General features: G+C 41.8%; 1 protein-coding gene across 1 annotated transcript; it reads left to right on the plus strand.

The window, feature by feature from the left end:
* The first annotated feature begins 8,866 nt into the window (after positions 1–8,866).
* KIT (KIT proto-oncogene, receptor tyrosine kinase) lies at positions 8,867–59,902 on the plus strand. The gene is made up of 21 exons (XM_052682899.1): positions 8,867–9,036; positions 26,287–26,526; positions 29,329–29,607; positions 32,923–33,059; positions 35,157–35,316; positions 38,168–38,357; positions 38,744–38,859; positions 43,276–43,390; positions 44,448–44,641; positions 45,687–45,793; positions 45,886–46,012; positions 46,271–46,375; positions 46,461–46,571; positions 48,215–48,365; positions 50,112–50,200; positions 50,543–50,670; positions 53,459–53,581; positions 55,660–55,771; positions 55,858–55,957; positions 56,570–56,675; positions 57,712–59,902. Exons 1-21 carry the CDS (start codon positions 8,970–8,972, stop codon positions 57,835–57,837), a joined length of 2,883 nt encoding a protein of 960 aa, XP_052538859.1. The 5' UTR covers positions 8,867–8,969; the 3' UTR covers positions 57,838–59,902.
* Positions 59,903–68,200: the final 8,298 nt, after the last annotated feature.

Consider the following 68,200-nt stretch of genomic DNA (forward strand, 5'->3'; position numbering starts at 1 on the left):
GTTTGTGGAAGGATTTCTGAAGTGTTTGAAAAGGAACTTGAGATGCTAGTGTTCTTCCAGGCTTTCAGGGGTCAAAATGGCACATGCTTCATCATATGATCATGTAAGAGAAACTGAGAGACCATCTGTGAAAGAAGATGAAAGAGGAATTCTAAATATTGTTCACCACATTTTCTGTGCATTTCTGGTTATCAGCTGTACAGTGGTTGCACAGTGAGAATTATTAACACAGCATCAAAGTTCTACATATGAAATGCCCCAAGATTTAACCTCAGGTTGATACCCTGACTCATATTTAGCAAACAGCACCTGTTAAATTTGTCTTTGAAAGGAGCTATCCTACCATGTTATTTGACTTCTTATCACCATCGTAAATCCTGTGCACGTCGTCATAGACTAATGAGTGGACATTTACCTCCACCACATCCTAATTGCTATACTAATTTCATCCCCGAGACCCCAGACAAATAATCCTCTTTCTGACACATGAACTTAGGCAGAAGCTGGGGGGAAGATCTTGACTCTCTGAGGTGTAGCTGGAAATGCAGGCTGCTCCCGAGCTGACATCTGTGTTAACAAAGAACCATATGTGGCCTGCACAGAGAGGTCGATGACAGCAGAGACCACACATTTCACAGATTGCACCTACATCTCATGTAACAGTGAATATATTGACAAATGCAGGCGGCAGAGACCTGGACTGGGCATGGTGCAATTGACCAACTGATATGTGGCAGGGGAGACAGCTCCGTGAAAAACAGGAGGTACAGCCTGAGGAGGACGGATTCCCTCTGCTAAGTGCTCTGGCTACTCGGGTGTCCACCTGAAATGGGGAAGTCTTCTGTAAATACCTTCATGCCTGGATTCAGACAGGGACATTGTGGCATTTCCTTTGGTATTAGCAGACTCAGTCCTGTGGAATAAAAAGGATTTACCCATATGTGGGGCCAGATCTGGCAGCAAGTCAGCCCAGGTTACTCCTCGCTGCTTGCTCTCATCACTTGTACTCCCTCACTGTGGCAGCAGAAGTGTTCGCAAAAGCCACATAGCAAAACAGATCATGGGCTAGATTAAGGGCAAAAAGTAACCTTTTCTGTGGTTCCACAGAATAGCTGTAGCAGCAAAACAAACAACAAACAAAAGTGCCATAGCAGGGACAGAAAGAGAGACAGAAGGTCAGAACCTACTTAAGCCTATTTTGCAGCCAGCGTCTCACAAACCAGTGTGACAAACACAGGCCTGAATAACACAGGTGTGGTTCAGAAAGGAAGCAAAGGAAGATACATGCTATGAACTGTGCATGTTGGCTTTCAGGGGAGGCACATCCCCTCAGCAAGAAAGAGAAAAGGCTCCTGAGGTGAAACAAAACCTGACTTTTACATTTGTGTCATTTACAACCAGGAGCAGATGGCAAAGGATGCTGTGTATTTGTGTGTGAACCCCAAGAAATCCCAAACCTCAGCTTTACCAAGATACTTTCCTGTCTCATACCAGTCCTGTGTGCTACCAGGTGACATGTGCTTCCTTCCCAGTGGCAGAAAACTCTACATTCACTTCATAAGGAATTTTGACACCTAGGGTAGGGGAGGGAGGCTAGTTGGTAAAAATTCCTGCAAGTTTTAAGAGAGGTAGAAGGGAAGGAAGAGCTTTTATGCTGCAAGAAGCAAGACCTGGTGAGCTCTGAGTATGCACCTTGTTGCAAGCTCTGAGAATCATGTCCTGGTACAGTATCCTTCGAGCATGTGAAACTGCACAGAGGCAGGGATCTGGTCTCATACAGAGCCACCAAGTGGAATGAGGGGTTTGCCAGCAGTGTTCTTGAATCTGGGAGTAGAAACAACAGCAAGAGAGAACAAGATGAACATATCAGGAAAAATAGATGTGGTCTTTAGAAGATATCTTTTATACTAATGTGGTTGTTTATGTCAGATACGTACAGAAAAAAAAGTGCAGAAACATCTGGATGAACATTGTACACGTGGGTAATGCATCATTTCAATATCAACTTCCAAAAAGAACTGAGATAAAATAGGAGATGTATCCTAAAACTCTTTTGGCTGAATTTGAGTATACTAAACTGTTATGGCCCCACTAAATCTTCTTAAATTCAGAACAGGAGGAGAAAAATGGAGGAGCAGCTATCCCATTTGACAGAATATTGCTTCCTAAGGTCCAAATTCGCAAGCTTTCTAAATCTAGATGATTTCATTAATATCAGCAGGCTTCACAACACCTGTCTCACAGTGACAAATAACATTCTAATTTCTGGCCATCTTCATGAACAGTTTTTATTTCTGGCTATCCAGCCTGAACAAACTAAGCCGTCACAATGCAAATTCATCAAGTGACAATTCCAGGCATCCTTCCCAGGATACTGGAATAGCCAACAGCCAATGAGGAGGTGGTCAGAGTTCCTGCAAAAACTCACTTGCATTGAATAACTGGCTGCACGTGGAAATTTGTGAAGATGATGGAATCATCTCAATTTGAAAACTCTTATATATATAAAAAAGACTGAATATCAGTTCTCCAGGTGGAAAAACTTCAATTGAGGATTGGATGACAAATGTGGAGGGCATGACCTTCAAAATGGGGATGTACCCTCAGCTGCCCCTTAGTCCACTTGTGACATGTATGTTTTTCTTGACATTTATCAGCACTGGAGCTTGGATATATACACTGCATTAGCAAAAATACATAGCTGACAAAAAGCTCCAAAGGCCTCTGTCAGTACAAGATAGCTGTATGAAAATGAAATAAGACTGATAGGAAAATAATCTCTTAGAGACTTTTGGTTACCAAGAACTGTGAAGCTAGATTGCAACGAAAACATAAATATGTGGAAACATGTTGCATAGTGCTCTAGGACACCGAGGCACTGCCTTGCTATGGGTTGAGCACAGAAGAGTGACAGTGTCTATAGGATATCCCTCAAGTATTTTAATTTCATAGGAGTTACTCAGAAAGTTGTGGAAGTGGAACAGAGAGAGGTAATAGAGAAGCTGCTTGCTATGCGGATCCTTCATGCCACTACCTCAAAGACCAATATGGTAACTGAAAAGTACAGTGGTTTCTAATAAGCTCAGTTGTCCATGACTGTCTTGGGAACTTTAAAAAAAAAGCAGCAGAAATTGTTCAGCTCTGTAGAGAAAGCAGATAGGAAAAAGGCTTCTTGGTTTGTCTGAGAGAAATACTGAGCCAGTCACATGAACCAGCACTCTACTATTTTGAGATCTTCCTTCTCCAAAAGACTTTGATGCTAATAAATACCCATTGTTTTTAGGGACAGACACTGATATCCTTGTTCCAGACAAAGTGGTAGAATGGTGACAAAAATGCCTTGGTGTGCCCGTTGCGCCTGGCAGGGCCAACCCTGGGGTAGGATGGATGCTCCCATGAGCCTCCCCTTGCTAGATTTGAGGCTGAATGCCAGGCATGTGAGAGAAGCACAGGCTGAGGGAACTGAGCCCTAAGGTACAGCCCAGGTTTTGGTGAGCAAAGGGCCGCCGACATATTTCCCTAAACTGCATTGAGATGTAAACAAAGTGAGACCTTTTGAACTTCAAAGATGCCTGACAAGGCTCAAAAGGATCCAAACAAGGTCTGACACAGCTCAATAGTGATAAATTAAAATATGGCAAATAAAGATACTTTGAGAAGTGATGCAACAAGCAAGTGATAAAACAAGCAAGCTTCTCAGTCCATCTACACAGGGAATGCAGAAATGACACCCTCCCTGTTCCCCAAAGCACACATTTTGACACATGTGATTGCAACCAACTGAGTCTTATTCTTCTTTCTAGGTCTGCATGCAGGTGGATGCAGCTTCTTACTCGATCCCCAAATTCATACAAAACACTGCAGTTTAGTGAAAACGTCAAGGGAGTCAACTGGATCTCACGTGGCTTCAATCACCTCAGAAATGCCTGACAGAGCTTCTCTACAGCCATTTATTTAGATTTCAGACACAGCTGAGAACTTTGAGAGAACATAGAAGGATTCTTTATGAACTGCAAAGCAAACTTAGCTCTTGTCACAAGATACAGAGCCTGGATACATTTCCAGCAACCGAGAAATTAATATCCTGTTTGGAACAGGCAGAAGGGGCAAGGAAAAGGCTCCTTGGCTTTGCGGTTCCTGCTGCCACTAATGGGAGGATAAAGGACAGAGAGTAGCTAGGTGGGAAAGAAGAAGGCTTTCAGGGAAAACAAACCACAGAAACATGGAATCTTGGAATGAATCATGGAATGGCTTGAGTTGGAGGTATATTAAAGTTCATCCAGTTTCAACCCCCTGTCATAGGTCGGGTTGCCATCCACCAGCTCAGGCTACCCAGGGCCCCATCCAACCCAACCCTGGGTGCCTCCCAGGATGGGGCATCACAGCTTCTCTGGTCAGCTGGTGCCCCACTGCACCCTGAGTGAGAGTAAAAACTTCTCACTGAAGTTCTAATCTAAATCTCCTCTCTTCTAATTTAAAACCATCCCTCTGTTTTCTATGAGACATTTCTCTACAATTGTTTTGATATGTTAAGCTCACTCAAAAAAACATCCCAGAAACAAAATGAAATAAGACAAGAAAATACTTGAGAAGACAGAGTCAGAGAATCAAAGAGATTGGAAGAGATCTCTGGAGATCATCCAGCTCAACCCTCTGCTAAAGCAGGTTCCCTACAGCAGGTTGCACAGGAAAGCTTCTAGGCAGCATTTGAGTATCTTCAGAGTGGCAGACTCCATAACCTCCCTGGGCAGTGTTTCAGTGCTCTGTCACTCTCAAAGTAAAGTCTTTTTTCCTCATGTACATATGGAACTTGCTACATTCCATTTTGTTTCCATTGCTCTTGTCCCTTTGCTGGATACTACTATAAAGAGCGTTGTCCACTTCACACCCACCATTTTAGATATTTATAAGCATTGGTGGGATCCCCTCTCAGACCTTTCAAACAAAATTATTGCATGGAGTAACAGTACTTTTACAAAAATTGATGTAGTTGTAGCTCTCAGCAGTGGCCTAGGCAAGTAAAGCAGTAAGTGATAAAGGCAATAACCACGCTTTGCAATTCATAAAGACAAATCTATTTTCTTAGTAAGACTGTGGGCTATAAAGTAACAAAAATGTTATCAAGAAGATTAGAGCTTTTATTTTCCACTTAAGCTTATACTGATAAGACAGCTTTTACAATAGTGTGTTATGCATGTGATAATACAAGTTGTCTTTTAAAACAGAATATATTTCAAGCTTCAATGATGATTCTATCTAGGCTCTTGACATTTGATGCTGGAAAACTCCTTAATTAATTGGGATAGCAGTGCTGATTTAAGATCATGGGCACAATGGGATTTAGTGAGCATTTTACAAAATTGGATTAAAAGGGAATAAGAGATACTTCCCACTTCAAGTAAGACCCGATGCATTCAGTCTGAAGGCTCATATTCCTGAGGGGAATGAGATAAGGTGTCCTCTTCATCTGCATTAATTTTAGAGTAATTCCTGCTAAAAATAACAGATATTTATTCAGTTAAACTGCATGGAAGACATTAAAATCGTACTATACAGAGATAGTCTAAGTCTAAAGATATATGCCTGTCAACTCACCCCAGTTCTCTGCACACACCCAACCTTGTGTGTTCCAGTGTGAAGATGCAGAAGACTGGAGTTTAATAAAACTGAGGGCAGTAGGACATCCAGAAACCTCCAGCCTTCTAGAAAATCATTCCAGCTGGAATACACCTTGCTGTGCCAACAAGATAGACTGCAGCCTTCACACTATATTTTTAATTAATAAAAAAAAGTCTTGGAAAATTCAGTTACACTTTTGTAAGTTAACATTAAGATACAGCAGAGTAATGAGTGCAGATGGCTGCACCATGGTCATATGACATCCCTGACAGCCAGGTTTCAGAACTGCTGTTCCAGATGAGCACAAGAAGCAGAAACTGAATGGCTTTTCACTTTAAACAAGTTTAACAAACTTTTATGCCAATGATTAGACAGCTTTTACAACAGCATTGGTAAATCGATAGACATTTCTCATAATTTCTCAAAGCCTGTAGGAATCACAGATGAGTTAATTCTGGAACTGCCTGCTTTGCTGGACCTTCCACTTTATACAGAATAGCAGAGCTCCAGACTAAGATCTATTAATCTGCAATTTAGAGACAGAAAAGTATAGCCTTTATAGAATAACTCATTATCACTGAGTTTATCAGGTGGGAGTCAAGCTGGCATCGTTTGACTGTATCAGAAAGGCTTTTTCCTCTCTTCTTGTTGGATATGTCGTGCTGTAGATAAAATAAATCCCACAGATTATTTATGCTACAAGGGTTTAGAATAAAAAGATTTTCATAGCCCTGCAAATAAACTGCTCGAAGCCATTGCACTAGTTAATTTCCAAATGGATTTTTATTCAGATACAAAGATAATGCAAGTCCTTCATTAGGTCACCAGTTGTTCAATGACACTAGCTTAGTCTCACCGATAGAATCGATCGATGTGATGTTTATCTCAGTGAGCAGCAACAGGGATATGTAAAAGCAATCTTGGCAATTGACTAGTTGGAGAATCTGGTCCCCAAACGTTCTATTACTTCAAGGATTTAAAACTGAAGCGAGCTTTCCAAAAAAGGGTTTCATATATTTCTCCAAGCTTACAATTTTTATCCACATCAGTGTCCATTCTCTGCACAGTTTGCAAATCTCTGTTCTTTCTCTAGCATGTCCACTTACTGCAAGCCGATTCCAAGCAGGTAATGAGATGAGATGGTGCTCCCTCTCCTGACACACAGCCACACCGTGTCTGAATGACTGAAGAGAGGAAGATGTGAGGCCAGCTGCAAATGCAGACGAGACCCATTTTGCCTTCAACCTGCATACTCTGGACAGGAGTAGAAAAAAGACATGAGAAAGCTCTCCACTGTTTAAAAAACTTCCTTTTTCTTCTATGATGCAAGCAGAATATGGACAACAGAACTTATATATTTCAGTGCAATACTCTGGGGTGATGGAAAGGTTGACTACATTATCATTGTGATTATTAAAAAGAAACGAAGTGGCAAGTTTAAAGCCGATCCACCTATGTCTCCCTCTTACTATAGCTATTTGTAGCCAGGCAAAATAGGTGGAGAATACTGCTGCCATTCTGATCTTTAGAAATCTAACTTTCAGCTGATGCTCGTGAAAATGAGGCACATGATGCAGGGCCACGCAAGCGGGGCTTCATGTGATCGGCGATGTGCAGGACAGCAAGGCAGGCCACTAACTGAAACAGCACTAATCAAACAGAGCAGGGAGAAACCTGTCACGAAAACAACGTCACGTGCTCCTTGATAATGCTTCAGTGGAAACGTCTTGTAGCATATTCTGCTCTGCTTTGGCACCCACAAGAAATTAAACTGTAAATGCCCCGAGAATTTATTAAAAAAAAAAAAAAATCCCATTTTTTCCCCCTCTTACAAAAAGAAACCTGGAAAATCCAGAAAGCACTAAGATTTTAAGTATTTTGGCCATTCTGTTTTCACTGCTCACTATTAATTTGATGAGGCAAGTACCTAGTGAGAAAGATGAGTTTAAATGATGTTTGATTTTGAAACTGTCAGAGTGTTAACAAAAATGCACTTCGTTTTGCAGTGAGGGAAGGATTCACCCATCAAAAGAGACTGCTGTCAGAGATGAAAGAGAGCAAAGAAATGGAGAGAGCCATTTTAAACATATAAGACAAGACTTTCATCTAATGGGGGACCATATGGGACTATGCTATTAACCTTGAAAAAAATCTGACAATAGTGAAAAAGGAAAGAAGTTGAAGAGAAACAACACAAAAAAGGAGTCATTTACCTTCAGTAACTTTTCTGATCTGTATTGCCACATTTCACAACATCTACATCTATGTTTTTCCATGGTTAAAGGCTATGTCATATGTCCACTCCATCCTCCTGTAAGCTGGAGGTGTGACAGCCTGCATGATCCATCCCCACTTGTCCTTGCACATCTGAGCAGTGAACACCTGGGCAGCACACACCACATGAGTGGCACTGACAGGCACAGCAGAGCCAAAGCACACGTTGCTGCAATTTGTAGGGTTTTTGCCTGCAGAGATCTGCCTCTCCAGCTGCACATGCAAGTGCTCCTGGATCCTTCCTGACAGTTGTCTCACTCGTACGTAAAAAAACTCCCTCTACGGGATTCCACCACCTCCTCTGCTCAATGCATTTGTAGACTAAATTCTCTTTACTCTTTGCAAGTGCTTTCCTAACATTTAAGCTATTTCTTTTGCTTTTTGCTGGTAACTAAATGGATTACTTTCATCTTGCCCTTGAGGGACGTGAAAAACAATTGCTCGCAATCCTCTCTGTAAGAACCTTTTCCACGTTTAAGCTCCCTGTCAGCTTTCTCTTTTCCATACCAGTTCTTTCCATCTTTCCTTTTGTGTCACAAGACATGCCGTGCATCTCACTTCTGTACTCTGCCCGATCCATAGCGCCGGGTTAGCCCCAGGCGGGTCAAGTTCGCGATCCCGGCCGGGCAGAAGCGCCGCTTGGTGCTCACACGTCCACCCAGGCTCTGAGTGCGACACAAACCGCTCTGCACCCACCCTTTGGGGGATACTTGCTTCTCCCCGAGCCCTGCGCCCACCCCCACGTACCACGAAGCCTCCTCTCTTCTTTAAATATTTTTTTATTTGGGTGCGTGGGTGTGTGCGCGGGTGGTTGGGGGGGGGGAGGAGGTAGGATTCTTTCTTTTCACCGCCCCCCCTCCCCGCTCACCGCCCCTTCGGGGGGCAGCTCCTCACCTGCGCCCATCCCGGCGCGGCGGGGCGGGGGCCGCTCGGCGCGGCGCGGGGCGGGCGGCGGAGGCGGGGCCGCTGGTGGCGGCGGGGCCGGCAGTACTCCGCAGCCTCCCGCGGAGCTCGGGCATCTCTGCGCGCCGGGTGGTGCGAGCGGCAGCCGCGGCGCGGCGGGCTCGGGGGGCGGCATGGAGGGTGCGCACCTCGCCTGGGAGCTGGCGCACGCCGTGCTGCTGCTGAGCCTCATCCCCGCAGGTGGGAGCCGCGGGCGGGCGCGGGGCAGCGGGGCCGGGGGAGGCTGCAGGGAGCGGCGGCGGGCCGGGGGGCGGCAGCCGGTTTCGCTGGACGCCTCGGGAGAAAAAAAAAAAGGAAAAAAGAAAAGAAAAAAAAAGTCCTTTGTTTGTATGGCGCGGGGCTGGAGAGGGGTCAGGAAGGTGCACACCCCCAGCTCTCCGAGCCGGGCTGTTTTGACAATAAACTATCTCTTAATCGGTACAAAATGTCCCCGTGGTGAAGTGCTGCTGGAACAATAGGCGAAGGGCGGCCGCCGCCGTCAGGTGTCCGCGCTGCCCGGCGGGGCCGAAGCGTGCCCGGGGCGTCGCGGGGGGACGCGAGCTCAGCCCCGGCTCGGAGCAGAGCCGCTTCGCTTCAGCACCGCCGCCTCCGTCTCTTCGGGGGCACTGCGGGCAAAAAGTTTGGTATGTCGGGTGATGGACCTGGGGGTTCCCTTCCCTGCAGCCGGAGTTTCCCGCTCCTGAGTTCATTAAATGCAGCACGGGGCTGCGGCGCTGGACGGGTTCGCACATGGCTTTTGGAGCAGCCGGTGGCACAGTGGCGCCCGAAGAGCGCACGCAGCGCGTCAGAGCGGAGGACGCGCAAGGTGTATTTCTGTGCTCTTAGCTCAGCGAGAGCTGAGGAGGTGCGGAGGGATGCCGGGCGACAGAACCGCTGCGGCCACGTTGCAGAGCTCAGCGCAGGGAGCCGACAGCGGCCGGCTTTGGTGTGAGCACTTTGCCTGAGATGTGAGGCAATCGTGGAGCTATCAGCATTTCTGTGAATATTTTGTTTGGGTAATGTTTCTGTTTTGCTTCCCTTTGTTTGTTGATGCTCGCAGCTAGAATGTGATTGCTGACGGTTTGGACTTTCCTGTTCAGAGTATCCACATGCAACTGCAACATGCTGTTTGGCAAAGGAAATACCCATCAGTGGGTTATTTCTTGACATTTCTCTCTGCAATGTACTGCTTTCGCTCATTAATACCCACCAACTTTCCTTACTTCAAGTACTTCTAGCTTGTGCATGAAGGTTTCTCTTCCTCTCATGGTTGCCAGGTGGAAGGAAAGCTTAGGTAACTGTCAGTGTCCTGGAAGTCATGGGAGTATGTAGGGGCAAGGAGGGACCTTCCTCTCCATGCTTCCTCTGGTTCTGGGTCAGATGTATACCTGTGGGAGATGTATCACCTCACAGCCACGTCAGACGAAGTGGTGTCGACAAAAATACATGGTGCTGCATGTGGAGGGACTTGCAGAAGACAAGTGCATCTGGGTAGATGCATGTAACATCTGTTTATCACACAGGTGTAGGATACTAGGGCTAGCTTTGAGCTGCAGGAAGCATCACAGCGGATGCTTGTGTCCTGTTGGAGGACACCAGAAGTGACAGCCAGGGCAGAGCTGTGGGACTGCTCCTGTGTGTCCTTGCAGACACTTGGACTGGGTGAGCTCTCTCTGTCCTTTTGTTTACACGTATACAAACTTATATTAAGTATCTTTTTTTGGCTTTTAGTCAAGAGCTTCTTCCTTTGGCTGCAGATAGGAAAGGAGGATGTAGAAAACAAAGCTTTAAGTAACTTCTCAGAAAGTAAACCATTCATCTCATCTGTCCACAGCTCCTTCCTATTTTTTGTTTTCCTTGCATGTGCTTCCATCTTTCCTTCCATTTAGGGATGCAGTTTTCTGAAATGATCTCTTCTGCGTTCCTCTCCTGTCCCCTCAGGGCTCTCCCTGTCCCCAGTGCTTCACCAGAGGCTGTGTGGTGTTTCCACCCGATGGACATGGAAGGCTGAGCACGGTTCCTTTCAGCATCCATCAATCTCCCCTTTTTGCAGTCAGCTGCAGAGTAGCAGAAGGCTCTCTCTGTGCCCAGAGGGAAGAATGTCTGTGTCCATAATGCTTCCCACACCTGGCAACTGGGAGGGAGGAGGACTGATGGAAGAAGACAGAACATGGTGCAGGTTCTGATTGCTGTCACTCAGTCACTAACCTGACCCCCTCAGATTGTCCAAAACTCCTGCCTTCCCTGCTCCCTCATTTCTATCTACCTTCTTCTCTCTCCTGCACTTATATGTGGCCTAAGGCCACTGCCAAGAGTAGAATGGCAATTTCAAGGATTGCTCAATACTTGACTCTTTTCCTTCCGTTACAACCAGGAATTTTCTCCTAGCAAGTGCCTAAGTGATTTTCTCTTAAGGCTTCATAACAAAGAGTGTGTTAAATTTGGCAAGGATTGAGGCACACGTTTGCATCCAGTCAGAGTACCATTTTCAGGGACTGAAGGATTTCCCTGTGCTCTGTTCAAAGGTAGAGCCTCTTGCTGCCAGATGTGCGCAGCTGCACGGTGCTTGGGTAGTGCTGGCTCACCGTGGGCTTTCCACCAGAAACTTATTGATTGTTGCCTTCTGGAACAACAGTGCTGCTCTGCAGGTGTGGATCAAATGAAGAATCCTTACTCGCCTCCAGCAGGGACATACTGCACCAGGACACAGGTGGAATCATAAAGGATATGTCTTAAGCACATGTAAACAGCAGCCAGCGGCAGAGGATGGGACAAATCTCAGAAGAATCTCTGAGTCACACTCAGGAGTTTCTCATAGTTACAACTTGCCCTTTCTCTGTGTATTGTGAGAGGCTCTGATGATACCTCTGTGTTCTCAGCATTTGAGCCTGCTGTGTTCTTAAATGCTTTGTTAGTGCAAGCTATTACAAAGATTTCTAAGGCATAGCTGTGGTTGTTGAGCTACATACCAAATATTGTGCGCTTGTAGTTTGAAGGAAAGCTTCTTTCCAGCCTTTCAGTGAACACTCTGGTGTAATCTGAAGGCAAAGAATAACAGATTCTGGATGAAACAAGTACTTCACAGTACCAAATTGTTTCAACAACATATATGTTTATCTACAACACATGACAACTGATCTAATCTGATAGCAATCATGTAGAAGAGAGGCAGTAATTACTCAAGGTTAAGGCACTTTTCAGCTGTTTTCTCTCTGTGCTCATGAAGATGAATGCCTCAGCAGAGATCAAGCGCTGCACATTGTCTTGCTCCACGTATGTGACACGCATTACTTTACAGATGTTGTTTTCTTTTTGGTGTAGTACAAACATCTTCCAGGATTTTGACTCATTTCCTTAAGTCTCTTTCAGCTGTTCAAAGAATGGCTGGAGGAAATGAGGTCTAATGCCCTAATGCATTGCATTTACTGTAAGAACCCTCTCAGTTTAAGTATAAAACGTTGTCTTTTTGTAATTTCTTAATGCCCTTCTGAATATTTCCCTGCACAGAAAAAAAACTGTACTTGTTTCTGACCTTCAGAAACTCAGAGCCTGCTGTTGAGTCTCTGACCTTAGAGCCTAAGGTGTTTGCTGTGTGTTATGTGAAAGAGGAGATCTGATGCTAAAGACCAGGCTTATTAGAAAGTGGTGATCCATATTCAGTGTGTTACATCTTTGGGACATTTATTAAAGCAAGTCTGAAGAGAATACACATGCACAGGAAGAACTTGAACACCAAATTTTCTTCTTCTATGTTACCTTACTGCAGAAGTGTTATGCTTTGTTTTTTCAACGAATGTTAGGAAACAAGAAGAGGTTCTCCAAAAGGTGCCTGACTCTCCATAACAGTGCAACCTGCAAACAGGCACAAATGAGCCCAGTTTTAGACATGTGATCAGTCCTGATGGCTTCTTGCCAGGCACAATGGCAGCTGAAGTGCGCTGTTTGTCCACTGGCCAAGATTGCTGCAGTTAGTGATAAAGGCACAAGAAGAGTGCAGACATCTGTGTTTGAAGGGAGAAAGCGACTCCCGTTTTCTAGGCTATTCCAATTAGAAAGCACAGTAACTGTTAATCTCTCACTGGATTTACTCATGAGGATTGCATTGATTTATTCTGTAAACATAGGTTTTCAGATATACCTTTAAATGGATTTTTAATGTTCATTTTAATGTCACAACAGAATTTGTTTTGTAGAGCACGTAGGGCCCTTGGTTATGTTATCTTTTACAGAAAAGAGGCACACATATAACACATGAGTTTCTAACATTGCTAACATGCCATGCAACTACAAGGCTGCTCTGTACAGATCCTTCCTGGAGACCGTAACTAAAATAAAGCATCATCTAGTAGTGTTATCAGCGACAGGGAGTTTTGTCATTGGGGGGATGACAACATTAAAAGTCTATGATTTGATGTGTCATCTGACAGCTGAGTCCCTAATCATGTAATACAATCATTAAATATCTGATCGGAGAGGAACTCGTAAGTCAGCTAGGCACTGACAGCTGTAAATCTGAGTGATAAAGAGGACACATGGGCTGATTTAAAGTAAGAAGATGTGAAAACTCAAGGGAAATCAGATAGACAGACATAACACATCTCTTGTAGGTTCCTTGGAACCCTGACAGATGCCAGGTTAGTCCTATATTTCCTTTCTTTCTCCATCTGTCATTAACTTACGCCAAGATACTCCTCCACTCACACTGGGTGACTGTGCACTTCATGTCATGGAGTGGACTTGCAGGAAAAGCTTTGTACAAAGCCACTCTGCAAGAAGAAATTAAACTAGTGAGTAGGAAAGACACTTGCAAGTATCTCCGTCATGCAAAGCCTGCATGTTTGGGAGGGGGAGAAGCAATCTGGGTCAGTTGTGTGATAACTCAGCACTGTTTCAAGCATTCACATACCTAGGCCATTCAGAACCAAGGCTCCTGCTGAACAGATCATGAGATTGAAAACTAGCACTTGGCTCTCTTAATCTCCTCCTTTGTTCAGGATTTAATGGGTGCACCGATTTCATGGATGGAAGCCTTTGTCTTCAGCCCTCAGGACTGGAAACTTCATTCTTTGATAGATAAACTGTGCATTACATCACATTAACCTAACTTCAGCAATTGGGTTTCTAAGAAACTGAGCAGGTACTAGAAATCCCTGCAGAGCTATAAGACTGAAGCTGGAGGGGCTGCAGAGATCATCTGGTCATCCCTGATCTTTGCTGGGCTCAGATATGGTACATCTTGCCAGGCAGGCTCCAGCCTCACTTGCTCTAAGAGAAACTTGTGGTAAAGATTTTCCCACCTGTTTTTGCTGCTGCTTAACTAATTGTTCCAGTTCAGAACTTTTCTGCTGTCCAACCTCTCCTTCCTTGCTGTTGCTTAATTCCTTTTTTTTTCTTTTTTTTTTCTTTTTTTTTTCTTTTTTTTTTTCCCCATGTTCTGGTAGACACAATGAACTGCTCATCACCTTCCTCTGGATACACAACAGCATTTCACATATTGACAACTGATATCACTTATTTGATTTTTTCACAGAAATCAAGTACAGCTTCTTTAGCCTCTTTTTTTTTTTTTTTGAATCTTCTTTTCTTTTAGTACATCTTCTGTAGTCTGTTGTCTTCAGCCATCGTTAACTTGCTTGCATCCCCCATAGAGGATGTGTAAAGTCAACGTCTGATGCCAGATGAGCCATGTAGTGCTTCCAGGTTTAATGAGGTGGTTACCTCCCCTGTAGCATGCTGCCATTTGATTCAAGGCATTGCAAAGCAGATTTTAATCATGATTTAAATCAGCCAACAGTAAGCCTCGTTTTAACTGTTTTGCATTTGTACTTAATCATTTTGTAAAGAAAGGTTTAACCTCCTTTATTACCACTGAGAGAGTTTTAATTAAATATTGCCTTTGCACTTAATGTTATACTCAGTTTGATTAATCACTGTGCATGTATTTAAGCAATTATGTAGCTTGTTGTATATACACGTATTCTGATTCTTCACGTGTATGTTTTAGTGTGAAGACAGAAAGTGTTGACATTTGTTAGATAATTGATTTTTTACTTACGATTTGCATTGATTACAATGGAGGAAAACAGAATTCTGAAATGTTCTTCTGTTGAGATAAATGGCAGCACTTAGAAGCCAGCCAATTCCAAAGAAAAAACTCATTGACAAATGTTTTGAAATAAAGAATTAATGTCTGAAAGCCCTATCTGTAGTCAAAACCAGCGGTCCCTAATCACTACGCTGCAAAAATTTCAAAACTAGCCGATCTCATCCTTTTTATGCTTAGAATGGAAGTGGGAAGAAGCATTCATGTTTGTTTTTCAGCAGCTCATCCATGAATGGACGAGTTGCTTAATTGAGTTGTACTGCATGAACTGAAGTAAGGAAAATAGTTTATCGGCACCTGCTAGGAAACTCTGGATGCCAAAGGCTGCTTGGTTTGTCACTGCAGCACAACCTGCCTGGAGGTGCTCAGCTGCTGGCTCCCATCAGTTCACTTATCTGATTATCTTTAAAATGTTGGTGGCAGATGTAAAGCTTGAGTAATATTTTGCCTTTTTTTTTTTTTAATAGAACGTGTAAGTTTGTAGATTCAAAATTTTAGAATATTTTTGATTTTAAAAGGAAAATATGCACTATAAATTCTGCACTATTATTTTTAATGGAATATTAAAATACATATGCATTTTAATGGAATATTAAAATACATATGCATTGTATTGATGGAAATGATTCTGATGGAAATGAGTCTGTTTGCCTTAGAACTGTAGATGCTCCTCTGAACTAGCAGCTGGTGCTAATGCCTTCTGTTTCTGCTTCTCGGTGGTTGCCCAGTTCTTTCCATTACTTTTGCTGCTCAACTCTCTGTTCACAGAAGTGCTTTCTGAGCCTGGATGAGCACAACTTTTTAACTTTGAAAAGAAATCACATTATCTTCAACAAAATAAAAGCTTCCTTCCAGTAGTGTTCATAGTAGCACAAGCTGTTGAAGTTTCCTATTCCATAGCATGTCTGACTTCCAGGTATTATATATAAAATTACTGATTAAGCAGTAATGCTAATGCCATCATACCTAGGAGTTGGGGTATGCAGCACAATAAAAGAGGTCAGATTGAAGGAGCAGAAGTAAACTCTGTTTTTCTCTTCTCCTCCCGTAAACTAAATACCATCAAAAAAGATGTCAAAATGGGATTTCCTGCTTAAGCAGGTGCTTAGACTGTGCTCACAGCAGGGTGCTATTTCGTCCATCCATCTCTTCGAGAGTATGAAGGAGGACAACTTCTTCAGTAAGTACCTATTCTCGAGTATGCCATGTGTGCAGTTTGTGGTAGGACTGTGTTAACAACTAGGAAAGAAAGTATAAATCGCAGTCAAGATATATGTAAGACTTCTGCTGATGTTGGAGATAAAGTTAAATAGCTGAATTATGTATCTCCTTGCCAGAAGAAGACTTGAGAAATGAAACTGGATTGTCAGAAATGTATCCTAATCTCTGCACTCAAGGCACTTCCAAGACATTGTCACTGACAGATCTCACTGCGTGTCAGCATGATTACCCAGGGCTGGGTTAGTTCACCCGGAGATTCTGAAGAACCTGCCAAGGAATCATAGAATCACTTGAGATGGAAGGGACCCCTAAAGGTCATCTAGTCTAACGCCAATCCTCCAGAAATCTTCTGAACTGCAGTATGTGTACATGAAAAATATCTGTGCCTCTTCTGTAAATTTGGAGGACATGTTTATTACTCTGAAATTCTTATTTATTGCTGTAATTTCTAGGAAAAAGTACTGAACTAAATATTTAGAGAAAGTCAAAAGCAGTGCTTCTCTTTGTGGTATTTAATGTGGTCCATCATAAGAACAATGATAACGGAATTATGCAATTATTGGTAAGTTTTCCTCCCTAGAGGCCTTATGTAGATGATTACCAGTGCACCTTTTAATGAAATTGCTACTGTTTGATAAAATTACTGCCAAAATTTGAAATAATTATAATTCTCATAGCCAGAAGTCTTACATCTCCTTCCTCAATTGAGCCTTTTCCAAATAGGCATTAGTTCAGATTGCAAAATGATTCGTTTTTCTTCAGTTTCTCATTTATCTCCATTAAAACCACCTTTTCGATGGATTTCAGAAAACACTCTTTTAAACCCAAGTTGTTCATTACAAGGAACATTCATTCAAAATGGAAGTTGAAAGATACTGCACCTTTTAATGTAAATGTCAGCAAAAAGAAGTGAGAAGGAAAAGCTATAAAAGAAACAGGCTGGATGAGTGACAGCTGCATTTGTATACCCTGTGCATTAGTGCACTTCTTTTAACTATTCTCTATATGTACTTTATAATTTGTTTATTTATTTATCTAACAGCTGCAAAACTGTAGGAACAGCTGTTTAATAAGTAATTCTGGAAATTAAAGGTGTAAAAGGAAATACTTCTGTAGAAGTAAGAATCAGTCTAAATGTTGTTTAAATCTGTGAGCTGACAAGTGTTGAGGCAAGCAATTAATCTTTTTTTTTTCCCCCCTGCAAATTATACTTAAATGTGTGCATATACACTTTTATTTATCTTTCTTCTATAATTTTACTTTGAACGAGAATTAGCAGGTAGTTGTTCTAAGCTCAGCCCATTCTTTTTGCTTAGAAAACTGAACTCTGGTTTTGTTCATGTGCACACCGTAGCTTCCTCCTATGGTAGGAAGTTTGGCTGCAGAAGACTGCAGAGTGTCAGAATAGGTCATTGGCCATAGCACAGCAAGATGAGTGACCAGAGTGCTGTAGTGCATAGGGTGCTCTTACAGACAAAAAAAGGCTCAAACCCATGACTTCTCAGAAAAACTATTCAGGCGTTGTCATTTGCAGCTATGGGAGGAGCTTGGTGTTTGGTGCTGCTGTGGTTTTTCTGTATGTGTGCTGAACTAGAGTTGTGTTTAGCTTCGTGTCTGCCTTTGCAAAATGCCTTTTTTGACTGCATTAGCAGAGTAAGTCATGTCAGTCAGAAAGGGCATGCTGTTTGATGTCTTTTTTGCATGGCTTGAGTTTCCTTGCTCCAGCAAGGAAAAACAAAAGCTGGGGAAGAGGAACGTTCATATCCTGCCTCTGGAAGGTGCAGGTACTTCCTCCAGCCTCCGGCCTCAAGTAGGCTTTGCATTAGCTTCTAAACCAACTCTTGCACATTTGTGTTGCGGGTCATGTGCAGCACTTGGTCTGCTCAGCCTGCTTCTGAAATGAGAAAGCCAAATGCAGTTAGGTGCATTTGCTAATTGCTGCTGACCCTACAACAGGACCTGCTGGCTTCTACCCACTTGCACTTATCCTGCCTGAAGCTCCAGTGAATGTTTCTCTCAGAGATTGGGATCTGCAGGGGTTAGGAGGTGAACTGGCCTTGTGTTCTTCCCTGCCATGTGTTGCTACCTTGTCCCATGCTTGCTGTTTCTGCTTAACCATGTGTAATTCAGAAGGCAGGTGACCTCTGTTTGACTGTAGCTGTCTGAGCTGTTCTCAACGCTTTTATTTGACCTATGGAGCACCTTCACAGGGCATGAGATATTTGGGGATGCAGATCTGTGTAAGAGCAATACTAAGACACAGAGCCACCTTCCTGTGGAATGTCACTGCAAAGGGAGGTGTCATGGCTGAGTGTTCCCCAGCCCAGACCTCTCTGCTCCTGTGGTTCCTCACACTCCAACCTCCATGGATGATAAAGACAACCTTAGTTCCAGGCTCCATCTATTTCTTCTCTGGAGTTTGCCTTGGGTGAAATTGGCTGGCTCCATACTTGCTCTTTGTGTTGGGAGATACCCATTTCTCTGTCATGCTGCCTGTAGAAGTCTTTTTTGGCTGCTGCTTTGAGCACTAGAGAGGTGAGCTCCAAACTCCTGCCCTCTCCAGTTCTCCACTGCTGCTCCCTTCCCCTTGGGATGAAGGGCTTGGGGCAGTGGGAACACTGTGTGAGGAGGCAGTGATTGCCCTCATGCAACTGGGTAAGCATCAAAGTCCCCACTCATACTCTCCTCTGCTTTTCTGCTTCTTAACTTGTAGCTTCAGATGATCCAAAGCTTCAGTGAGTATTTCCACACTGGAAATGTGGAGTATTCCAGAGAATTTGGTGGTCTGCAGATGGCACTGACTCTGTCAGATGCATTATAAGCAAAACAGTTGGGTCTGCAGGGCAGTTTAATCAGTCTAGACCCTAAAATACATGCTTGGTGACTGTTAAGTTAGCTTTCAGTCTCCAAGATGAAGATGGGGCAGGTCAGCATTTCTGTCAGCTAGGAGTTGTGTTCACATATGCTGAGGTTCATATATACATTCAGGGAACAGTCGTGTCTTTGGTCTTTTTTGATCTATGTCTTTGAGGACACTAGCCTGGGTGTTGGCATGGATGGTTTCTTCTGCAAAGAGGCCATACTGCTGGCCTTGTTTTTCCCCGCAGCATAGCTGCAGTGGTGTGTGGTGTAGCTTTCAGATCAAATCACTGAAAATTGACATTTGCCGTTGCTAAACTTTACATCTAGCATAAGGGAGATTGTCTGCTTAGTGAAGCAGAACAAAACAAGTAAGCATATGATAGCATCTCTCCTTTGAAAAAATCTGGGAGATTTATATACACCAGAGTAAATTAAATTTGCTTCAGTGTGATTAACATGTAAGTTTTACACTTTGGTTTCTTTGGAGCATAAAATGAAAGGACAAAACAAATCTAATTGAAAAGGTCTTGAATTCAGCTTCAGAATAGCACGTGTCAAGAGTGGAGCAGCTTTCACAAATAAGAAACAGAGTTGGGACAGCAGTACTCTTCAGTTAGGCCAACTGGTATTGCATAGAAAAAAATGGACAGCCTTGTCTGTGACTTCTGCATGTGAGTGTGAATTGCTTTTGCTTCAGCTTGTCTTTCAGACCTGCAGGAGACTTGTGTATCTGAAAACATACTCATTGTTGCAGCAGCACTGGGCATGCTGAAAGAGGATATTACCTCTCTGCAAGCCATGCCTTGCTGATATCCCTAGACCACTGCATCTTCGACAGTGCTACTACTTTAACTGATAAAGCCTATCTCTTGTTTCTGCTCTCTTGTGTTGTTGCAGATGAGAAACTGAAAAATGCGGTGAGTGAGGTCTGTGCGATATCCCTTGAAACAAAGTCAGTGCCCAGAAAGATCAGGCATGAAGAGAGTAGTGTAATTGCATCCAGGCTCTGCAATCTTACACAAAAGTCACTTTGTCCTTGAAGTTTAGATCCTCAGTGTGTTTGTCATGCAAAAACGTTAACTGGCACAGAAGTGAGGGCACTGTGTTCACTGGGAGATATTTGCACAACTTATGGGGGACGACCAGTGGCTGTAGAGGTTGTGGAGGGCCATGTGGGGAGGAGGCAGAAGGCTAAGCACCCCTATGCCCTTGCAGTGCCTCCAGCTGTGGGAAAGGCTTGGAGGAGGAATCTGCTCGTGTAGGATAGCAGTGAACACACTGGCAGGTCACTGCCCGTGTTCTGGGCTTGGCAGATTGGATGAGATGGGACATGGGTGGCAGTTGGGACCTGCCATCTCTGATTTCCTTTGTGTCCAGGAAGATCTGAGGGGTAGATGTGGAGGATTGGGAGCAGAGGACCCCAAGCTAGGCCATGCCTTGGCACACGTCGTGGTGGTGATTGGGACAGCTTGGTCCATGCAGGGCCACCACAAGCCCAGGGAGACTGGCTGAGTCCCCAGCTCAATGTGGTGGCTCCTTAGCCAACAACCAATACGGCAGTAGAAACATAAAGAGAGATCCTTATAGTTAGGCGTAGATATATAGTGGCTGAACTGTGTTGTTGGGCTCTGAAGCCCAAGCCCTGGAAGGTGTTGGAAATAAATTTAAAGTGGAACGGAGTGGGGCAAGGCATGTTTGGTGGGTTTCTTTTGTTTTTGTTTTTGTTTTTTTGCTTGTTTTCTTTTTTTTTGATCTTTTTAATGTTTAGATAAGAGTTAAAAAGGAAGCAAGGACTAAGCTACTGGCCTAAGGTTATGGTAGAACTGGGAATAAAATCCACACTACCTGACTTTTCATCTTAATCCATGGCAGACCGATGTCCTTTGTTGAGCAGCTGAAGACAATCTGCAGTCACTTATGAGCATGATGGAGTTGTACACCTGATGTGACTTTCCCTGCTATAGCAGTTTTGTGGCTGAGGCCAAGAAAACTCCCAAATAAGCCACTTTTTTCCAGGATGGTACACTCCTTAGCCAAAGCTTTTTTGTTTGCACATCCCTTAATTGTTACAGGAGCATTCTGCTGTCCTTAATCATATCCCTGCAATTTGACCTGAATTTCCTATCAGTATTATCTAGAGCTGTTTCATTTCTACCTCCTACAGCCTGGTTTTCCAGATGTTCTTTCTGTATGCCAAAGTCACTAGTGCTATACTCCCTCTCATTCCTCATTCTCCATCCATTTTTAGGACTTAGGAAGCTTCTTGTAATATATTCATATATTCCACTTCTTTTTTTCAGTTACACAGCCTGGTTCACAAGTGATCCCAGCACTATAATTTTCAACTCAAATTTGTTAGTTTATAAAGAAAAGCTGGCCATCAAAAGAAGTGACTTTTTCTAGTTGTAGGACACAGATTTAGAACTTCCAAAATGAGGGCTGTCCAACTCTGAGTTCTGTGATTTATTTTATGGGTAATTATTTTTACTTTGTAAATTATTGTTTGCTAGCATATTATAATTACCTGCTGGTTGCTCCTAAGGACAACTCCGGAGGACCGTCTGGAACCCCTCTCTTGTGTTCTGGCTATGCAGCACATGGGGAGGGTTGTGTGTTTCATGGTGGGACCATGGCCAACAGCACAGTCATTTGCTCCCCCCTAGCCCACAGGAGCCATGGAGGTAGGGGACAGAATGCCTAGCTGCTTCTTGTCCTGCACAGTCCCTGTGGTAAGGTGGGCTTCTCTGAGACTGGGGCACTCAGCTGAATAGTGGTATTGTAGTTTATGCACTGTTTTGAGATATTAGGTAATGAGAGAGTGGAGGCATGCCAGTATACATCCTCACTCTGTATCTGCCCCGCACCTGGAAATCTTCAGTTGAAACATAGCTGTGAGTTCCTTCATCCTTTTGCTCAGAGAGTTGGCAGTCCCACTGGTGACTGACAAAGTCATTTCTTCCTTGGGTGAACATGGAGTGTCAGGAGGACAGCAGACTCCATGTCTCATCCCCAGCATATAGCCTGCGAGAGATCTGTAGTGCAGTTTATTAGTATTACCATCATGGTTATATGTTTAAAATCGGTGTTACTGGAATGCAGAAGAGCAACAGTGAGCCTGAAGAGCACCCTTGTGCTTCAGGTGTGGTGCAAGTGGAGCAATCTTAGACTGAGCATTAGCAATCTGAGAAAGATCAAGAAATGGCAGATGGACATCTGTTCTGGGGATTAATACGTTGGATTACAAGTTGTTGGTTAAACTCCCTACTGCTACAGATTTCTGCTACTTAATTATTCCTCCAAACGGAAGATACAAAGTCATTCCCATCTTTCCAAGCACCTCTTTAATTCTCTTTTAAATATGGTCAATATTTAGGAACACAGCAATAAATGCATCTGATAGTCCTTCCTTTTGCCACCTTTTGTTCTTAACACTGTATTTGCTTTTTTTGAAGATACCTTGTTTTTGGAAGGTGACTTTGGACTGTGGAAATATTTTTGCAGAAAGCATTAGTTAAATTTGTAAATTGTTTTGCAGAGAAAATGCAGGCTGCATAAAAAGGCTCATAAAATATTTTATTGAAATGTGTGTGGTGGCTTCGACTTTCACCAATTCCAGTGTGTAGTCTATTTCTTGTGCCCCCAGACAGAGTTATGCTTTGCTTTGTTGTTTACAACCTGTAAAAACTACCCACCAACTTGCTTAGATGGTCCTGGTAATGAAAGTTGGAAAATTTGAACTTTTAACCTGAATGGCGATCAATACTGAGGAAAAGAGTAGATAAAAGTCACAAATGTTACAGAAAGTATGAAATAATGTGTGGGTTTTTTTAATCTTTCTGGCAAATATTATTTCTAGAATGCTTGTTTATATAGTTGTGAGTTTGTGTAGAGGATTAGTGGACCTCATGTGGAAAATTTCTGGTGATGCTGGAAAAACAGGCACTGATGGACTGCCTGCCTGTAGGGTTGTAAGTAAATAGGTAAATCAGAGGGAGATGGGGAGAAAAAAAGGGCTTCCTCCAAAGCTTAGACCACAAAGGAATTAGACTGTAGTGGTCTGACCTTCCTTTGTTTCCTAGGATTTGTCAGGAAGAAGGGCAGTTACCTGAGCTGATCTCATCCAGTATGCACCTTAAGAACAACTAAAGCTGTGAGATAAGTGAATTAAGTCTGAACTACATAATCTTGTCCCAAGTAATTATCTGATTGTTCTGCTTGAGAGTCTGTTGTGGGCAGGGAAATTCTGAAATGAGCCCTAGAGAGTGTTTAAAGAGTCAAGTGGTGATGTTTTTTGAGAAATATTTCTTTCAGACATGGATATCATGCATCAAGTCCAACTGTGCAATATTTTGCTACACATTAGCAGGGCATGAGGTCATGGTTACTGGTAGGATTAAAAAGCTGGTCTTTGGAAGGGACAGATTTGTTGCTGCGGCACACTTCGGCATTTATGTCCATCACACTGATGCATGTAGTTTAGGCAGATCCACGCTGCTTTTGTAGGTTGGTTAAGACTTCGTTCTGTGCAGCACCTGCCTGTGGTCTGTCCCTTACCTCTGTGAACCTGTGGACTAAGTCTTACATTTCACCTCCATGCACCCTTGTGCTCTAAGGGGCAGTGGGTTTGGGAAGGAGGAAAGCCCCATATCTGGCTGCACAGCACATTGCACTACAGGCAGGTTGTGTGCAGACTCTTTGGAGCCTGCAGTCACTGCATGTTGTTAATCTGCTGTATAAATACTCCTGGGAGAAGTGGAAGCAGAGGGAGCAGTTCAGCAAGCCAGGCTGGCTCAGTGTTTCCTCAGGGGCAAGTAAATGAGTTTACTCTCCATATAGTTCTCAGGTTCCTTAAATAAAGTTATCACTTGCTCCACCGAGTGTGCTTCTCCGCTGACACGTGGGAGATGCAGAGGCTGCAGTGAGGTCTAGTGAGGGAGGATCACTCGCGTGCACAGATGTTTGGCTGCAATGATTCTGCTGCTGCAAGTGCATCTCTGTTCACATGGCCATGATGTCACTTTGAGATGGTAGTTGTTGACTGGGGAGTGTTGGGTGGAGATCCTGGTGGCCATCCCTGTGTTTTCTGAGAGACTTCCAGTGGGTTTTTCCTAGCTTATTTGATGAGTGGTGCTAGGAGTGGGTGATGGGCAGCCGCCATGAGTATCAACCCTGGTGCTTGTGAAGGACTGCTGCCTTTGCATGCTGTGAGGGTGAAGCATTGGTGTTTGCATCTCAGCTGCAGCATGAGGATGTTGTGCCAGAGAGGCCATACAGCACTGCACTTTGGCTGCTTTGCACAGCATGTGTCATCTGTCACTGGAGTACACAGCGCCCTGTGGGATACATCAGGGAAGTCATCAGGGAAGGGGATCCCCATGAAGCACATTAGCAGTGTTTCTTGAGACCTTCTAAGAGGTCGTTGCCCTCTGCCTTTTCAGATGCTGTGTGTTGCTGACTCTCATCTGAGAGGTTTGCAAACCAGAGGTCTTCATGCCTCTGTCTGCGTCAAGCTGCTCTGCTCAGAGCAGTGGGTTCTTCCTGCTTTCCTGCCTGCAAAGTCACTGCTGGTTCAGGACTGTTGCTCTGGAGGTACTGGACTTTCACACTCCTTGGTCTAGCTGCTGCAAAACAGCTGTGTTTTGAGGTGGCAGATTTGAAATTAAAAGTGATGGATTATTTTTACCTTTCTTTCTGACAATTATTATTTTTAAGATGCTTGTTTATACATTCAGTTGCAGAAACATATATGCAGGATTAGTGGAAAATTTGTGGTGGTGCTGGAAAAATAACTGCCCGTTGGGTTGAGCAGTAATAAACAAATTTTAATCAGAAGAAGGTGAAGAGAGAATGAGAGAATGTGAACCCTCCAAAACCCAGACCATGAAGGAATTAGATTGTATTGGTCTGATCACACTTTGCTTCCCACTCTGTTCTGGCTACTGGGATTGCCAGGACGGGGGGTGATTCCTGAGCTGGTCTCAATGCAGTATGCATTCTTAAGAGCAACTAAAGCTGTGAGATAATTGAATTAAGTCTGGACAACATAATCTCATCCCAACTTATTATCTGATTGTTTTGCTTGAATATCTGTTGTCAACTGTGTAGGTAGGAAAATTCAGCCTCTAAAATGAGCTGTAGATAATGCTTTTGAATTCAGCTAGTATTTTCAGTGACTTAACTCTGCTACTAGATGGGGAGGTTGTACAGTTTTGCATAGTTGTGCTTCACATGAGAGGGACATTAGCTGTACTTATTGTAAACTAAGGGTCATTTGTAGGACTAAAGAGCTGCTCTTGAAGGAGAAAGGCTTGTTCATTAACACTTCCTCAGTATTTGTTTACATCATTGTGACGTTTAGGCAGGTCCATGCCAGTAAGAATTTATCTGATTTTTCAGCTATGAACTCTGTTTTGTACGTTCACTGACCCTTTCCTATCAGGGTATGCTAACACAGCAAACTCCTTTTTGATGGATCTAAATAATGGAGCCAAGAGAAGTCTGAAAGTGCTTCTTTCTCCAGGTACACATTGTAATCTGGGAGGTGATTGGGAGCTGTGAGTTGAGGCTGCTAGTTTTACACAGATTTATTTCCAGAGAACTTTTATAAAGTTGTGTTACTGTATATTCAGAGAAAGACATGCTAAGAGCTCACAGCTGTGATGGCTGGGAGTTTGGTGTTGGTATGGAACACTAATGAAGGAAATTTTGCATGGTTTGTTTGTTTGTTTGTTTGTCTGTTTAATAAATGACAAATCACTACCTTCACAAAAGAAATAAGCAAGTGTGGAAAGTATGTGACAGTGCCTTCATTAAAGTGGACATTTCTAATTGAGTGGAGCTTCTGAGTGCATGCAGCTAGAAATGATAACTGTTGAGCAAGGAAAGTTTAGTTCTTGGCAACATACTGAGTAAATGACAAAGAATGATTAAAAGTGCTGCCATGTAGAATCGGGCTCATATGTTCTTGAATTTAATTTTTAAATAGCTTGGGTCTGTTCCCATTCAGAAGCCAAACCATTGCAGAAACCGATACATAGTTTTTTAAAGACCACTTTCCATCTGCAGCGGTTATTCAGTGTGTATGCAGAAGGTCATACAATGCAAAAGGAGTCTGTAGAATTGTACGGAATACCCTTGGAGTTTATTATTTTTAAAAATCAACTTCAAATATTAACTGTGTGTGTATAAATAGCAATTTCATTGCAGGAAAAAAAAAAAACAGAAAGCATTGTGTTGACAGATATTTTCTGCTTTTGTTTTTTTAGGTGGTTCAGTGCCTCATGAAGAATCCTCACTGGTTGTGAATAAGGGGGAGGAATTAAGGCTGAAGTGCAATGAGGAAGGACCTGTGACTTGGAATTTCCAGAACTCGGATCCATCGGCAAAAACAAGGATTTCCAATGAGAAAGAGTGGCACACCAAAAATGCTACGATCAGAGACATAGGCAGATATGAGTGCAAAAGCAAAGGGAGCATTGTGAACTCTTTTTATGTTTTTGTTAAAGGTAAATATTAATGAATTATTTTTGCTTCTCCCACCCTTTCTCATTTCCAAAGTAACAGGACAATAAATGCTGGAAGAGGAAATGAATTTGAGGCACAGGGAGAGAACACAGTCTGATACGAGAAAACTTCTTCCCTGTCCAGCAGACAAAAAAGTCATTGCTTGCAGTGGCTTTTTCATTGGTTCAAAGTTCTGGAGGAGTTTTGTTTTACATTACTATTGTTTTGTGGTGAGATACAATACCAGAGCTCTTGGTCGAGAAGCCAGCCAAGTGACCTAAGTCAGTTGTGTATGTCAGTTGTACTGTGAGGAAACAAGCAGTATGTATGGAAATGTCTTTTTTAATTCCATGCCATCCATCAATATAGAGTCATGTGAGGTTTGGCCCCTGGCTTTTGATTTATTGAGGCAGCTAAGAGATTCGGCTTTTTGAGGCTGCACTCTCAGAGTTAAGCCAGCAGGTAACAAATAATACCTCTGCCTCTAGCTCCTGATCTACCTTATGTCTGCTCAGAAACATCTTGAGGAAAAATGCCTCTGCTCTGATGTGCTTTCCCCATCCTTTATTACCCTTCCTTTTTGTCCAGCATTTTATTCAGGTTTCTTCTGCGCTTTTGTTGGCTCTTGATCTGTGACTTCATGAGCTGTCCTCAAGCTGCCCATTTACTGACAGCTCGGCATTCCTGGCATTCTCTTTTCATGGCTTCCCTTTTTCTTTCTAAGGAAGACAGTTGTTTTGTATCTGCTTGACCTATCTCTGGAAATGTTGAGGGAAAGAAGTTCTACAGCTTCCACCTGCTCAGAGATAGCATTCTTCATCCAACAGTGTTTACCTCAGAGAGCTTCCCTTGAAACCTGCCAGTCCTTTAGGAATTCCTGCAAGGCTGTTCTTCAAGGCAGGGAGATGCAAGCACAGCATGGTGAAGAGTGTCTTCTCAAGGAGAGATATCTGACATACTGAGCATACAACTTACACAACTGCATAGCCCCTGAGTTGTCCAAATAACCATGCAGCTACCATGGATGATTTTTCTTGACCTTTTGTGTTTCTCTTAGAGTATGACCAAAGGAAATCTGGCGTATATTTTACCCATACATGACATATGTTGTTGACTTTATCTTCCATGACTGCTTTATGAAGGTCATGGTAATTATACCAGACAGCTGTGATCATAGATACATTTGTGTCTTCCATTATGCCAGTGACTCCTTCACCTTAGCATAGCAGGCAGCCCTCCCACTGAGCGTGATTACCAAAGCATCAGAGAAGCTGTGTAGTCCTCATGCAATTTGTTGTTAACTTCTTTGTCTTCATGGTGTGAAAAATGTTCAAGCTTCACTTTGTCAGGTTCTTGACAGTAAATAGGATGGCCATTGTTATGGTGGTTCAGTGACATCTCAGGACACCTTGAAGGTGGTGCCATGAGCTCAGATACTTGTGAGGCTTTATAAGTACCCCATATGTTTTGTGCTTGTAAAGCTGAAAATGAAGAGAAAACAGGACCAAGAGTAAAGCTCTAGAAGGATATCCTTCTAAAGCTCTAGAAGGAGAGCCTCAGTCCTGCACAGCTCCAAGTGACACAGAAGATGGTGGCAGGTCTTTATCTCATATGCTGATCTAGATTTACTTGATCACAAGGATGATACAGTGTAGACAGACTGTAGGCACATACCTCTTTCACCTCTCTCCTCCTAATGCTTCAAAGATTGTAGTTTGTGCATTCTTCCAATATCAAAAGAGGCTAAATCTATATCCTCATTCTCCTAGAAAACAGCGTTTGTAGTTAACAAACTTTACCTAAACACAGTGTGCTTTGAGTTCAACCTGATACTTCTTGTCTCAAACCAGATTCATATTGTTTGTCATCTGAACTCGCTTCTCTAAGTCTTCTCAGTTAAATCATGGCCTGTTTGATCTGTAGCCACTCAAGATGTGCAAGCCCAGTTTTGTAAAAACAAAATCTTTTTCCTCTGTTTCTACAATTCTAATTCATGCTACCTTGTAGGGAGGGCAGATGAGAGCTGAAATATGCTTTTACAGAGTGTTTGTAGTCTCATCATCCTTTTTTGTTGTGTTTGCTATTAATGGTCAGGTTGTTAGCATCTCAAGGTCATCAGCTATGTGGTTGGCCAAGATGAAATGTTGTAGAGAAGTTATCTTGGGAAGAATTACCTGACGGTTTTTCAGTCAGATATGCTGTTTGTATGTCTTCTGTAGATTCTTCTACAGAGGCTAAAAATACCCCTGGTTTAGGGAGGAGGGAGAGAGAAATTGTTTGGTGCTTCCTCTGGTAGCAATGTGTGTTGATTTAGATTATGTATTTTACAGAAGTGAAAACCGTAATTTTGGTGTTTTTCAACTTCCATTTGCTCATAAATTTCTTTGGAATCCTCTTGTGGGCATGAAACTTTACAGCTCTGCCACAAGCTAAAAGCAAATTACTTTTAATGGTCTGTGAAAATCTGTTTACTGTTGGTGAGGGTGGACGGTGGGGGTTTGGAGCTAAACAAGGCAAAAAAAAAAAAAAATTTCCATCTGCAAACAAAGAAGCAGTGGGATTATTTTTAGTGCACATTATTCTTTAGTGTGTCTGGTACTGAATGCTACTGCACATCTCCTGTTGTGCTGCTCTTTTAAGACAAAAGCTAATGTCTCTTAGAAAACTTGAATTAGGTAATACTGAGTTTTATTAGCTGAATGTAAAACTTTCTCTGAAGAAAGTGCCCAGTTGCAGTGTTAGCATGATCAGAAATACCCTCTACAGTGTCAGCTTTTCTAACAGGTCTTTGTGTTTCCTCACAGATCCAAATGTGCTCTTCCTTGTTGATTCTCTGATCTATGGGAAAGAAGACAGTGACATCCTGCTGGTGTGCCCACTAACAGATCCAGATGTTTTAAATTTCACCCTGAGAAAATGTGACGGCAAACCTCTCCCCAAAAACATGACATTCATTCCCAATCCACAGAAGGGTATCATTATAAAGAATGTACAGAGGTCATTCAAGGGCTGCTACCAGTGCTTGGCAAAGCATAATGGAGTTGAGAAAATATCAGAGCACATTTTCCTGAATGTGAGACCAGGTAACACTGGAGATTTTAATTCTTGTAGAATGCCTGATTTTCACTTTCCCTTAGGACCTGAAGGGAGGTGCTCTGATGAGAAACTTCCCCTTGTGTACTGACTTTCCCATGGGTGGCAATTCTTCTGGGGACGTATGGAATCTTCTACTCAAGGCCTAATGTGCTTCTGCACCAAGTGATGGCTTTGTGGCATGTCTGACTGCTGCAGGCAGCAGCTGTGTGAGCTGTGTGTTGTCTTGTGAGGCTTGGGTTGTAGCTGTTCTGAGCATTTTGTTTGGCTACAGTCACTTCTATCGTATCGTTTAAAGTGATTTCCAGGTGTTCTTTTCACCATTTAAGAAATGTGGGTTGTTCTGTTAAACTTGGAGGACAAACCAGTGCCCTGAGGTTTAAACAGGCTTGTGCAGACAAAGTGGAGTTGTGTATGCCTGACTCATACGTCTGTTGCCCACAAGTGACAGCATGAAGAACCTGATGACACTGAAGAGGGAGATTCAGCAGAGGCAGAGCTTGAGGGAACAGAGGGACGTTGTTTATCTCCATCTTCATGGTCATGACAGCAACTGTGCTCCCAGATCATGGGTGGATCATGTTGGCTGCTAGAGGTACCACTGCCCTCTGCAAACCTGTAGATTAAGCCTTACATTTCATCTTTGCACACCCTGGGACAGGGGGTTTGGAAGGAGGAATCCCTGTGCTTCGCTGCACGGTGTGTTGCAGATAGGCTTTGTGTTTTGGAGCTCGTGATCACTCTATGTGTTTTTGATCTACTGTGTAAATACTCCCAGGGGAAGCAGAGGGAGTGGTTCAGTAAGCCAGGCTGGATCAACTACATGAGTTTACTCTCCATATAGTTCTTGAGCTCCTTAAATAAAGTTATCACTTGCTTCAGCTGAGAATGCATCTTTGTTGACATGTGTGGGAGATGCAGAGACTGCAGTGAGGTCTGGTGAGGGAGCATTGCTTGTGTGCACAGACGTTTGCTGTGCTGCTTCTACTGCTGCAAGTGCATCTCTGTTCACATGGCCACAGTGTCACATTGAGATGGTAGTTGTTGAATGGGGAGTGTTGAGTGGAGATCCTGGTGGCCATCTCTGTGTTTTCTGAGAGGCTTCCAGTGGGTTTCTCCCAGCTCATTTGATGAGTGGTGCTAGGAGTGGGTGATGGGCAGCCGCCATGAGTATCAACTCTGGTGCTTGTGAATGAGGGCTGTCCTTCCAGCAGTGAGAGGAGGGGACATGGAGTTATTTGCTTCATGGCTGTGGTTTGCTTCATGACCTGCTTGGACCTGTGTTCTTCAGCTGTGGGGTGGGCAGTGGGGGCTGTCTGAAGCCTGCATTTTGATACTGCAAATTGAAGAAGCCTTTTTCCTGGTTATTTGGAAATGAATACTGAGAATTTTAATGGATTTTAATGACTAATAAAATATTTTAATTAAAGAGAACAAAAGTTTAATCTGTGCAGGCATCTCTGGCATTCTCCTTTGACTTAAAAAAGTCAGGTCCGTTCTTGCTCTCTCTGGTGTTTGTTCTGTAACAAGTTTTTCTCTGTTTTTTCAGGGATGGCCAAAGAAAGAAACTGCTTAGCAGTTGATTGACACAATTGACATGTCTCTGACATGGTAGAATGCAAGTTGTCCTATTGGTATATTTCACTTCTATGGGCTAGAGGCCTGTACTTTCTGGAACTAGTGGTGACTTCAGACAGCAGTGTGCTGGCTTAGCATCTGTTGCTGGCAGCCATCTGATGGTGCACAGCAGTAAGTGGCCTGCAGGACCCAGGCACTGTGTTCCCCTTCTGGGAAGAAGTGTTTAGTGAATGGAAGCATCTGCTGGAGGCCACCAGCAGCAAAATAGTGCCATGGTGTTGTCATCCTCACTGTTGTCATTATTGTGCTGTAATGCCAAATCCACATCAGTGAGAAGTCCCACTTTATTCTTAACTAAAGTTTTCACTTTTAATAGTCTGTACTTTTGTAGTCATAACCATGACACTTAAATCCCCCAGCCTGAGCTTCTGGTGCTGAATGACAGGAGAGGGGCCCATGAAGCAGGGAACTGTGCTGCGTACTCAGACATACACTGCTCTGTTACTCGACACAGGGAGTGCTTACGTCTAGCCCTTTTCTAAACAATGAGGGGCTTTATGGCTTTTTTTTTTTTGGGTCCTTAGATGTTGCTGGCGGGTGAGAACACAGCATGCATTCTGCACTGGGTTCCTCATGTCCCTTGGATACTGCTGGGGGGTGATTTTTTATTTGGGCATTTATATCTCAAGAGAGCAAACATGGTTCTTTGTTCCCTCCCATAACTGCTTGCAGCAATATGAGGAAAACATTATTGTTAAAACATGAATAGATGCAAAACATGGCATTTTTCTAAGTTTTATATAATTTATTTAATACAACTACAAAGTCTGTGTTGGAGGCAGGAAGAGAGTCTGGAATGCCTTATCTGATACATTGCAGTCACAATTTAAAAGTGAGTCTTCCTGCATAAAAGCCACAGTGAGAAGTTCACTTCTACCAGCACAAGCCTGGAGTCTCACAAGTGAGAAAAACTTAAAGTATTAAGAAAAGTAAATTGTGTAAGATCCAAAGAGGTAATGAGCTTTGCTTGGTAAGAGACACGTAGTCCTCAAGTGTACTTGACTTATGACTGGGGTATAGCTAGCCCACAGGGCTGTAGATCTGGGACATTTTCCTGAAAAGACCCAGGTTGTGTAAGCACCTACCTTTCAGGTGACTGAGGTGTCAGTGACCATGGCTCTAGACACCCCTGCTTCTGTGAATGGTCATTGTGAGCACAGGTCATGGTGCTGTCAGAGGCAGGTGTGCTGAAAGCCTCGAGCTGCATGTGCCCTGCCTGGGGACGGAAGCTTCCAAGCAGGTCTACCAGGTGCTTGCTACGGACCTAGCAGACAGTGCTTTGTGTCAGCTGCTCTATTTTATATTTCAAAGCTGCAGTTAGTATAAAGCTGTGGTTTTTCAGTGACTGATCTTCACTGCGTTTTTAGAGTACAACATTTTAATTGCTGTCAAGGAATGAGTGTCTCACTGATGGTTCAACATTTTCAAGTTTATCATGCAAGCTACTAAGCTCTAACAAGTATTACCTAATTTTAAATTTAATTTGAAGGGAGATTGAAGCAGAAATGTGCTTGTTGTGAAGAAACAAGTGTGTAATATGTTAAAGAAATTTGAATGTCTCTTGGAGGCCTGAAATTTTATTGGAAAGTTAATGACTGTTGATTTTTATCCCCCCTTGGAAACTCTGAAGCTAATGAAAAGTAATGCACTTCTAAATTGTTTTCCAGTTCACAAAGCTCTTCCAGTCATTACCTTATCCAAAAGCTATGAGCTTCTCAAAGAAGGGGAAGAATTTGAAGTTACATGCATAATCATGGATGTGGATAGCAGTGTACAAGCTAGTTGGATTTCTTACAAAAGTGGGGTGAGTGCCTTTAGCCACATCTTGTATGCTTCAGTGCAGTACACAAACTGTGAATGTTCACGTGCTTGCCTTGCATCACTGGCGTGTGGTGGATTTGGATTTGCTGCCTTCCCAAAGGGACACATTCTACAGACTGGTGAGTGTTCAGTGACCCGTCCATGCCCATATGGGCCTTCAGGATCACTGAGCATGGTTACAGGGCTACCATCAGCACTGGCTTCTCTTCACAAACAGAAGCTAAAGTTTGGCTCTTCAATGTGAAGTTTAGGTGACCTCTGTTGGGCTGCCTAAATACGGAAGCACGGAGTGCCTACACATCACATTGCAATCAATGGGAGCTGCAAATATTAACACATGGACTGCAAATTACATATTCTAGTCGTTATCATTAACAGTAAAATACCTGCTAATTAGCATGGGATTGTATGTGACAGGAATAGTAGTAAGCAGTCACAGGAATGATTAATTCATTTAAATTATATGGTGTGCCTCACTAATTAGGAAAGTCCTGAAAAATGAACTAGTGAACTGCCTGTAGTGATCACTGAAGTTGCTGCTGACATGATGGAATTAAATTATTGACAACTTAAATATGCCAGAGAGTTGGCTGCTGGCAGCACAGCTCTGCTGAAGACTGTCAACAGTGAGGTCCCCTCCCCTGGTCACCTTGATGCTTGAAACACAGGGCTGGGTTTCGAAAAACTATCTGTAAGAGAGGGCCCAGGAATCCACAGGCACTGGTTTGTGCTTAAGGGCACCTGCTACTCTTCTGGCTATACCCCAAAATTTAAATGAATTAAAAGCCCTTGTGAAGACCTGTTGGTAACTCCTGCCATATATGTTCCCATGCTAATTGGCTGGACCTTTACTGTTAATACCAGTAACTAGAATACATCATTTTCATTCTACATGTGCATGAAAAAAAAAAAAAAGGGCTTCTATGATTGTTTGGTGTTTGGATAAATAGCACAATCTCAGGCAAATAGCAAAATATGAGTCTCATTCCCTGGGGCCACATATCTGGCACAGCTTCTCTCACTAAGTGCTTGTGGCTCTAGAAATCCCATCACCCAGCTCCGAGGGCTAGGGGAGCACTAAGTGAACCAAAGGTAGCGTGGGACCTGCAGATGGGGCTTCTGGTTCTGTGCCAAGGTCAACCACAAGTCTTTCATTTGAGGACTCCGCTTCTTTTCTTGCTCCTCCCTCCACCTTTTTGTGTTAGAATGTGTTGAAACTGGAGTCTTACCTTAAGTTTTCATGCTTTTTCATTTTATGAGTAAAAGTTATGAAGAAAATATTTTTGGCTAAAAAAAGTTTGACCTTTCTGTTCCTTCTGGTAAATAACAGGGGATGCTATTGTTTGAATACTGACTCATCACATTAAATTTGGTACAGAAACAGAATACATAAAATTCATGTATGAAGAATCTTTTCTGAATAGGTTAAAGAAAAGAAATTGAAAGGAGTTATCACCACTTTTGAAAACTGGGGCTTGCTGTAAGCGAACACTTCCACACAGAACAGATTTCTACTCAGAAAGAATCAAAACTGCATAGAGAAAATAAAACCCAAACCATACTATGTGATTCTGTGATTTGTTTGTACAAATAAAACCTTCTGTCAGTTCCTCCCCTTCATCGTCATTAAAAGTCCAGCTAGGGCGAGCTGGATTTGGCTCGGGCATGACACCCTTTTCTTCACAGGACTGAAATATTTAAAGAAAACAGGCTTTCAGCTCTGTGTTTTGGGCTGGCCTCTCTCACGTGGGTTCTCCAGGTCTTTGTGGGACTGGAAGCACTCTGTCTTGAAATATCAAATGGAAAAGCAGTGAAGTGCAACCTAAGTGTGCCCTAGAGTGGAGTTTGCGGATGGGAAGAATGAGGGGAAGGGGTAGAACTTGGGAAAGGACATTGTCTCTCAAAGACAGCTTGTTTTGCATGGAGAGATTCTAGTGACAGGTTTGTCGTGATGGCTTATTATTCTGGTTTAAAGTTATGAATATTAATATAGTGAAGTCATAATTAGTTCTATTTTTAATTTATTGGGGAAAGATGCTGCATACAGTGTTTTAGATGTTAATTGTTTTTTTACCGACAGATTGTTACAAGCAAAAGCAGAAATGTGGGTGATTACGGATACGAAAGGAAATTAACATTGAACATCCGTTCAGTGGGAGTTAATGATTCTGGAGAATTCACTTGCCAAGCAGAGAACCCTTTTGGAAAAACCAATGCCACGGTAACCTTGAAAGCACTAGGTAAATAGTTCCTGTAGAAATCTTAACATTTCTAATTGTGGAAGGTGGAAAATGAAGATGCTGAGTATCTTTTCCTTCCTTTTCTCTTCTTTTCCCCAATCCTGAATGTTTAAGTTACTTCATTAAAAGGTTAATGCAGACTTGGTGCCATATGGGGGTTGTTCAGGAAGGGCTATGGAGTGTGCAGCTACTTTAATTTCTGCAGCCCTGTGCATGTTATCGGATTGTGATTTTAGAACAACCACCCAACATTGTACCCATCTCTCTGTTTTTTTCTTTCCTGGTTTAATTTAAAATTTAATCCAGTCTTAATGAAGCAAGTAATTTACCTTTGCCTACTACTTTTCCTACACTTTAGTAATTTGGCAGCACAAATACAAAGCATATCTTCAGTACCTGCCTTCCAAGCATGGGAAATTTCACTGACACTGGCATGTCAATGTTTCTTTAATTCAGGAGGAGCTATATACGTATTTTATTTAAAATTATGCTGTGGGGAACATTTAAGTGTGTATAGGTAGCATGAAATGTCTCTGGAGTTCACCACCATGGTAAATCCAGCATCCATCACTTCCCTCGGTTTGAGGATCATATCCCTTAATAGTGAGCAAACTCCTCCCATTGTTTAATAGTGTGAGTTAGACCTCTGCTGCTGTGTATTAGCTCATATGATATACAGTGCCATTCAAATTTTAAAGCTGCCAAAAAATACTAACTTGATCGACTAGTTAAGGATATATGCTTGACAATTCTGACCTAGTCTGTGTAGTGGGTTAAAATAGTTTCAGTTCCTTAAGGTCAAGACAACCAAGGGCAACTGAGACTAGCTGTGTGCCAGGCCTTGTATTCTCTTCCTTAGTAAATCTATTTTTCTGGAGACAAATACCCCCATAACATTGCTTGATTTGCTTTCCCAAGTAGCCTAAAGAAAATAGAAGCACTTGACTTCTGTGGATAGATCTCTAGCCTAGCTGCAGAAGTCTGACTGCAGTTAACCTTGTTATACCATTTGAGGGGGTAGGGCTCATGACACATTTTCCTCTTTTTTTTTTTTTAAATATAAGAGACTAGATTCATATGTAAAAGAGTGAAACTGTATTAAGTATGAAAGAAAATCTTTTCCCTGAGGAGAATAATGTGAAAGCTTTTGTTACAAGAGGAGGGAAGTTCTTACCTAGAATTCTTAGGACTACTATGCATGCAAATATGGTTTTAAAAAGGATTGACTTTAGGAAGTCTGATGACTAAAATAAAGCATAGTATTGTAGAAAGTTGAAAATAAACCAACAAGTTTGTATTTAGTAAAATATAAAGTTCGTGCTTAGTAAAAAATAACTGAGAAAAGCTGGAATATTTCATTTTAGAGATACTTTTCTCCCCAAAACCTCTCAAATCTATCCTAAAATAAAATAAACTCTGTCTCCTGGTTTCCTTTCACCATTCATCGTCAATTTAGCTGTATCTTTCTAAGAAAAACCATGCCAGCTCCCGGCATCATGAGAAGTGATCTGTAGAACAAACTGGAGGGACTGTGAGATTGTGTCAGAATCTAAATCACTGTGGCTTTAGTATTAGCCAAAAGGTTTCAAATAAATAAAGTTATGTTGGTACATTTCCTGGTTACTTTTTTACATGATTGGTTCATCTAACCATAAACAGTTTCTCGAACAGTGTTTTGGACATTGGCAGAACGATGATAAATTTTTTTTGCAGGCTCTTGGATATAATTTTGAATATGTGATTGTACAGAAAATAGAAAAAAGGTCTCAAAGGGAATAAAAATCTTAAATTTCCAGATTTAAAACCACCTCTCTCTCCCCCTCTCTCTCTCCCTTTTTTTTTTTTTTTTTTTTAATAATAGAGACTTTTATATCACACCTGCTTGCTGTGAGTATACATCTTCCTTTCTTAGAAACATCTGTCAAGTGCTCTGTCAGCTCCATATGGTTTCACCAAGGCCTGTTGCCTTCGGTTTTCATGAGCTCAGGTACCCAGCTGGCCACAGCAGTTTGATCACCAGAAAGTGGGAAGAGGGAGAGCTTTGAGATTGACTTGAGGCTAAATTCAAGCTTTCCCAGCTTTTTCAAGCTTTTTTCCTTGTTATTGCAGTCTGTCTGTCAGACTGATAATTCCCATATGAATTTGTGTAATAGGACTGAAAAAAATTGTCTTTCAAAGTGAGTAATCCTGAAGCTGATGAGTTCGTTAATGAAATTATAACCACTGCAGTAAGGATGCTGCTCCATGTGATATTTTGGAATGGAACTACACAGTGATAAATGGCACCCGCCAAAGAAAAGATTAAGACCCAGCAGTAGATGAACAGAAGTGCCTTAGCTTAAGACAATTGCTATCCAGGCCTTTAGCCTTAGTGCATTTTTCTCTAATTACAGTCTTTAATAGCTTCATTTGTAATGTCATTCTTAATTACACTTGAGAAAGAATCACTGAGTATTCTACTATGTTGTCATAAGTGATCGATTTATTTTGCTCTTTTTTAGTGTTTCTTTTGTGCCATACTGCTAGTGACTGATTTTTTGAAAAAAGTAAACACTGGAGTAGGATCAAGCACATGTTTGCATTCTTGCAGAAGCATTTAAAGGCTATTTATCACTAAGAGATGGAATCCTTTATGTTAAAGCATGTGAGGTTGCTTTGTTCTGTGCCTCATTGTTACATACATAGCTAGTGGTCTTGGTTTCAGCAGGTGAGGGCTAAAGTTCTGCTTAGTAGATCAGGTTTCCTGTTTCACAGTTGAATGTGTGATCACTGATCTTGAAGTGTGGTTAGAGTGCCAGCAATCTCCTAAATGGCCCTGAAATTGTTTTTCTTTTCCTATTATGGCTATCAGCTAAAGGATTTGTCCGTTTGTTTGCAACAATGAATACCACAATTGACATAAATGCAGGACAAAATGGAAATTTAACAGTTGAGTATGAGGCGTATCCAAAACCAAAGGAAGAAGTCTGGATGTACATGAACGAAACATTACAGAATTCATCAGACCATTATGTCAAGTTCAAGACTGTGGGCAATAACAGGTAATAAGAACGGCTTTAAGTGCTATTGATTTCACTTTGAAACAGCAAACTAGAGTCTGCTCCAAAAAAGATGAAAGTGGAGATGGCAAGAAAATTGTTTCTGAAAGGTCTTGCCAAAATGAGGCTTACTGCAGTACCTGGTGTGAAGTCTGCCAGCCAAGGTGTGGAGTAGTGCTGAGCTGAGTGCACCAGCGTGCCTCCCAGCTCACCTACATGATGCCACTGCTGCCTGTAAGCTAAACTAAGAATTCAGTTTGAACGCGGAGGCCCTGCACCATCACACAGTGTATGCAGAAGATGGTGCACTACTAATTTCTGTCTTGGCTTTTTGTGCAGCAGTTGATGGCAAGTTATGAGCATCGCTAATGCTTTTTTTTTCTCTGCAGTTATACTAGCGAACTTCACCTTACCCGATTAAAAGGAACAGAGGGAGGCATTTACACATTTTTTGTGTCCAACTCAGATGCCAGCTCCTCCGTAACATTTAATGTCTATGTGAAAAGTAAGTGAACAGTCTGAAATATTTCATTATCACAGTAATTGTATTTTATACAACATAATGTATGCACAAGATGTCACAGTGTGGTTCAGCATATGAGAGGCTTTCTGAAGTGAAGCACATGCTGCAAAACTATTTAAATGTCAAGATATAAAAGTGCAGAGTACTTACAGAAATCCACCTACTATCCAGTGTGACCTTACGTTCTGGCAAACATCCTCCAGAGGTTACTGGAGAGCAGACAGATAATTTATACAGGAACAAGAAAAAGTAGCACCTGGAAAGGTGGTCTCAAAAATGAGCCATGTACCATAAACCTTTGATAATTTAAGGTGGAGCAGGAGGTAGAAGGATTGCATACGTATAATTTGCATTTTTGTCTGCCAAGTTAAGCTACTAATTTTCTTCAAATTGTTTGAGTTGGATGTACAATTTGAAAATTGTAAGCAGAACTATTCATTTGTGCCTTTTGGCATCTAAATACTTCTGCATCATAATACATATCTGCATTGTTTTAGAGAAATCTGCATAGCTTTACAGTGCACATGCTGTTGTCTTTATGTACTTGTAAAAAAAAAGGGATCAACCTCAGTTGTAAATAGTATTCTTCACGACAAAGGCTGAACTTGAAATTGAGTTAAGTGAAACTTTCAGGAAACTGTCCTTTATGGCAGAGCCATCCTGTTAGAGAATTTCTTACTCTCAGATATTGGCAGCTGCTAAAGGCAAAGATTAAGTACGGTAGGCAAACTGGAGAAACTAATGCAAGGTAGATAGTGATGCCTTCAAGCCTGGGACAACAAAAAGTATAGGAAGTGCAGTATATGCTGCAAATATGTTGTTGCAGTGCTTTAGCAGTAATAGGTCTTTCTCTGGGCGTGGGCTCATGCGCAGGACCATTGAGACTTCCACATATTCACAAAATCCTATATATTAATTTCTGAATTCTTCCCATTTGACAATGAATGTCAGCATCTAAAGCATCAGTGATGTATTTGCAGTGCTGTAGTTTGGGTCTAGAAATGTAATTTGTACTCCATTTGGAACGTGGCATTTCTTCAGTTCTCCATAAATGCAGTCATCTGTGTTGTGCATTTCACTTCCCCAGCTATGATTTTTGAGTTGAGGGCACTGGCAACCTCAACTATCCTTTGCCATGTTGAATAAGTGTGGATCACAATCAGAAGGGGGAATTTGACTGTTGCAGAGATTAATAGAGCTAAGTGCTGAGCTAGACGTTTACTTTCTGGGTAGAAATGGAAGAAATCACAGGTTGTGGAGCAATCAGCTCCCATGAGGCTGGGTAATATTTCCCAACTTGCAGCATCATATATGTGCTGGGAGCAGGGCACTGTGGGATCTTCTGGCTGCTCAGGAGCAATCTGGGCAAAATAACTTTAAAAAACGGCAGCAGTTTTGTCATCATCAGATGTCAGTTCTCAGTGTAGTTGATAAAGGCTGAAACCCCTGCAGGTCGTGGTCAGGGAGCCACACTAGGAATGGCATGGTGAAGCATTATGGCCGTGGCAGGAGAGAGTATGCATGACTTAGTTTGAAAGGCTAGCCTGTGCAACCAGCAGCATTCAAGTATCATTCATTCTTGCTTCAACATGGAAGTTATCAACTTGGAAGTCTTGGAAACAGTAAGATCAGTCTTGGGATAAAATGAAGTGATTGAAGCCACCTCAGCAGAGCCTTGGTTACCATGTAGTGCGGCCCTGGGAGGGCTACTAATGTTGCTGAAATGGATGGATTTGATGCACTTGGCTCAGAAGGAGTTTCTTCTGGTGTTTTGCAAGTTTGTACTGCAAATATTCTTTCCTTTTGAAAAGGGAAGTTGAAGCAGATTGATCCCTTGAAGAGCATGTTTTTAGGAAAAATAAACTCTTTTCAGTAGCATGTAAGATGCTCATCATTTAGGTACGAAACACAAACTGCACAACAACAAAACATTATTTCAAATAGCAGAGTAACTGCAAAAGGTTAGTCAAGTGTGGGTGGGACAGATGCTGATCTAATCATGTGTCCTGATTTGGCCTTGTCACTGGGAACTTTGCATAAATAGCTGGGATCTAGCTTCTGCTGTTTACAAGTCTGGCTCAGGCGTGTAATCAGCAAAAAGCAATCAAACAGGTAAAACAGGATTCATAATCAGGGGGATATCTTCATGTAAACACAAATCGATGCTGAAGCATTTGCTGAAGGATGTGAAAAACCCTGTGCAGAAAGACTTTAAACACATTTAGCAATTGCATATGCTAATTTGAAACAATGCTAAATTGCTAAAATAAAATGTAGTCAGTCATAGAGAGTATTACACGAACTAGGGAAGGAAGGAAGGAGCTCTGAAATTAGGAGCCAAAGGGAAAATTACAACTTGACAAGCAGTATGCTGAACTGAGCTACAATTAAGAAATTGTACAAATCTCCAGAGTGGCAAGTTACCATGCATCTAGCAATTAGTGGAGGAATCTTCAAGCTGGTATCTGCGCTTAATGCAAAATAATATCTGGCTATAATTATAGTCAACAAAATACTGTCTGTGCAGTTGGGGATCATGCTGCAGAGAAGAAAATGGTCACGGTGTTAGAGGGCACATGAGGCTTGGCATTTTTCCTGTTGTTGCTATATGCACTGAACAAATGAGGAGTTACTGTGGTGCTGTGGAAAGATTCGGTCCAGTCCAGAAAATGTGGCTGTGGAAGAAAATCTCTCTCTGTACTGATAGAAAATACCTATTAAATGTTACTTTTTAAACATCTACTTTCCTGTGCTAATTATGAAGAAATTGGGAATCAAAAGCAACTGAACCCACAATGTTGTTATTCAGAGCACTGAGCTGAAAGAGAATTGACTTATTTCAAATCTTTGCTATGTTCAGAATCAACACTGATAAGAGCTGAAAATCAGAAGTGGTGAAATGAGAAGTTTGGGGCATTTTTAAGTGAGGACTGCAGGTGCTGGGACATAGCACAAAGTTTTGTGGTGTTGTAACACACTGCCTGACACAGGTGATATACCTAAGCACACAGTTAGAATTTCACAATTCAGTCCTGTTGATAGGAGATAGGAAAGCTGAATTTCATATAATCCGTGAATGCTAAGACTGTGTGAGATACTGCCTGCTATCAAAAAAGTTCTGCTCCAAATGAGTAATGCTGAAAACCCGTCTCAACATTTTGCAACAGTGTTTGGTTCTGGGTGGTTTGCATAAGACACAGCATGAGGATTTAGAAATGAAAGAACATTTGGTTCTTGTAACATGACTCATGAGGAGATGCTACATTATTGAGAATATATGTGCTTTATTGCCTCCAATTTAATCAGCAAGTAGAATATTCATTAAAAACGGTGTGCAGCCTTGTCACATGGATTTTATCTGAAATAAATTGCTTTTTTCCACAGTTGTCAGTACAGTCTCACAAGTTCCTACAATATTAGAAAATCATCTTAGGTTTCTGTAAAGTTATATTAACGGTTAATAGACTTTTAATTTGTGCCAAGTGAACATCTTTGGCATACAGTCTGGCTTTGCCATTGTTGTCTTTTTTTTTTTTTTTTTTTTCTAATTTGCAAGGAAGCTAATATAGCTGTGGCTTCTAATTCTAGTTCTCCAAGAAATAAATCTTTCTAATATTTGCCAGAGTCATGTTGGCGTTGTCCTTGCCTGAAGGCCTGTGACATTGGGCTAAGGACTGCAAAGTCCACCTAATTGCTTTGTTTTCCCATCATACTTAACACAGCAGCTCTGAGCTGCATGCAGCACCAGCCCCAGTGCAGAGACAGGGACTGCAGTGTCATAGCATAGGGCACCAGCTGTCTGCCTTGCTCTGTAAACTACCAGAGCAATCAGAAATTACAGCTTGGGCAGCTAATACAGCCAGCCAAATATTAGCTTCCTTTTCATGCAGCATTTCAGATGGTGAGCCTGTTAGCCCAGTGTTTTACTGGGATGCATGCCCTCTGTGGGATAGGGATAGGCACTGGTTGCATTGCACTCCAGTTTCTTTTCTGACTGTGGTGGTAATGTTTAATGGAGGGCAGATGCAGGAGAGGTGGAGTTTGACAGATGTAACACACACAGCTGTGGATTAACTGTCCCTGTTAAAAGCTGGTAAAGTTCCTCTGCAGGAACTGGAACTGCCTTCTTGTTTAAAACACATACTTTGTTCTGTACAGCTTGTGACTTTGCTTGTGTAGGGTCTTTCATCTGATGAACATGGAGGAGGTAAAGTGCTCTGAAATCCAATGGAAGCATTCAGTGTAAGAACAGAGATTTTCACAGCTGCAGAACTGTGGGCAGTTCAGTTCCCCTCACTCTATGGGTAGAAGCACACACAAGTTACCGGGGTGATGAGCATGTGGCAACGCAAATTCTGTGTTCCTTTAACATGAGACTCTCATTTGTGTGTGTTACAGCAAAACCAGAGATCCTTACCTTGGATATACTCAGCAATGGCATTCTTCAGTGTGTGGCAGCTGGGTTCCCAGCCCCTACCATTTACTGGTATTTTTGCCCAGGAACTGAACAGAGGTGAGTTAAGTAACCAGAGTCTCCAAAACCTATTCTAGATACAACACACACTAATAAACAATTAAAAATGAAGACTGAAAAATGACTTGGTAGCAGTTACATTGCATCACTGTTTTCATCAGTTTAGGTATTGCATTATTTGCAGTGGTTTGAAGGGAAAGGAACAGCATTTTCTGCTGTGGAAAAGTTAAAGCCAAACTTTCTCCCTGCTGCAGGCTAGCTAATGTTTATATCAGTTTGGCCCCAGATGACACACATTCTCTATCCAATTTCACAGAATGACAGTCACAGAATCACTTGTGAATACAGCTGTTATCTTTTGTCTTATTGTGTAATGATATAATTTTTCAAGACATAAAGTAATTAGATTTCTATTCACATGAAGCGTCTGACAAGTAAACAAGTCTGACGTTGTTATGTGTAAAACCTGATGCCTAGTTACCACATTTCCAAAAGGCCTGCAGAGTTCTACTGTGAAGTGAGCATCTGTGAAGCACATTTTCAGATTTTTGTTGGCTTGCACTGTGGTTGCGAATCTTACACTAGCAAGTCATGGATCTCCCACCTGCATCATTTCACTGGAACAGGTTGCCCAATGAAGTTGTAGTAGCCCCTTGCTGAAAGCATTCAAGGCCAGGCTGCACGCAGCTTTGAGCAACCTGATCTAGTGGGAGGTGTCCCTGCCTACAGCAGGGGGTTTGGAATGAGGTGATCTTAGAAGTCACTTCCAACCCAAAGCATTCTATGATTCCATCATTCCACGCAGGTTTAACGGTTACAAAACTTAAGAGTATGTACCCCTAGCCAGCAACAAGTGCAGACCTCAGGGTGTCCGTACAGCTTGTTCTGACAATTTCACCCACTACATGGAAGATAAGAAAGCATTGTGAGTGGGATAAGCTTTTAAGATAAGATCTTCAGTTGAGTCTCATTGTGAAGCCGTGTTGTTTGAATTGCTGGTGGTCTGCCTTTGACTGCCTGCCTTCCTAGCAGCACCTGTCATTCATTCCTGAGAAGGCAATCTTCAGCAGGTAACTGACAGCATTGTTCTTCCCAGGTGTTTTGACTCACCAACGATATCCCCCATGGATGTGAAAGTCAGTTACACAAATTCTTCAGTGCCATCCTTTGAGCGGATCCTGGTCGAGAGCACTGTTAATGCCAGCATGTTCAGGAGCACTGGTACCATCTGCTGTGAGGCATCCAGCAATGGTGACAAGAGCTCTGCTTTCTTCAACTTTGCTATTAAAGGTATTGTCTGGAGTGAACACTGGTGCTGTCCACTTCTTGCTGTCATGCAAGAATTCCGTCTTTTAAGTGTTGCCTTTGCCACAATAAATTTAATGGTTGCGTGGCTGAATGTATGATAATATGTTATGATACGATTTCTGCCTGTAAAAGCATCACCTTCTCCTTTCAGTTAATATTTGTGGTAATATCTTCAGAACTGCAGAGCAATAGTTAGCTGGTTTTCTTTTGCCTGTGCAGTGTGATCTAGACCAGGGACACACCACCTGCAGCATGGCACTAGTCTACCTTCTCTCTGTCATTTTTTCTTCTCTTGTCTTTGTTTTGACTGTCTAGGTCCTAAACTCTAGGCCATGATCTCTTTCAAGATAAGACTGCATTTTTGTCTGGTTTTTATCACGTCTCAGGAAAATGTGGTCTCAGCATTGACTGGAGTGTAAGGGCTCTGCTTTCGTAAAAGAAGTAACATACTGCAAAAGTGCTTATGAGTTTTGTGAGCACTACTGGTGGGTTTGTAGGGAAAAAAAAAAGCACTAGAGCACAGATGACTTAAAATGTGTTTGTAAATCTCCGCTTGCTTTGGAAAACTTGCATGTTCTGCTAATGCTTTTTTTCTCTACTACTCAGATAGAACATACAAATAAGCTACAGTCAGGGTAAAGCCATATTCCTTTTCAATCCTATACAACCTCTGCTTTCAAACACTGGGTTGCAGAGATTGTTCTCGGGGGAGGAAAAGAGAAATTAGGATTTAGGAAAAGTCTCCTAACTAAGCTTCCTTCTTTGACTGTAAGCACATACTAGCTGATCTCAGTGTCATGCCTAGAGCTAAGGGTCTAGGGAAGCAAGTGATGTGGATTCTGTGCCAAGGCCTTCCTACTATATCCTAAAGATGGACTCTGATGGACTCAGAGCACTTCTGGGAAAGTGGAAACCTCAAATGATGTTACACAAGGAAGACTCAAGGAAAGCTTTTTCACTTGATTGTATTTAGGGTATTTTTTCCTTTTTAGTATTTAGGCAGGATTTTCTCTGTTTTTCTTTCTAGAGCAAATCCGTACCCACACCCTTTTCACACCTTTACTAATTGCATTTGGGGTCGCCGCTGGACTGATGTGCATCATAGTCATGATCCTGGTGTACATATATTTGCAGGTAAAATCAACAGCTCCTCAAGTCGAGTTAGGAAAGAGTGGGAGCTGCCTGGGGGAGCGTCAGTACTGACAGCTGTTCTCTTTCCTTCCCAGAAACCCAAATACGAAGTCCAGTGGAAAGTTGTTGAAGAAATAAATGGAAACAACTATGTTTACATAGACCCAACGCAACTTCCTTATGATCACAAATGGGAGTTTCCTAGAAACCGGTTGAGTTTTGGTAAGTTTATATTGATTTAATTTCATCTGTGGAGTGAAACCTGCAGGTCTCATATGAGACCTTGGTCAAACATAGCAGGGTTTTGTCAAAAAGATGTTGTGCAGGAATGCAAATAGTGATAATTGCTCGTATTTACCTTGGGACACAAAGCAAGCAGATGTATCTACACTCGCTTCCCTAATACCATGAAAGAGAAATCTAATCCCTTCCCAAAAAGTGCTTCAATTTGTTACACGGTGTATTGTTTTACTTTATTAGGTAAAACCCTTGGTGCTGGAGCTTTTGGAAAGGTTGTTGAAGCTACTGCTTATGGCCTATTTAAATCTGATGCCGCTATGACAGTAGCAGTGAAAATGTTGAAACGTAAGTGGCTGTCATCTGCTGCCCAATTTTTTCTATCTTCCTTCTGGTAGGTGCTATTTACTGAGCATTGCATTTTGCCTTGCAGCAAGCGCCCATTTAACTGAAAGAGAAGCCTTGATGTCAGAGCTAAAAGTTCTCAGTTACCTTGGTAACCACATTAATATTGTGAATCTACTCGGAGCTTGCACTATTGGAGGTATAGTATCAGCAGATTATTGATTAATTCTGCTTTTTTTTTTATCGTTGGAAGGAATAACCTTGAAAGGAGAGCCATTGCTGCTAAGTATAAACTTGTTAAATACATGTATTGCCTAGGCAGGTTGCAGATCATCACAACTGTCATCTGTGAATTACTAAACCTAGGTTTAAGCTCATACTAAAAACAATGATGAGACTGCTGTAGGTGCAGCTGAAAATGAAGGTTGTTGTTATTCTCCTTGTGAGCCATTGTGTGTTTTTTTTTTTTGGAGAGACTACAAAACTTAAGGTATTCTTCCTCCACCACTCTATTTCTCTTGAATGAGAAGAGATATGTGAACTTGCTGGTATCCAGGGTATGCAGTCAGCAGCCCGGCTGCTTGCAGCGTTCCAGTCTGTGTGGATTGCAAGTATATCTGTTAAGGTACCACCAAAGTCACAATGTCTGAAAGGTAGAAAGCTGAGAAAAAGGATTTCCCAAATAAACCCAAGTGTTTTTTATTTAATATTAGCTTCAAAAATAAATATAAAAATAAGAAACTTTAAAAAGTTTATTTTCATATATAACAAAAGATACCTAACAGCTGCAGTGTCTGATACAGAGTGATGCTGTCCTGTATTTTTAACTTAGGTGCTTTCAAGCATGAAAGTTGGTGGTGTTTCTTGCACAGATATTTGCTCTTTACGTTTTTTTTTTTCATTTTTCAAAGAAAATGAGCTTGTAAGAATTTGTAGTTTTAGGTAGATGCGAAATGTTTCTTACTTTCACTTACAATGATTTAAATAGGTTAAAAAGCAGTTTCAAGTAGTCGACAAAGCAGAGCTGCTGGCTCGAGTGCACATCACTGACAGCTGAAGGAATGTGGTCTGGGAGCAAATCTCTGTTATAAAAGCTGTAATTATTAACTGCAGAAAAATGGAAATAAACTGTTGAGGTTAAGAAATGGTGGTGCAGAATAAGCGTACAGATGAAATAACACGCAGCATGATTACACATTCAAGGGCCATAGCTGCAGTCATTCACTCAGAAAACGTATATTTGATCTATAAACATCCGTGCTGGAGATGACTTGATTCTCCTTTCCGATTTCATTTTAATATTCTAAGACCTTGTGCAGTGTAGTTTTCTGTCTCAGCAGGCTGTTCTATTTGAATGATTTTTCTTATTATACTAAGGAATATAACACTCTACATCATTTCCAAAACATTACTGAAGGAGTGTGAAGCTCTACTGTAAACAGAAGTGAATCAAAAGGATTAATGTTTGAAGCCTGAATTACTCGAACGTTTGGAACAAATAACTTCCTTCAGGAAGTGAGCAAAATCAAACAGATGTGTCTGGCCAGAAACATTATCACAAGAAGAAAAAGACTTATTTGTTTAATTTTATGTACAATGCAGTACTACTGGGGAGGGTGGAAATTAATTGGGAGTGACACAGCTTTCGCTGGACAATAGCTACTTGCCTGTGAAAGAGAAGAAGCTGGGTCGCTAGTCTTAACTTTTGATGTTTAGTCAGTGTAAGGCGTTGTGATTGTTAATAGACAAGTCTGTCTGCTTTGCTGAATGGTGTCTTTATGTAAGGTTTTCTGCTTTGGAAATAATGCCCACCTGCTTTCTCGACCTCGTGTACTTCTACAGGGCCCACACTGGTCATTACAGAATATTGCTGCTATGGCGATCTCTTAAATTTTCTGAGGCGGAAGCGAGATTCATTCATTTGTCCAAAGCATGAAGAGCACACAGAAACAGCTGTTTATGAGAACCTTTTGCACCAGGCAGAGCCCACAGCGTAAGTGTGACCTGCTGAAGTGTGTGTGTGTTCAGGAGACTGAGAAGGAGGGGATGCTGAGGTTCATTAGGGATGAGGAATTGGGAGGACCCTTTCATGCATCAGGCTTTGAAGGTTCTTTGCTGCGTAAGGAAACAATTTAGTTAAAGAGATGATTTGTACAGTGGGTGGCTTATTCTAACAGAGCTCAATTCATTGTATACACTCTGTGTTTTACTTCTTTGTCAAATTTCCTGTAGTTATTTCATGCAGCTCCTTGGCTCTGATCTTCATATCTATTTGTGTTTATCATTACTGTTAAACATTGGCAGTGCTCATTTAAAATCTTGAATAACAATCCCCCCAGTGTTATGGTGTTAGTATTCTGGGTTCTCACAAGTTCCTGCCTTCAGAAATGACTTTCTACAACCCAAACAGTGTTCTCCAGTGTTTTAAATGAGCTGCCACTGGTAGCCCATTAGATTGTGTGGTGCCCTAACCCATGTCACCATTCAGAGATTGCTCTTGTGCTTTTATTTTTCAATTACTTCATCTGTATATGTTTAGCTCTTCTGTTTTAAATAAAAGCCTAAGTTCTTTCTGAGTACATTTCCAAACACAGTTCCTGCTAACTCCTTCCTTTTGCAAAGTGAAGGATACTTAATTTACCAGCCTGGGAGCTGTGACAATACCTATCCATTTTTATTTTCAGTTCGTTCACTGTCCCAGTGGGCCCATCACTCTTAATTAGCAGACACAAAAGAACCAGGAAGCCTCTAAGGAGGAGTTAAAGTCCTTTCTTACAACTAGGTCTAATGCTGGTGAAGCTGTTTGTGACAATGTGTGGATAACTGGTGATGTCAGGAGCATTGGTACCAAAGTAACCATGAACACACAGATTTAAGTTGCTACCGGATGTGTGTCCATTTCTCAGTGCAAGAATCCCACTGCTTGAGCATGTTTTGTAAACTGAGGTATTAACTAGAAGGTATTGTCCAAATTCTTTTGTTAGTATTTACTGCAACATTGCAGCTGCTGAATGCTTCATATTTGTTTGTGGCTTAGTGGTGACCAAAGCTGTTAGTGATCTTATCCCTACTTTCCATGTTAGCTATGTGGCTGCATTTATTGTTCATAAACTTGAGGATCAAGGACCATGTGTGTGAGTTCTAATGGCAATGAAGTGAACTATGCTGACGTGCATCCATCATTTCCAAAGGGGCATACCTATGTATATATAAAATGTATAGCATGAATTATATTATATAACAACAAGAAGACCTAAAAAATGTAGCTGATAACTGTCTCAGGCCTCATGTGATTCTTTGTAATACTTATGAATCCCCTCTGGGACTCAGGATGATCCAAACTAAGTTTTTTTAACCATTCATCTTCTGCATTTCAATTACCACCTCATTTGCAAAAACATGCTGATAGAATCCAGCCTAAGCAGAAGAAGGAAGCATTAGCAGGTCCTGTGAAACATCTGGTCATTCATTTATAGACTGAAGGCTGTATGAATAGTATAGATACAAAAGATTTTGTTTGCTTTCCTGAGCCAAACTCCTAACTTTGAGGTGTTAACTGTACTGATAAACCTCTCTCTCTGTACAAGCCTTTCCTCATCTTTGTTACATGCCCATGATTCTCCAATCATTTATAAAGCATTATATTCAGAAGGTTGGTGCAACATCAGCTTTTTCTTCAGATGGCTTTTGAGATCCTTTTCAGCTAAATCATGTTTCATTTCATCTGCTGCCTCTGCAGGGATGCTGTCAGTGAGTACATGGACATGAAACCAGGAGTGTCATATGCAGTTCCCCCAAAGGCTGATAAAAAAAGGCCGGTGAAATCTGGTGAGTACAATGATGAGAAATTGTTTTCTTCTGGGAGTGTAGAGAAGAAGGCTTTATGGATATTTTCACATGAAACTTTCCTATGGTGGATGGGGACAATTAAAACTCATGAAGTGGTATGAGAAGGCTTAAAAAAGAACAGTATGGTAAATTACAGTGTAATCTATTTTTCCACACTTAATTGGAGTGTAAGGATTACATTTTGCTTTTTGGCAACGGGCTATTTATGTGGCTCTGGTCTAATACTTTCTCAAATGGCTGATGTGTTTAATGTAAGATAAATCTGTTTCTAAAAGATGATACATGGTCCACTCAAGAGCTGTTGGTTTTTATATTGCATAGGTTCCTATACCGATCAGGATGTTACCCTTTCCATGTTGGAAGATGACGAACTTGCTCTAGATGTTGAAGATCTATTAAGCTTCTCTTACCAGGTGGCAAAGGGCATGAGCTTCCTTGCCTCTAAAAACGTAAGTTCATTTTTTATGTTACGAGGTAGCATACGGACCCTTCTGATCCTGGGTGGTGCCTCCTAGGGCTCAATCTTCAGCCCTTACTTTCTGGAGCACACAGATAGTTTCATAAGAACTCCTGATGGCTTTGGAGACACTGAAGCCCATGGGAACTTTATGGAGCTATTTTTTTTCAGGCTTCTCTGCTGTATGGCAATTGGATGTAACACATGGCAGAACCAGAAAAGCCTAACATGTGGACATCTTCAAAAATAATTAAATCTTAAGACTTTAAGATTTCTTCTCTGTACTGCTGGAGAGTTTACAAACTAAAGAACAGTGAAAAGACAGCTGAAAAGCTATCTGTTTGCTTAAAAGTGCCTCGAGTATCTGTACAGTTTTAAACAAAGCTGCACTTGTTACTTCTCACAGTGCCTTAAACAAGGGAGTTATCACACCATGTGCTGGTTGTTTTTAGCGTTATGGCTTAACGTACATGGTACATCTTATTTTTAATTTTCTGAAAAGAGAATCAGCCTACAGACCCACAGATGATCTTCTTTGGCTGCAGGGAGCATAGCAGATGCTTTCTGGGTTCTTAGGAGAGATACTGCCTAACAGAAAGGGTCTGATAAAGAACACAAGTCTTAAATGATTAATGAATATGATCTTCCTACAGTATTTCCTACGTTTTACTTTCAAAATATTACTAACCATGTAAACATTGTGACAGGATTGTACAGGTGCACCTTTGATAACGTGCAAAAAAACCCAACGCTTGAGCAGTTTAAGGTAATCCTGTGATCCTTCATTGATATTGGGAATTCTGATCCACAGCAAGTCTACGTTGAAAACTGCACTTCATTTCCCTCCCTCCCTCCCCCCCCCCCCCCATTATTTTTTCCTTCAAACCCTTTACAGTTGTTGTTGCTGTTGTTGTTTCCAATCTATTGCCAACTTCAGAACAGTCCCAGTAGACAGATTTTAATGGTCTCCACCAGATTGCTGCATCCTGCACTTTTCAGGGCGTCCAGTGCTTAGTGCACATATTCTTTCTCTCATTTTCCAACAGAATAGCCCCAGGAGTCACTATGCCTCATTCCCAGAGATGGTTTTGGTATATTTTTGCCACTGATACAAATAGCCACTGTAGTACTGAGTAGCAGAGGCAGTAATGAATACAACACCACAGCCCTAAGACCTTGGGAAGTAACACACAGTATTTGTCTGGCAGTGCAGAGTTACTGGCTTTGTTACAGCATTAAGCTACAGTGTGCTAACAGGTTACTGCGCTTGGTCTTCTTTGGACATTGTTAGCTAGGCTGGATGGCGCCATGGGCAGCCTGATCTGGTGCATGGCAGTGTTGCTCACAGAAGGGGATTGGAACTGGACCTCTTCGAACCCAAACCATTCTGTGATTGTGTGCATACAGGCTCTTAGCTTCAGCTAGGGAGCATAGAGTGGCTTGGACTGATGGATAAAATGCTTCACATTGCCTCGTGCCCACAGGGATGGTGGTACTCAAAGCCCAGCACCATGGAGTGTACCCAGCTTTTTTCTGCAACTCGATTGTATATCCAAGCTCAGATGCATAAAAGTGCCTCTGTGACGGAGTTGGGATTGGAGTCAGTCCTGGGGTTATAAGTCTTTTATTGAGCACACGATGCCTTGATCACAAGACAGTTCCTCCTCCAATGGACAAAGCCTTTATTCAATGCCAGTTGCACTGCTTTGGGAGGAGTCAGGCAGAGAAACTGGACATTTGGCCATTTCTGCACTTCACTGCTTCTGTGCAGTTACTCTCTCTGCTTTACATATGCAAAGTGAAGATATTGGAGGGCAATGTGGATGAGAATCCCTTAGGAGAGTAATCGTCCTTAAAATTAGTTTCTTGTGTAAGCATACCAGGGGGACAGAGATTCAGATGCATGCTGCTATTGTTTTGTGAGTATGATTTTCTTAACTCTCCAGATATTTTTATAATATATATATTTGGTAGGGAAGTCCACAAAAAATGCAGAGAAAAATAGAACCATATTCAGCTATTTTTTAGACAGCTGTGCTTGCAGACTGTATACCTTCAGCACAGCAGGAGCTTAGCACTGTCATTCCTAGATGGAAAAAGAGATTATTTCATTAGAGAAACACCTCAGTTCTCTAGCAAATGCAGATGGGCTCTGGCTACATACAAAGAAAACATGATTGCTGGAAAACTCAGCCACCCCTCTGGAGCTGCAGCTACAAACACACACACACAAATGAGTGCTGGAACATAACCTAGCAAGGTCATTGAATGTGTTGCTGTTTCTAGAAAGATTCTGACATGAAGACTGCCATTGTTTTCAAATATTTAGGCCTGCTTATAAAATTCTCCTAGGTACTTAATACCTTATGCTTTCCAAAGGAGTATGTTTGAAGTGGGATTCAGTTTTCTAACTTGTCTACCTTGAAATTGTTACCATAATTTTCTCAATTTTCAGCTTTTCAGCGCTTTCTCCTTCATCACAATGGCTTCTTTATAAAAGATTATTTCAGAGACAAACCACATTCTCTCCTTACTCCTCTTCTGCTAGGAAACAGGCCAATAACTTCTTCATAAAAAGCTGGAGAAAAAAAGTCTGTCCCTGGCATAGTACAAGAGTGTTAAAATTTAGCTGCATGAATTGTACGTGGCTTCATTATGACTTTCAGCTTGCCACAAAATGCATAATGTAGTAAGTTTATGCTAAGAAAGCATGTAACTGAGCAACAGGCTGTCATGAATATTAAGAAATAACTTTGTTTGTTTGTCATTTTGTTATTTAGTGTATTCATAGGGATCTGGCAGCAAGAAATATTCTTCTCACTCATGGTCGAATAACAAAAATCTGTGACTTTGGCCTGGCAAGAGATATAAGGAATGACTCAAATTACGTAGTTAAAGGCAATGTAAGTACGTGGTACTTTATCCTCTGGGTTTACATTAGGAGTGTTCCTATTGACTTGACTTGCAAAGAGTCTCCTTCCTATGCAAAGACCTAGATTTCTCAGTTCTGCTGTAGATTTATTCTGGTCAGTAGTGTGAAAAGGGGAAATAGCTGATGGAGATTTGTGTACTAATACATACATGTTGTTATCCTGGATAAAACAACCAAATACATGTCATAAGGGAGGAGACATTTTTGCTGGGTCAGTAAAAATGCACCATCTTCCTATTAGACGCAAACATGTAAGCTAAGAAACTGCAGGCCTTACTGTAGTGATATTCTGTTAGGCCAGTCCTAAAAATAATTATTTTGCAACTTTTGCTATATTTCTGCATTACTGAAATATCTAAGTAATCAGGGTTTGCATCTTGATTTTTGCTAAAAAATATAACTCAGAAACTGGATTATGAAGTCTGAATTTACTGATTAGAGCACAGTGGGTGGCAAAACTTTATACACAGATCTTAACCTCATGTAGATAAAAAAATACAGCTTTAATTTGCAGCTATAGGTCAAGCCCTTTAACAAGACAACGCATGAAAAATGCTTAAAACCTGTACAGATAAATACCCATTCCATTAGTACCTGCCAGCCCTCTGCAGAGGTACAAAGAAACACTGAAGTGATGCAGAGTGCATTGGCAGAATTTGAAGTCCCCTTTTAAGTCCTAGAGTAGTAAATGAGCCTTGCTACAAAAGAAAACCTAGTCTGCCTGAGACTGAAATTGGAGAAACATGCTATCAAGTACAGGCCTTTTGCATCTCAAACTGATTTTTGCTGCCTGGATGAATGTTTTAAATCTGTGTCAGATACATGCAGCCATCTACTCAAGGTACACACACTTTTCACTTACACCATTTTTCAAATAAAAAAAGGTCCTCCCTGCCCCAGCTGTCTCCATCAGCTGCTAGGGACATGACGCACACCCAGCCAGGCTTTCAGCACACTGATGAAGAGATTAAGTTCTACTCCTCAGTATTTTTTGCTCAGTTAGCCTCTCAGTTTCTGGCACCTCAGATGTCTCGAGTATTCTGCTCTCAGCCTGCAGTCCTCTGAAGTCCTGGGTACCTACAGCATCCCTGTTGTAGGCTGCAGGAGAGACAGCTGTGTTTGTTGCATTCAGAAACGATGTTCATACTGCCAGGTGCCTGATGGTTGAGGTTAGGGAACAAAAGGAGCGCAAAGAATTCAGGAGTGGCTGTCCTGGCAAAATATGGAGTGGTATTTAGTGAAAGAAAGCTGCTTTTGGGCTCAGGGTCAGACCAAGAGCTGCTTGATCAGCCAAGGCTGCTCAGAGTGGGAGGTATAGACCAGCAGCTTAGGAGGGAGGTGAACAGTAAGTAATTAAGTTTTATGCGTCTGGGCTACATTTTAAGTTTTCTGAGTCATCTGACAACAGGATTTTACTTAGCCTGAAAGGGTCAGAGGAGGATAGGCTGCATCTGCCCGGCAGAGGAAGCAGTGGCTGTGGGAGGCGTCTGGGTGCAGCTGGCTTGATCTTAACACAGAGGAAGGCATTTGGGGCAGGGCAAATCTTAAGGGCAGGAGCCTGGCTGGCTCCCACAGGCAAAGCAGAGAGTGGAAAGACAGTTCGTGCCTGTTCCCACACAAACATGTGAAAAATGTCAGTATATATTTCACGCGAATTTTTGCTGAGAAGCTAAAGCAGATGTCTTAACTGTTGACTAAAGCTTTGAAGCATCGTGGGGATGGTAGCCAGTCCACAGAAGACTTGTGTGTTTGCCTAAGGAACTACGCCACGTGCATGTAGATTATTTTGTTCTCCCTTCCATCCCCTGTAAAGCAGAGGGATTCACACAGTATACAAAAAATCCGAATAAAAAGAACTGCACTAGTTTGGTAGACCTGCAGAGAGGTGAATCCGTAACAGTGCACTGCGTGGAGACTCTGAAACGCAAGGATTTCCGTCTTTAGTTGGATCCTTCTTTTGATTTAGCATGTATTAAAAGTACATAATAGGTTTAAAAGGTTGATTCTGTGTTGCCCATTGTCTTAATTTAATCCCTTTTCCCTGGGCAGGCCCGTCTCCCTGTGAAGTGGATGGCACCTGAAAGCATTTTCAACTGCGTTTACACCTTTGAGAGTGATGTCTGGTCTTATGGAATATTGCTTTGGGAACTCTTCTCTTTAGGTAAGCTCCATCAAAATCTGTACTTTGGGGGGTTTTTGTTTCACCTTGGCTTTACTTCATCTGCATCTCACCTGCTCTCTCAACAGGAAGCAGCCCTTACCCAGGGATGCCTGTGGACTCTAAGTTCTATAAAATGATTAAGGAGGGATATCGGATGTTCAGCCCCGAGTGCTCCCCCCCCGAAATGTAAGTGAGCAACCTCTACTCACCAGACATAAGCAGAGATGCAAAGAAAGGGAAGCTTCTACATTCACGTGAAGACTTTCTGTATTCATCCACTGTCTTTTAAAATTTCTCTGAGTGTTAAATAACAAATCTAACTAGTTTAGTAGATGCCGTTGTAGTTAAAAGCAGTGTAACACACTCGTGCCTCGTAGAATCTGGTCACTTTATCATGGTACATGCTCCGTGTAAGTAAATTATTGACAGATCGCAGCACATACTACACATATTTAATTCTGATAAAGCAGTCAGTGGCTGTACTTTTGTGCTGTGCTTCCCGACGGCAAGGGGACTGGCTCCTTATCTTCGTCATGATCTGTCTCCAGTTCTGTATGCTGGAAATGGCTCGGCACTTAGCAAGCTGTCAAAGAAAACTGTGTCCAGATACTCTCATTAGCACCGAGGCTTTTGTTGTCACAAGCACGGCTGTTAGCAGCATTATTCTTTTCTTAACACTCATTTAAGGAAGCTAAACTGTGCAAGTGGGTCACATTTTTCTGTCAAATAATAATGCAGGTGGGATAAAAGCTCTCAGGCTGTCCTTCTGGGCAGTACCCAATTGCAGTATCTTCGCAGGTATGACATAATGAAGAGTTGCTGGGATGCCGATCCCTTGCAGAGACCCACATTCAAACAAATCGTGCAGCTGATAGAACAGCAGCTTTCAGATAATGCCCCCCGGGTAAGTTTGGGCTCTATATGGGTCAGCAGTTTTTTGGACTGGAGCTGGGAGAAGCAAAGATCTTCCATATATTTTCCAATAACCATTATCATTTATACATCTTTGGATGGTAAATTTAGGTGATAGGAGGGAACAGCTAGACAAGGTTCTTTGCATGGTTGGTGTTTCTCACTTAAAATATACTTGACAAGAATTTTGATGTTACAGAACACACTGGCACTATCTAGATTCATCTAAACTATGAAAAAGAAATCTATTAGTCTGAGAAGAATCTCAGACATTAAGTATACTTAGCTTTAGTTAGAAAAGCTTTCTGGAGGAAGAAGTTGAGTTTTTGATGTCCTCCTTCCTCTTACCACTTTATCTAGCTGTATGTATTTAGCCTTGAAGGTATATTGTGATCAAGTGTATATTCACGCTCTTTCCACCATTCTCTAGTAAAAGCCTGTCCAGAGGGTAACTGGACAAAAGAGTTCAAAGAGAAAGTGGATCCATCAGACTTGGATTTTTTTTCACAATAACACTGTGTGCAACTGAGTTTTATAAAAGCAAATTTAATATCTGGTTTAAAAATAAGGCTTCCTTTCACCTTCTAGATGTTGTGTTTGGGTAGAGTGTAAGGCTTCCTGACAATTTGAGAAAGAGGAAACTGAAAGCTGCTGGTGTTCAATTGCATCCTGTAGCATATTTTTAGCAGGTGCAGGCATCATTAGAACAAAAACAAAGACTGTGAAGTAAACATTAAAGAGGTTTCTGGGGGCATTTTAGGAATAATCGGAGCAATATTTTTCAAGCTTGGTTTAAATTTAGCATGCAATTGTAAGATGAAGTGTTTTTAGTAAGTGAGAATGAGATTCTTGACTCTTAAAAGAGCTGTTGAGCCCACAACATGTTGAAGCAACATGTTTAGGTTTGTCAAGAATTCCCTGAGTTGGGTGCCATTCATGTCAGGTAGCACAGAGAGGGAGATGGCTCACTGAGGTGCGAAGGGATGGGGCTCCTGCAGGGTATTGACAGCACTGTTTGGCTTCTGCAGGTGTATGCAAACTTTTCCACTCCACCTTCCAGTCAAGGCAATGCTACAGATCATTCGGTGAGGATTAACTCAGTGGGTAGCAGTGCTTCATCTACTCAGCCCCTCCTGGTACGTGAAGATGTTTGAGTGGCATCTGGAAGAAGAGGAGCCCAGCTGCACTTGCTTTTTGTTTGTATTGTGTAGGGGGTGAGAGAGGGAGAACTATTTCTTTTACTTTTACTCACTACTACCACTGTGTAGCTGAAATGTTGTTGTAATACTGTCCTTTGCCACACACTGTTAGACATAAATTTAATGTGCTGAGCACGGTTACAGGCATCATTGCAGTGTTAACTGAAGCTGTATATATTTTGCTATATTGTGTGTATTTGCAGTAGAGAGCCAGATCTGAAGAAGAAAAACAACAGAAAACACAAAAGAAACCCTGGGCCAGGGTGTTGAATGAGATGACTACAGATCAAATCTGCAGCGGTCCTCGTCTGAAAAAAGCGTGTAGTCATTTTCTAGTTAATCTTGTTTTGTTAAATTTAAGAAATAAACAGATACAAAGCAAAGTACTTTGCAAACCCCTTTCCATATCCAGCCACACCTGAGAGGCTTTCCCCAGCAGAAACCGCAGGTTGAAGGCCAGAAGGGACAGTGCATCCCTGGGCAAGAAGTGGGCAGCCAAGGGATGGACATGGGCAGCACAAGAAGAGAATTTCCAGAGGCTCTGGGGCATGAAGCAGATCTGGAAGGGAAAGACCTCAGTCTTTATTTCCTACTGGGCTGTCAGCAGTGCAGAGCAGTCAGTAGGTTTCTGTGGATACTTGCACCACATCCCGCTGACATTCCACCAAGTAACACACCTGCAGTCAGAATCACAGGGATGAGATGCTTGGTTTGCTAAAAGCCATGTCCAAAAGCATCCACTAAAGATAGGTGGGCTCTGCTGAGCTGGTCAAATGATGGGAGGAGGGCTGCTTATAGTAAATGGAACGTTAGAGGAGCAGAGGCTGTTTAATGAGACATCTTATCTTGGCAGGAACAGAAGCAAAAAGTTCTGTCCTGAGGGCCCTTTTCTTATCTTGTGATATGCAGGTGAATATTTCCCACAGGCTGGCCTGGATAATGCTCTCAGGAAAGGGCTATTCCTCCCATAAGTCATTGCATCTTTCTATCTCTGTGGTGGTGCTGAGATCTCAAAGAAGAACTTAACTGGGAAGCACTGAATTTTTAAATGGAATAGAACAATGTATACCTTTGGTCTTGTTTGGTGGCACATATGAAGCTGTGGGGTCAGTTTTTGTTGGGCCTGGGATTGTGCTTAAGTACCTTATAACTCCTTTTCTTCCTGTTGGAAACACTGTTGGTTCTTTTTTTTTTTCTTAACCTTTGTTCTGTCACCTTTAAATTAGTAAATGCGACAAGAGAAGCATTTTTCAGACAGAGAGTACTAGTTAAGTACCTATTTATTTACATTGCACTTAAGCACTCTGTAACTTATATTTTACCAGGATTTTGGTTGAGTTTACATGCATTTTAAATGTGTAACTAACTGCCCAAAATGCAAGACAATTGTAAATACACACACTGGTAGTACATTTTAGGTAGTGTTGAATACCACACTCTTTATATGCCTGTGCATTTGGTTTATTGTTACAGGAATTCACCTTTCAGAGTTAGTCAAAAAGTAGCCATTTGCACTGATCTTACTTAGGCTGTTGCACCTTTCCAAAGTTAGCCAGTTGTTTGGAGGCACTCTTATGCATACTTGTTGTTGAGCATTTTCAGTTTAATGCTATAAAAGCTCTTTCGTAGTGTGTTGGCTTTCAGAGCAACTGTAGACAAACTAGTTTTATAATCATAGATGTCTTGGTACTTTATGGACATTTAGCTGAAAAAAAGTTTGGGTTTTTTCTTTCTTAAAATTTATATTTTTATAATTTGGGGGGGGTTTGAAACTTATTTTGCAATGGCTTAGTGTTTGAATGGTTTTATGCATTGTTTTTGTAAATATGGAAATGTAGCAATAATGTCCTTTTGACTATTCTCAGTCCTTGAGTCTCAAAAGTATTTTTTTATATATATATATGCAAAAACTATATGTATAAATATGTAAGTGTTCAAAAGTTTATGAAACACTTATGGATATGTTGCTCAGTTGTAGAATTGCAGTTCAGAAGACTTCAAATAAATCTGTAAATATGTATTCACATGCTGCCAATGTGTACTATGTTAAGATGGAATATTTTCATGTAAGTCTTAATAAATTCTTGGGTTGAAGCAAAACATTGATGTCTGGCCACACAGAGGTCAGGTTGGGTATTCTAAAATACTTTTCAGATGTGTGCCAGAAAACCTTAATGTTTTTTCATTAGTAAACTTCTTTACTTGTATGATATGGGTATATGGTATATGGGACAATTGCATGGATACTTGGAATCAGCTTTATGCTGGAAAAATCTGCATCTAGAAGACTGATCCCATAGACTGTTGATACAGTCTATATGTCATGAATAATATTATTTAAAATTGAACAAAATCATCTCAAAAAGTCTCCCTTATTCAAAGTATGGTTGTAAGTTGGAGCCCCTGTGTACACACTTTCTACACACTTGGGCTGGACTGGCTGTACTCAATGTCTCAGGGAGAACACACCATTTGGTTAATTCATCTTCTTTAATGAGTCAGTTGCACTGTACTGGTTGTTTTCCCAGTGGTACTGGATGTAATTAATGACCTGCATTTTGTGATGTCTATCTTAGTGAAATCAGAACTGGACAAATGTCTATTAAACTAAAAAAACGAATGGCCACTGCCTTTATACCTAGAACTGTCTGGATTTGGAAGCCATAGAAAGAGAACGTAATCCTTCCCTTGCTGGGCCAAGTACCACATTTCTAAGGGGAAACCCTCTGCTTTAGTTACTGCAGTACTGAAATATTTGAGTCCAGACCTGACCCTGTGCTAGTGTATGTTCTGCATCAGCATTGTTTGTACATGATGTAATTGCAAAGTAGTGTTTAGAGCTATCCTACCAAGAGCCCTGATAACTCCTGTGAGAAACAGACCTCAACCATTTTGGTCCCTGAACATTTCTATTCTGTCTGCAGACCTCCTTGAAAAGCACCATTTCTTGAGAATTTCCCTTTTAAATTTTCTTTTTATTTTTTCCAACTAGGCCATAGCTCTGTTTGTTAAAACTTATTACAGAAATAAGTTATAATGTACAGAAATAAGAATAATGTTCTCAGGAGCCAGGAGTGCCAGTTTCACTGCTACCAGCTTTGACATAATGTTTTAATAATGCTTCAGAAGCTACCAAGATTATGACTGAATTTGAACCATTGCTTTCCTGTCTTACCTGCTCCCATGCTCAAGTAAATTAGAATTCATACCAATACATCCCCATTGTTGAATTGGTAGAAAGAATTCATGAATTCTCTTTCAGCATCTTCCAAGGAGCTATTTTGTGTGTTATTTGGTAAGCACATTATCACTTTCATTTTCCTGAAATGTTTTTTCAACCTAGAATACAGCAGCTCTGCTTTTTGAAAAAAAAAAAAAAAAAAAAAGTTATATTTTCTTTTACTACAAGGCTTGCAATGATTACTGCCTCAGTTCTTGTTCATGGTCACACAGACTATTTTCTACTATATTATTTTCCTGTGCCAATTTTAAGCAATTGCTTACACAGAAAGGCACATTATTAAGGTATTTAGTGGGTGTTATATTTGTCTTTCAAAGCATTATTGTACCCAGATAGAAAGATCCATGTTACCAGCATGGATCATCAAATGCTGGAAGGGAACCTGTAAAGGGAATGTAGCCAGGCTCTTCTCACTAGTGCCTGGTGTCAGGACAAATGGCACAAAGTGAAATGCAGGAGGTTCCCTCTGAACATCAGGAAACAGGTTTTGATTTTGAAGGTGCACTGGCACAGGCTGCCCAGAGGCTGTGGATTCTCTTCCCTGGAGATCTCCCAAAGCCACCTGGACATGGTCCCGGGCACCTGCTCTGGGTGTCCTTGCTTGAGCAGGAATGGGACTAGATGGGCCTGGATGTCCCTGTCAATCTCGGCTATTCTGTGATTCTGCAATCAGCAAGGGCACTGGGAAATCTTGGCTGTAACATTCTGCGTGTCTAGCAGTCAAAAAATCCCACTCATGCTAAACACTGGAGAGCAACTCCTCCTCCATTCACATTACTATCTCAAGAAGAAAACAGTTATAGGATGATTCATGAGAAAGATGAATAAATCCATGAATCATGAGACACTACAATATATATGGAGGTTCTCACCAGTGTCTTATGCATCTCCGCTATCAGTCCTGCAATTGCCAAACAAAACACAGATGCAGCTGAGTGATAATTGAATGCTGACTATATATAATGCATATAGTCCTTGTTTAGCAAAAGCAGTTGAGATAATGAAGAATCCGTGACCGGTTATGGTTGGAACCTTTACATTTCAGAGCTGTGAGAATGAAATAATCAATTAATCTATGCATCCTGAGCCTACAAGTCAGAAATAACTATCAAATTATTCTTGCCCATATATAAGGCAAATAGAAGGCTGTCTGCTTGTGGTCTCTGACAGCAAAACGTAGAAGTTATGCTAGGGAAGGAAGCCAACAAGTGGTGCTGGATTTATGAACAAACTGGCAAAGCCATGCCAAAAGAGAAAAAGAGCAACAAGATAGATGAATGATAGCTAAAGGTTAGCTTAATGAAGGGGTCAGGCCACAAGCTATGATCATTGTGAAAGTCAAGATGTTTTTTTCTGGTTCTCCTTCACATCATTAACCCATATAGATCTTTGGGAGAATTGTCTGCAAATGAAGATATGACGCTGCTAGTGAAGTCACTGGAGAATGACCTGTCACATCCTGGAAACATTCGCAGCAATCACTGGAAAGGTTGGACAGCAGAATCCTTAATTCTGCTGTGTCATAGGCTGAAATGGAGAAAGTGGAACGTTTCCCTCTTCCTGCACATGCAGTAGGAAACTTTCTACTTGTCCCGTAGAGAGGTGTGTGTCCCAGCAGAAGATAAGGATCAGTTGCATAGATTTTTTAGTCCCTGGTTTAGGACTGAGAATGTAGTATAATAGAAATATGGAAAACTACTCTGCAGTTCTATTGTGATTTCCACCTTCAATTGCCATGCTACCCGAGCACTAATTTCTTACGAGATTACTCCATAACTAAGAACCTTTTGTCTAAAAATTGCAGTGAGGATATTTTTTTCTGAAATATTGTCTGTATTTCTTCAATTGATTATCAGTCACTCTTTCTGATGGTAACTATTATCTGTCAGCTGCCAGCCAGGCAGCAGAGATTATTTACTAGCAGCAATTTCTTCAGTGCCATGACTTTTCTATCTGTGTCCTGCAAATAATTTCAGTAGACTTGTGATGGGGAGCAGAAATCAGCTGACCCAAAGGTCCTGTGTATGGTGGGTTTAGTGCTACCTAACCACACGGGAGTGGCTTCTGCAATAGATCAGTGTAAATCAGTGTGAGCTGCGAGTTATTTCAGTATTTTCTTTAGTTGTTGAAAATGCAAAATAATCTTTGGCTTCTCCTAAATATATATTCTGAGAAACACAGGCATCTTTGTTTGTTATGCTGCTCTGGGCTGGTATAAATGTCCTTACCATGCTAAGGGGCTTCCTGTAGATGCGGCTGTGGTTTGTTTTGGGGTTGTTGTCAAAAAAGAAGTTGGCTTGGTGAGACAGCTAGGCTGTCTGGGTGGCAGAAGAAACATGTGACATCTAGCTTGCAAACTCAGGGTAAAGAGTGCTGAGCAGGGTAGCCAACATGCTCATCCTGACTGGTGGGATGGGGGTGAAGGGAGTGCAAAACTTCCCTCACGCCTCTGGGGCAATAATAATCCTTTGAATGCTGAGTTTTTCATTTCTTCAGAGTTAGAAGAGCAAAACAATTCAAACTCATTTATGAGATGAAAATGTTTTCGTATTTTCCACCTTCACTCATTTTTCATTCAAAATCTGTTTGCAATACACTTCTTCTTCAGGAAGGCAGTAACCAAATATTGCCTTGTCACATTCTCTAGAGCTAGGTTTTTCTTGGACATGTCCAGAGCTCATATCCAACTTGTTCTAGTTTTCAGCTCACTCTGGCAGACAGAACTTCACCAAAGCAAAATGCTGCATTGCATGCCAACCTGGGTGGGGAACAACAGATAGAAGGACAGCAATTGTGCCACCAAAATCAGTAACAAGTCATAGAGCAATCTGCTTGCCTGTGGACTTTCTTTAGGTGTTGCATGGCTAAGAGCAGCAGAGGAGCTGCTGCAGGCACAGCCTGCGCTTCTACTGCTGGGAACCATTTCTTTCACCCCTTCCCTGCTCACACCCATAGAGGTGTCCTTGCTTATCCCTTGTTTGCACATGGCTTCAGTTTGAGGGACAGGATGATTAGTCATGCATTCCCCATGACTACCCTGCCTCTCCTCTCTCTTGTCCCCCCTTCTTTCAGAGATGATAGGTTTCATCAATAATTTGCTTATTTCTGTTTTTATTTCCTAGCCAAGGAACAGTTCTTCTTGTACTGAGCCAGCTATTTTCTTGTGTGCAACTCTACTGGCTGGTGCAAATCCACCAAGTGCATAAAGTTTGCAGACCTTAGATTTTTAGGTCACTCATTGTGGTGAGAAAAGTCTTGGGCAGCAGACTTGGGAGATAACTCTTTAACCATTTATAATGCCCAGAAGCAAAAGAAAAGTTTCAGCGTATTAGTTTTTAAATCCAATAAAAAATAATAGCCAACTTCCCTCCCACCATTTGTCCTGAAAGCTTTGAAATCACTGCAAGAGCAAAACTGGTGAATAAATATTCAAGCTGAGAGAAATAAGATAGTAAAGGAGGAAAGTAAGTATGTTTTAAAATACTTTCTGTTTAAAAAAATAGAAATTAATTGAAATAAAAATAAGTGTTTACACAGTGTATTTGTTAGTATCATTTGAACTATCTTAATGAGTAGGGTTATAAGTAGGGTGAAATCAAATGTCTTCCTCTCAATTCGTTATCTCACTCATTTTGGAAGTTTCATTCTCTTCTTTTTGAGCTTCTAACCTTTATGGGAATGGAGATTTATACAAATATGAGCAGTATTGATACAAATCCCCTTAGGAAATTACTAGGATCCTGGCGTTATAATTGCTTTCCAGAAGCCCCTTGGGATATCAGAGGGCCGGGAGCACTGCCTGGGGATGCTGAACTGCCATGCAGCACATCTGGGTTGCAGGGAGGCAGCTCCCATGGCAGCCAGGGGACACGGCTGAGTGCTGCAGAGCAGTGCCTTCCTGCAGCTCATGCCATTCACCATCAGCTCTCTGGAGGCTCCTCAGGCTTCTCAGGTTCCTTTGATTGATTAGCAGCCGCTGTTTGGGCTTCACTTCTAAAGCTGCAACAGAAAGATCCAAGCTGATTTAGACTGCATAAGCAAAAGCAAAACCAAACAAACCCCTGGTATTTGTTGTCATAAAAGTATCTCTGCAAGGTCCTTCTGGTGACGGTTGGTCTTGCTACACCCTGCCTGGACTCTGTAGGACAGCAGAAGTGCTGGGGCCCTGGAATGGGGAAGGTCACCTGTGGAGCACTGACCCCAAACTTCCTTGTCAGTTTGCCTCTGGGGTTGCCTGCCCCAAAGGTCCAGGTGCACACATGGCATTTCACCAGCCACTATCACTCCCCACCAGCACATGATGGGAGACGTATGTTTCTCCAGGACTGGTAGGAGTTAACCCAGTGGATTTACTCTGCTCCTCTGCTAGTTAATCCCAACAGGAAGCATGAAGCATATTACTTGCTTCCTTACAGGTTCTGTCCCAAATAACTGGGGAAAAAAATAAATAACTATCTGTAATGTTTCTTTCCTTTCCTTTCTCTTTTTTTTTCTTTCTTTCTTTTTTTTTTTTTTTTAATTACTGTTTAATCAAGTTACCTCATAAGCCTCAGATCTTGCTGTGTTTAATATTTTTTATTTTTCTATTAAGGCCCAGCTATGCAACCCTGGGGAAGATACTGCTTTTAGGCAAACTCTTCAGTGCCTCTCTAGAAGCCAGAAGGCTCCACTTCCCTCCTCGTGCTATGTTATTTTGCTTCTTAATGTACCGCAGCTGCAGAAAGCACCATCCCACAGGCAACTGCTCAAGGAACAAATCAGAACAAATCCCCCTTTAATCGTCTTTCTCAACTGTTGTGATTGCGTAGGGTTCCTGGGCCGTGTGATCATCATGTTTGCTGCCCGCCACCCAGGCACTTTCATAATCACAAGTGATAGATGGATTCACCCCTTGGGATCAAAGCGGCTTTGCCCTGAGCAAGGCATTTGTGGATGGCCATATGACAGTGCTTTGGACCTGCTCTAATCTTTCACACAAAATAAAGAGCGCTTAAAACATCAGTTCCTGAAGAAAAGAAGGGAGGCGGAAGGCAGCTGGAGAACACTGTTTTGTCCCATTTGTCACTGCAGAAAATAATTCAGAACTAAACACAATTCACCTGTTTTCTCACACACTGGTCTTAGTTCAGAGACGGAGAGAAAACTGGGGGTCCTGAGAGAAGTTCAAAGTGTTTTGCATTGCACAGTGCAGAGCCATTATCAATGAGATAGCAAACAATGAGGGAAATAACTGCTAACCAGCTAAGAAGAAAGAATTTCATAAACTACCCTTACTGTTTAGGGTCTAACAGAGCTACTTATGTTATGTAACAATCATGTTAACAAACAGCACAGCAGTATAAGTGAGGCCATTTTCTGACCTGCTGCAGAGCAGCACACAGATAGGGTCTTTTCCAGATTTTCTTTTATGATACGGATAGCCTCTTTAGAGAAGAGCCCACTTTTCATAAGGTCCATGGATATGCACAATTAGAGTTGTGGACAGGGATCAGCACACATAGAATCATAGAATCACTAAGGTTGGAAAAGACCTCTAACATCATTTAGTCCAACTCTGCATCTACCACCAGTATTGTGCACTAAATTCTACTTGCAGTGCACAGGAAGTATACAAAGGCTGCACAAACTTTACACTTGAGCTTGACCAGTGCAAAAGCCAAAAAGGTGTCACAGTTAACTGTGGACTCCACTTGTGCCATGCAGAGTGATCGTTGCAGTCATATGACAAGCTCTCTAGGTTGTTTGACACCCAAATTGTGATCTGTGGTTATGTACAGCCTAACCACAGTGATACCTGCAAATATGGTTCAAGCTGATCTACAACATATCAGCTGGAAAAGGAAACGTCTCTGCTCCTTTGCACAAGGAACTTGAACAAAAACTGTTTTGTTTCTCCCTCTGTGACAGAATATAGCCTCTGGGGTTCAGTGGAAGTTTTTGAAAACAGTCTAATAGCAGCTTTCCTGTACTGAAGCATTATTATGCTCTAGGATGGACACTTCTCCAGCTGCAACTACCAAATGGCTCAACCATCAGATCGATGGTTATTTTGTATTACAAAGAGTAATTTTTTTCTAGTGGCAGATGAAGCTTGAATTACACACTGTCGCATTTGTCCAGACTGAAATTCATATGAAAATATGAAATCATAAAAGATGTGAAGAAGAGGGAAGAAGAGGAGGAAAGCCAAGTTTTTCAAAACGTGGGATGAATCGGTGGTCTGGGTTGACCCAAGAGTGAGCAGCGGTGCTCTTTCTTGGGGACTGGCAGCTGGCAGGCCAAATAAACATCCAGTGCCAGTGCGGTTGGGTGTCCTGTAAAACCAGCATTGGCAAAGGTCATTTTCACCCTTGTGGGGAAAGGAGGGCAACTTCTTGTGAACATACGTGGAAGGGGAAGCCACACAGCAGCACCTTGCAGGAGGGAAGGAACCCCACATGAAGGTCTTTGTATTATGAGAGAGTTGTGAGGGTGGTACTGAGAGTGGGGTCTGTTGAGTTGAACACCCAACAAAAGCCAAATACCTGGGGAGAATGAGCCTCAACACTTAGCATCTGTGCTGACAGGTTACATCAGTCATAGGGGGCTAGAAAGCAAGTTCACATGGAAGCAAAAAGTCTTTCCCAGCATCCAGAAGAAAATCAGGGCTCTTGTGCTCTGGACTCTGCTGTATCTGTCCTCGAGGGTGGTCACGGAGCTGAATTTGACATTTATACAGCCAGACACAGCTGCAGAAAGTTACTAGGAATTAAAGACTCAAAGGCACTCTGAGGGCAAGGGCTCCTTCCTAGGCTGCATCCTACTGCTCCTAGCAATGGGCTTGGCACCGCAATCTGGTGCTTTTTGCTTGTCCTTGTCCCTGGTAACTCTTGACAGTGACAGAAACTTGTGGGGATTGCTCATTTGGCTGCTGACTCCAGCACTCTATAGTGCATAATGCCAAAGTGTAAGAGATGGGCACTGTCTTGAATGCTGGATCTTGAGATAATTATTCCTGTCGGCATCCCTTGAGAGCCCTCCTGGCTGGCAAGGCAGGATGGTTGTATCGTTTAACACCATGAAACTTATACAGCAGCA

This window comes from Tympanuchus pallidicinctus, unplaced genomic scaffold (assembly GCF_026119805.1).
Source record: "Tympanuchus pallidicinctus isolate F22 unplaced genomic scaffold, pur_lepc_1.0 scaffold2, whole genome shotgun sequence".
NCBI lineage: Eukaryota > Metazoa > Chordata > Aves > Galliformes > Phasianidae > Tympanuchus > Tympanuchus pallidicinctus.

Bases quoted from the DNA above. Each gene is read 5' to 3' on its own strand.
- KIT (XM_052682899.1), top strand. From the start codon at position 8,970: ATGGAGGGTGCGCACCTCGCCTGGGAGCTGGCGCACGCCGTGCTGCTG. The intron at 38,860-43,275 runs GTAAGTGAACAG...TGTGTGTTACAG, and splicing joins ATTTAATGTCTATGTGAAAA to CAAAACCAGAGATCCTTACC. The intron at 43,391-44,447 runs GTGAGTTAAGTA...TGTTCTTCCCAG, and splicing joins TGCCCAGGAACTGAACAGAG to GTGTTTTGACTCACCAACGA.